This window comes from Rhea pennata, chromosome 2, assembly GCF_028389875.1.
Source record: "Rhea pennata isolate bPtePen1 chromosome 2, bPtePen1.pri, whole genome shotgun sequence".
In the NCBI taxonomy this organism is placed as follows: domain Eukaryota; kingdom Metazoa; phylum Chordata; class Aves; order Rheiformes; family Rheidae; genus Rhea; species Rhea pennata.
Window position 1 is genome coordinate 28,497,261 of NC_084664.1, and position 69,744 is coordinate 28,567,004.

The 69,744-nt window shown below is 40.6% G+C and overlaps 2 protein-coding genes and 1 long non-coding RNA gene across 4 annotated transcripts; 1 reads left to right on the top strand and 2 right to left on the bottom strand.

The window, feature by feature from the left end:
• The first annotated feature begins 23,523 nt into the window (after positions 1-23,523).
• TAC1 (tachykinin precursor 1) lies at positions 23,524-29,063 on the top strand. Of its 2 annotated transcripts, XM_062567764.1 has the most exons (5): positions 23,524-23,658; positions 23,755-23,851; positions 24,455-24,478; positions 26,157-26,210; positions 29,014-29,063. In XM_062567764.1, exons 1-5 carry the CDS (start codon positions 23,536-23,538, stop codon positions 29,061-29,063), a joined length of 348 nt encoding a protein of 115 aa, XP_062423748.1. In that variant the 5' UTR covers positions 23,524-23,535. The 2 variants fall into 2 exon arrangements, with proteins under 2 accessions (XP_062423748.1, XP_062423747.1); XM_062567763.1 differs by lacking the exon at positions 26,157-26,210 and having other exon boundaries at positions 23,536-23,658.
• Positions 29,064-35,410: 6,347 nt separating this feature from the next.
• Positions 35,411-37,959, bottom strand: LOC134136052 (uncharacterized). The gene is made up of 3 exons (XR_009957415.1): positions 37,893-37,959; positions 36,514-36,787; positions 35,411-35,625 (listed from the first exon to the last, which is right to left on the bottom strand). It is a non-coding gene; the product is annotated as an uncharacterized LOC134136052 (long non-coding RNA).
• A 6,442-nt stretch (positions 37,960-44,401) lies between these two features.
• ASNS (asparagine synthetase (glutamine-hydrolyzing)) lies at positions 44,402-60,201 on the bottom strand. Its single transcript, XM_062567765.1, has 12 exons — positions 60,147-60,201; positions 58,669-58,951; positions 56,431-56,668; positions 54,321-54,506; positions 53,910-54,011; positions 52,807-52,934; positions 51,864-51,990; positions 50,342-50,448; positions 49,666-49,766; positions 47,261-47,342; positions 46,830-46,985; positions 44,402-45,857 (listed from the first exon to the last, which is right to left on the bottom strand). Exons 2-12 carry the CDS (start codon positions 58,915-58,917, stop codon positions 45,648-45,650), a joined length of 1,686 nt encoding a protein of 561 aa, XP_062423749.1. The 5' UTR covers positions 58,918-58,951; positions 60,147-60,201; the 3' UTR covers positions 44,402-45,647.
• Between the last annotated feature and the right edge of the window lie 9,543 nt (positions 60,202-69,744).

The following is a 69,744-nucleotide window of genomic DNA, read 5'->3' on the forward strand; positions in this document are numbered from 1 at the left end:
TCCTAGCTGGTGGCATACCCTCAGGCACTCTAACCCCAGTCCCCAAAACACCTATACTCATGCCTGACTTTGTCACAGGCTGTTTGCAAAGCCTTACATCTGCAACGGATCTACATGCCATTCTGAGGTGCTAAGCAAAAAGAAACAGAACAACTATGAGTGAGATCCTGACTTTAGTGGGAGTGTGTTGTTCGTCTCAGGGGACCAAGGGCTCCAGTCACATACGTCCCAAACTCTCCTGCACGACCTGCCACACACATTAGGCTGCACGATGAACAGAGATGAAATGCTAAGCTCAAGTCGAGGAATGTGCCATTAAAACAGGGCTCTTTGGAGCATGGGCCTCCCATTAGAAGACTCAATCAAGTGCTGCAGCACAGCACCAAGGCTTTTCTCTCACTCCCGACCCCACTGGGACAGTACAAAAGGGATCACAGAGCAAGTGCTGAGTGGCAATGTGAAGTGGGAACTAAGTGCATGAGACTCCATAGCACTGCCCAGTGCCTCATTTAATCTATGCAGTTCCTCCTCGCTAGCAGTTCCCTTAGTAATTCTCAAAGAGTCAGAATTTAGCATTAAATCCAAGCACTTTCCTATGGCAATATCAAGGGATGCACTTTGTACTGGACAACCTACTTGATTTTAGAATGAAAAATAATTTTCCCCATTCATTTTTAACACTGGCTGCTGCTTGTATCCATTTAGCAGGTGTAGCCAGAAATGCTAACCGTTCTCCACTACTGGGGAGTGGAATATGTGTATCATTCATCCCGCATGCATACCATAATTTCATTGACACTTGTAGCTAATGGTACTTGCCTTGGAAGAGTCTTCACACAATCCTCTGAAGGAAAAGTCTCCTTTATCCTTGCTTTTACTCCACCCATAAAATACATTCCATCACTCTCCAATGTTCCCTGCTCTCCACTTAAAAATGCCAGAAAAGTGAAAGGACAAAGCAAGCAAAAAAGAGCTTGAGACAGACCCTCCAGACAAGCTCAAAGAGAAATTAAAGCTGCCTTAGGAGATGGTTAGAGCTTCTTGTAATGTAAATGTTAATTTACGGTACAGAGCCACATAATTCTGAACACTTCCTTGAAGTTTACATATATATTTTATCCATATCTACAGATCTAAAGAGTGGGATGAGAGTGCACTAACAGCATAGCCAGATGACATAGCACTCCAGCCACCCTGAGCCGTAGCCACGGAACCCTCTAGCCACAAGGACAGAGAGCAGCCCTGAACTAAGAAAACCCATTTGCTCCCAACGTTTCAAGTTTTAGTTACCTTTTCTACTTTCCCTGCCTTGGTCCTTCTTTTTCCATGGTTAAGTACCAGGTACAATCAACCCAGATTGTTAGCAGGCTCTTGTTCTACTATAAAGTTAACTAGCATCCTGAAACTCCCTTTTAAATAAAGGAAATTGCTTTCTAAACCCAGGGAGAAGGGCAGATGGGAGAGTGGATTCCACTGCATTATCAGTTTGAAAGCAAAAGAATGTAAATTGATGAAAATTAGTAGATTCTGCATCATCAGCTAATTCTGTGCATGCTAATATATTGGCACCATAAAGTGCCTGGTAGCTTAAGCATCATTAAGTTACTGCAGGATCTGACAACTTGTATCACATGCCATAGATAGCATTAAGGCAGATTTGGGGAGCGGGCATGGGTAGGAGCTGAACACTGAAGGACACAAGAAGTGCCAGCTACACTGGTCAGCTGCTTCTTGCTTCTTTAGCAGTGTCTCCCGACTTCTGCCAAGTTTGTCCCAGCAGACTTCAGCTCTAATTTGGAAAAGGAAGCCCATCCAGCTACACCATCCTTTAAAGGCTGCAGACCTTTGTTAGGATATAAGAATTTAGACACTTGAACTGGTTCTGAATTGCAACTCTACACATGCTGCAGAGGAACCAATATCACTATAAATGTTTTGTGCATGCAAGTGACAGCTAAAACTTGAAAGCATCTTTAACTCCTAGTCATTTCTTCCTCATGAAGAAAGATGGATGGAATTGCTCAAGTGAAACACCGTGCTGGGTTGCAGCCTCCACAGGCACAGTACCGCACTGGAACCAAATTGGAACTGTATTTTCTAAACAGTATAGAGATGTCTCTTTACCTCCTGAAAACTGAAAAGATAAAAATGGTGATACTAAGATGCAATACAAATTGCTGCTGCTTACAGCAATACAGATCGCACCAGCAAGCACTGAGTTTCTTTTGTGCTTAATGGCTTCGTTGTTTTAAAGTATCCAGAAACCAGCTATTGGGTATTTTCAGGTTTATGCCTTTCAAAAAATTATAAGGTGAGTAACAAGAATCCTTCTCATCAAGTTACAGGTTTTCAGGGTCTGAAAATCATTTTGAAATTGCTTGAAATTGTCAGAGATCATGACCACAGTCCTGCTCCACTGTACAGAAATAAGAACCTCAGCCACAATTTCGAACGTAACAGGGACGCTGTGGAAGTGAAATGGAGTACCATTACTCACTCAGTTACCCTGAAATAATTAAGAAGGCATCTGCTTGTTGGCCTGCATGTAAGACAACTGTTAAGCACTTTTGAGAGACTAGAAATACAAACTGTCAAATAAATAGTAGGTCACTAAACCCACTGTGCTATCCTGCAAATCATGTCTGTCCCCAAACCTGTCTTCCTCACAGTGATCCTTACAGCTGCCTCACACAGTTGGGGAATGGACCATTTAATTTCTGATAAAGGAATTAACTACCGCCTGGGCAGAGAGCATGAATCACCCCCTGGACATGCCAGATTCTCTCCACTGAGTTCAGAGGTCTCAAGTAACTAGTTTAGACTAAATTTCTAATTTTTAAATAAAGAAAGTTACATAAGATGACCATTAGTAGGTCAGTAGTCACAATACCAGATATTAATTAACCACAGGAATAATTTATTGCTTCATTATACCAATACACTCTGGTCTGTAGTATCTCCTGAGTACACCTGGATTCGTAATGAAAATGCTGATGGTTTCTGGAAGAGTCTTGCTAACACAGTAGGCCATGGATACAACTTTGCTTCAGTTTTACTTTGCAAAGAATCTTTATGCCTCAGATGAAAAATCTTTATTCAATACAAGCTGATTAAAAAAACTAAATACTTTGAGAATGGAAGTTATTACGGGTAATAACATTAATTCATACCTAAGCTTTTAATTTAAGATATTATTTATCCTGAAAGGCCACACTGTAAGTTAACCTTACTGTCATGATTTACCACTGTGAACATATACATGCTAACTAAATCACCTATAGAGCTGTAAATACCAATGAATTATTGGGAATAGACACTGGCTGTGAGCTGTGTTGCTTGCCATGCAACTATGAACGTTAATGAAGTATTGTGCACAGTGTCTTTGATTGTGAGTGGTGTTACTGGTGTAAAACCAAATGTGTTAATGATGTTAAAAATACAATGCATTTGATTTGGAATTCTGTTCTTTTCTAAGTAAATATATTTTAATATTTAGCATTTTGATGAGGGTTTAAGCCACAGCCTCAGCCTCTGCTGCTGCTACAATAAAACCAGCACAGTATTTTGACAAACATGTCCACACAAAAAGCATGAGGTGGTACCATTTCTGAGTTTTGGACACAGTCTTATTTGTCACAGATTGTCTCAGTTGCTATCAGCACTGTATTTCAGGGCATTTACATCAGGATGTATCTGCTGAACCTCTGGCAACCCAGGATGTACATTTTGTGCTTTACACTATAAGCAGTGCAGATGGTAGCACTTATGTTTAGCTTCTCCTGATATTTCCCATTGTAAAACTTTATTTTCAGTTTAAGATTTTCATGAGCTTTTCTTGTGTGTCTGCCTCCAGCTCAGGTTTTTGTTGTTTATTTTCAGTGCTGAAGGGAAAGTGATGATTCAAGGACCGGCTGCACGCCAACAAGAGGGCAGCATCCTCTTCTCCCTCACCTCCCTCTGAAGCCTAAAAAGTACTTGACTAACCCTGATGTTCTGCCTTCAGATCTGCCTTTGCAATTCTGGTCACTTAGCGTTTTAAATTGGGGCAGAGCCCTTACCATGCAGTTTACACAAAGGGCGAGTGAAGTGCTAGAGTCAGGAGCAGCCTGGAAATCCATCCAGCTGTAAGAAAGATAGTGCTCACGCCGTAACACTGGGGCAGTTCACGCTTGGTTGCTCAACCCTGGCTTTCCCTGTTCCTCACAGTGCTACCCTGGGACCATTCTCTGATTATTTAGTGTGTGCAAACACTTAGAAGGGAAAGATCCTCAGGCTGACTAATAACTGCTGCTATGTTTATGTATTTTCCACTGCTGTGCTGTTGGGTCCATGCTTTCCAGACAAGAAGCATGCCATGCTTCCCAGACAAAAAGCACTGGCATGCAGACCTTGCTGATCTAATTTAGGAATAAAAACAAAAAACAAGAGATGAAAAGTACATAGGAGTGTGAGCTTGAGATATGGAGATAGTAACTTACATCCTAGATACACAGGACATCTAAGAACTGTCTCTCTTTCCATCTGCCCATATGTTCCCATATCGCCATGGTTGTGATCCCTGGAGGTAATCAAGTTCAGAAAGCAGGTGACAGGCACTCTCCTCCGAAAGTGCGTGGGCACCAGAAACCCCATCTTTCCTCTTTCTGCCAGGGACCTACATTTGCTTGTGCTCAAGGTAAATGACAAAGTTTAATCTGCTGTCACAAGGATTGGGGATAGGGAAACTGGAGACATTAAAAATATTCCGAAGGAGTCTATTATTATAAGCAGTTAATCAGGACTGTCTAACATTTCATAGCAAACGCTGGGAATTTCCCTTACCTGGTACGTTTCTCATAGCATTTCTATGACTAAGCCCCCAGCACAGGGCCTTCCAAAACACCTAGAGATGTGTTGTAAATGCTCACCTTCACATTTGATATATTTTTTTTTAAAGCGTGTTGTTTTTTTAAGAACGAAGGTCTACAAGAAGCAATCAGTTTGGGGAAGAACTCTGAATTAGGGGAGGAGTGGTTGTGGGGCGGCAAATGTTAAAAGGATTATAAGAGCTGTAAAGGCTTTCCTTTCCCAGAAATGAGAAATCAGAGAGCTGAATTCTTCTGTAGCTCATTTTCCCTCTTCTCAAACTTTCCTTTGGGAAATTAGGTCAACATAGCAATTTCTAGATCTCCACTAAACTAATGAATATTAGATGAAACTACACTTTCTTACAGTTATCCATGATTTCTTGACATTGCTTTATCTTTACTTCGGCTGTGGTAAAGCTTACTGTTTTGGCCACACACAACCACAAGAAAAACTACAGTATTATTATTCTGAAAGTGTCTTTTTCTTGTCTTTCCTTCCTGTTCTAGTTTATGGCAATTTATCAAAGAGTTGCTATTAAAAAAGAGATGGCCTCAGACAATGAATCTAATCCGAATTTAGTTTGTAAGTACCAGTACACAGCGCTTCAAAAGGAGTGTGGGGAAAAAAAATAAGGTAAATTCTTTACTGATTTTTCCCCGAATCAGATTTTCTTCCTTCTTCTCCCTAAGGATGCAAAGCAGAGGGGTAACAGATTCATCAGTTTTCCAGCATCTGTTAACAAAGTGAAAGCTTTTGAGGGTTTGATTTTTGCAATGTAAGTATGGAAACATCGTGATTCTCTTATTTTGAAAACCTATGGAAACCAGGCTGTAACAACGTTTTGATGTTGCTTGAGAGGTGCCAATTTAGCAAGATTTAACTTCTGAAAAAAATTCTGGATCCTAGAGGGAAAATTTCTTAACTCACTTAATATTCTATTAAAGGGGATTTCTAAACCTGTTGGTTTGTAAAGGAATTTCTGTCTCTAGTAGGGTAAAGCATCGAACTTTACCCTAACATCCCAAAATTCATTAGTCTTCTATTTCCCCATATCTGCTCTAGATACTACTGGAAAGTTTTGTCTAGAGCTTAGCTTCAGTATACAGTACATAAATTAAATAATTAAATTATATTGATATGCTTAAAATTATCTCATATGCAGATGTAATGGTCTATCATATATCAGTAATTTGTATTCATCGGTAATAACAATTTGTATTGCAAATCAGCAATTTGAGTTTGTCACATGTATCACATGTGTGCAGCATGACCATCACTCATGTGTGTGTCTGTGTGTATATACGCATGGTGTATACGTGTGAGAGTGCATGAGCAAAAAGCTGGTCAACTGGGTATTGCTTTTTGATATAGTTTCATGGGTAGATGCTTAAATTGAAAAAAAATGGTACCCATGCATCTCTACATAAGGCAAATGTGCAGTATCTCATTCCTAAAACACCATTTTCATCTCATTTGATTTTCTATCAAATTTTAGTTACAATTCCAGTTTATAATGCTTTTCCTCTCTAAATATTACTAGTCTTCCTAGTCCTTTTTCTCGTGCACAGTCTCAGTGCTGGTAAGTTCATCCCTATGGAAAAGCCTCACAAACATCTGCTCACTCTGCTCACTCAGGAGTAGCCCAGTTCTACTTTTCAGGGAAACCCACAAAATGGGCTGTCCTTCATCACATTTAGAGTTACATCGCACTGAATAAAACCCTGTCTAACAGATTTTAACATGTTTTGTACTGTCTCGTTTTCAGGAGTTGAAAAAATGCTTCTGGACTTTGTTTAATCTTTATTACAGTTTGACTGCTTAACATGGTTATGATTAACACAGCTCTCTATCATTAATCATTACTTTCACACAGCTCATTTCTGTGCGGTAGAATTGTCTGCATGAGAGAAATAAAAGACAAAGTAGCTGTATGTTTAGTACCTATTTGCTGATGAGAGAGAGGATTTTTCTCCCCCTGACTAGCCCAAAAAGCCACTTAGCAAGTACGCTTAAGAATTTCCTCCTGCTAATGTAATTTGGCAAATTTAATTAGGATGAAACACGACCTAGGTGATCTAGGTTATCCATTTTTATCTGGATGACTGCAGCTTTTTAGGAAGGAGAATGTGAATGGCAAATAACTAATATTTTTACTCTTATAAAATAATAAATCTTTCAGACTTATATGTCTATAAGTATTTGTTCTTTGATTCTGTAAATATCTACTTAGAAGAATACGCTTAGAAGTATAAATCTTTCAGAGAAAATGCCAAAGACTCATCTCCAACCATTCTCTGTGATCAAAATCTTACTTGCAGACAGGAAAGTGAAGAGGCATAAATGCAAGTAAATGAAAACTAATCTGCTGGTCAGTCTAGATTTTCCAAACGCTCTCATATACATTTTTCAAGCACTTGTAATCATTGCCAAAGACACTTTCCACAAGTATGGAGTACCACACTATTTACTCATTCCTAACTGTCAGAACAGCTACTCCACACACACCTACCATACCTCGCAGAGCAACGTGCACTGACTGTTTAAATGGTCAGGTTCAAGCTTTCAGATATACTATGGTATTTTGATTTAAAGAAAGTCAATGAAAACTACATCATTTCCTCCTTGATGGTTTGGCATCTTCTTGCTTCTTGCTTCTCTGTGTCGAGACACAGAGAACAGATTACATTGGCACTTGAGGCTGGGCTACCAATGTTGTGATGACAAAAATAACCAAAAATACCTTGTGTAACCTGAAGCTGTCACTCCAAACGAAGCAAAGGGGATGGATTTCCTGCTTATTGCTCTGTGCCCAGCCTATGCCCTTGGACAAGCTGTCGTATCTGCAATAGAAGTTCTGCAAGGCTAGAGTTCATAATGAAGACTGATGATTTATGAGGCGTTCAAATAAGCCTCACTGCCACAGTGAAACATAAATGCAAAACCATAAGAACAGTCACTCTCGGTTTTCAATCAATCTAGACCAAAAATACTTCCAGACTTGTATCCTTTTATCAATATTTACCCAGCAGGGAAGACATGCTGATCAGGAAGGTGCTTTTCCCAGTAAGTACTCATCCCTTACTGAACCCTCTACTCTTCCCAAACGCAGGAAACTTGACTGCACCATTTGTGGAAAGGTGGGCTGTGTTTACTCTCTTCCTGTGGAAAAAAAAAAAGTAAAAATAAAAATAAATGAAAGTTAAAAACAAGCAAGCCAGCACTCCAGACACAACACGCCAATCCAACAAGTGGAAAGTTGCTGCTGCTTTTTAAGAAGTTCACGATGGCATCTCAACTTCTGATGTGTCCTCTGAGTCAGGCATTAGTTCCCTGTCCACATCTGAGAGACCGCTTCAAGAAACACCAGAACAAGAAGAACATGGTGAAAGTGATGCAGCTGCTAAAGACAGGTGAGGAAAAGAAAAACTGTATCTTCCATCTTCTCCTAATTTCCTGAAGGCATGTCAAGAGGTACAAATGCTACAAGGTCCTTGGATGCTGCTTACACCACAAGCATCCTTTCAAGAAGGTAGTGTGCACTGATTACTCCTCCAAAAGAAGGCAGTGGAAGATATCCCAGTAATAAACTGGGATAAAGAAGTTGAGCATTTAGAAGAAGCTGATGGTGCAAATATAGATGTCTTACCTCCAGCTTGTAAGGAGGGGCAGCTGCTCTTTGTGAGCTACTCTCAACTAGGCTCTTAAACGTCTTCTGTAAAATCATTATTTTACAGTAAGCAGTAGTACAGTAAGAGTAAGCAGTAGAAATACTAATATATATATGCTAGTGTAACTAATATAAAATAAAACTTAGTAAAATAAATGGAATCATTTTGTGGGAAATGCATTCTCACCCAAAACACAGTAACAAATAGCAAAGAGTATACAAATGGAGGGGGCAAGTAGTGATATTTCTAACACTTTCCTACCTTCCAAACTTGCATCTCAAAGATTTCCTGAGCCAGGAGTACTGTCATTACATCTAATAGTCCTCAGTGGATTTTTCTCCCTTTTGGATATGGAGCATGTTTGGTTGATAATGAACCCATGTAACGTTTTTCACACCCAGAGCTTCTCAGGGCAAGGAATTCCCCAAGTTTTCTGTATGTTGTATGAAGAACATACAGAAGAACCATACAAAAGGTTCTTTTGAACCTTTCAACTGCTGCCTGCCCTGTAATGCCTCTGTCTCTTGCACTTGGGAAGACAGAGACCAGCCAGTCCCTGTTCTTCTCTTCATGGAAGAGCATCATCACCTGCCCTCCAGTTATCTCTTAGAGCCCAAAGAATCTACCAGCTCCCTCACTTGCCACCCACCTGGAGTTCCCCAGGCACCAGGTGGCCTTCTCTTCTCCATGCCCTCAAAGTAGGCTGCAAGGTTCTGCATATCTTTCTGCTTCACAAAAAAGTATAGAATCAAAATACAAAACACAGATCCAAGTGGACAAACTTTTCAGTGATCAGGTGAATATATGAATGCAATTTCTTTAGGCTCTACCCTATCTTATTCTGTGGCCTTTTATCCAATGGAAAACAGTAATTTCAGTTCATTTGTTACAAAAAGCAGCCTGTTTTCCTAAAAATTGAGGAAAATCTCTGAGAGGTCAATGTATTTGTCAGGTCTGGTTGCGATTATGACCCTCACATAGAAAGATGCTTATAGTGGACTGAGGGACTGACAAAGAGACACACGTGTAGCATGACCTTATAAGCCTTATTTCATAGGAAGCTGAGCTTAAAATTACATTGGGCTAATCATATTGCATGACTCCAAATCACATTTTTTCAGATGATCTGTTCTTTTATGAATAGAAAGGAATATTAGATATGTAAATACTTCATTAGTTGACAAGATAACAGACCTGCTAATATAAAAGCATTTTTATTTTGCATATGAAAGGTAGATTTTAGAATTATTTTAATAAGAAAGCTTTGTTTATCATCTCTTTTCTATTGTTTTAGTGATTCAAAAGCTGAGAAATCCTGAATTAATCTAGACAATGAGTTAATTAATATGTTAATTGTCCTGCATATTATTTTTCTTCAAAATATCAGTGCTGATCCAAAGTTGACAAAGAAAAAGATATTCTACAGATAAAATGTACATATGGACACAATAATTTAATAAAAGGAAGAAACTGATTGTTTGGCAGCAGTACAGGTGGAGGAGGGGCATTACTGACCCCAAATTTAAATCCTTTTTAAATGAAACTGAGTCCATCTTTGATAAAGCAATATTAGGCTACATCCTGGCACATTGCACATTATCATAATAGCATAACACCACTCTACATTCCCATTTCGAAATATGATTTGATGGCTTAGACCCAAAACTCATTGCTTAGTGTCTTTGTGTGTCTTCTTTATTATACAGGTACTCACGACATGTTTGCAATGAGTTCCCGCATCCTTCCTATCATTTTAGGCGTGGCAAAGCAGTTCAGGTGCCTTTGAACCAGTATGGAGGCTATCCAATTTTCTTGTCCCCTGTCACCATTTCTGCTGTGGAGCTTATGATTTGGCTGTGAAATAAGGTTTTGAAAGATTTATTTCAAATGTTTTTCCCTCTTTGCTGCAAAATGTTGAACAATGATCACAGTCAGTTGCGTGATGACATTAACATCTTAGAAATTGTGCATGGCTCATCACTAAGAGGAAGATGCTGTAGCTTGTTTTAGGAATAGAGAATGAAGCTTTGAAGATCAATTAATTTTCTTCACTGAAACAGATTGTTTAAGTGGAAAAAAATGCTTAATATATTTTGTTCTTGTACTGTATCATTTTATATTGTCCTACCACAGCACATAAAACAATGTGCAGTTTAGCAGGGCAGGGTACTAAAGATTTCAAGAGTTCTCTGACTTTCTTGTGTTTTACCTGCTCACTTCCCAGTGAGAATATCCACTAAATCCTGCTTGTATGAATGGTCAGTGGGATGGCCCATGTTAGCACTTTAGAGAAGCACACAAAGACATCTCTAGTGAGAGTACCACTGGCAACATAATTTTCAAGACACTCTTAGAGTAAAAACAGGTTGTCTGACTCAGTGACGTAAAGTATGAATATACTGAAAAACACCAGTTTCTTCCAATGAATGGAACACATGACAGCTGAAGGTTTGGGAACTAACAGAATCTACTTCTTTCCACTCCTATTTATTCTGATGTAGATGAAATATTCAATTTGCTTCTCCTTCCAGAAACCTTAAAATCTTATTTTACAGCCTGAAGGATAAGTTAGCTGAGCACTGATGCATTCTGTGAAAATGAGAATTTGTAGTTATTTTCTTCCTAAAACTGAAGATGCAGCCTTTCTCCAGTGTTGATTGCCATAAGTAAAATGATTTTGATTAAGGCCCCTAATTGATGCCTAAAGTGTTATTCCATATAAAACCCTAGATGCCTGATCTTACAAAAAAAATTTCTATCATTTTCTTGTATCACCAGATACGATAATTAGCCCAGATAAGAAACTAAAAAGTACATATTATCCCACGGGATACGATTAATGTTGTGTAATTATATCCATATATTTAATTATGGTAAAATACCTTTACCTAGGCAATTTCTATAATAATGGGTTTCTATAATAATGGGTTTCTATGTTACTATATTTCTGTATTACTAGTCATATACCTGCTCTATCTCACAGCAAAACTTAGGTGCCCATCACCAAGACGTGGGAGAAGAATCACCGAATGACACAAACGAGGTGCCTGTTCTGGATAATCAGTGGGAGTCCATGGTACAACGTGCATCAGAAAGCGACTGAAGATCCAGGCTCTGGGCTCCTGCAGGAGGCAGCTCGTACCTCCTGTTACTGGGCAAATCCCACCCTGGATATCCCACCCATAAGCAAACTTAGTTCTACATGCTACAAAATATCACCCCTCAGAAAAAGAGAATTAGGATGGAGTAGGAAAATTGTATAATAGATCTCAATGAAACTGGAGAAATGCTTTTGCTCTGTGCGATTACAATAGCTCGGTTCTGGAAAGGAAGAAAAAATATATATATTTTTTCTATTTCCTTACTGCTAGCTTTGTTTTAAAACACATTAATAGATCTCTGTGGCTATCATGTCATGTCAATAAGGCCTATGGTAAATTGCCCTAGTCAATAATGTTAGCTGTAAAGTTATTATACCATCCATTTACCTTTTCAAAAAGAACAAAAATCTGATAGGATGCTTTGGGTCAAACCTGAAAAGGCTGTCATAGCTGCACGCTCCCAAAGCCTCTTTCTCCAAACCAGGTCTCTCACCTCTCTCTCTGCTCAGGAGGTACAGCACTATCTTTTTGAGCTCTTTTCATGTCTACAATCCCTACCTTATCTTCCCATCCACCCTAAACAAAATCAGCTTCATTTAGGAGGAATTTCTTCTATCTGGAAATGTAAAAAAGCAGAGGCTGTACTAATCTGCAAAAGTGCTAAGCAAAAAACAAATGGCAGGCCTTTACCTTTTCAAACCACAGCACCAGTTCAGACAGGTGCTTTGACTAGACTGTAGCACTCACAACAGGAGAACATCAGAATTTTTTAAATGTATGTTATTCACTGAGCACTAACTGGGACATTTGGGCAGTGATTGCAGTTGACTAGAGAAAAAAGAGGGAATTAGAGACACATTTCCCAAATCAACAACAACCTCGATCACCGACTCTGCTGCTCGTCTCCATGTGCATCCCTCACAGGATAACTTAAGTTGGGAAGTGCCTCTGGAGGTCATCTGGCCCAGACTTTCCTCAGAGTCAAGATACTTCAAGGTTAGATCAAGGGACAACAAGCATGTTCTAAATTTCTTAACTGTGGACAGACTGTGATTACCTACTTTGGTGTTTTTCAAGTACTTATTTGTATATATTACATGGAAGAGAATCACCTTTTACAGCAGAGGTGTGATCTACCAGGTTGATCATGACAGCTTCTGTAGTTTTTGATCATGGAAAATTAATGCCATGGTGCTAAAGATATACAAATCTCACTCATTGTTGGTGTCAACCCCTGCTTTCTTTTGAAGAGACCATATTCTCCATATTCATGGAGTTTCTTCTTTCAGTCTAAGCTGAAGCCCCTCTCAACATTTTAAGTAAGAAACTCTGACTTACTGTTTCTTGCACAGAAGTATCATGCCCCACATGCAAGTTTGATCTGCACTTCTGCAGATTGATTTAGCTTTTAACCTGCTTTGTTCTACTTGTTTCCTCCTATGCCTTGCAGATTCCTGAAGGGCTTGGCCAATTGGCTCAAGTCCTGGTCCTCAGAATTGGTCATGCAACTGAGAGAAATTTGAAAGAAGTGAAGTTTCACCCATAGGTGTTTTTTAACACTTCTGTACCATTTACCAGCATACTCCTCCCTCCAAAAGCCAAGACAGTCCTTTTTTCCAGGCAAAATAGCTACTGCGTACATGGCTACATACAGCTACTTCATGAGGATTTTCATGCTTTAGTTCTGTTGCCACCTCCTCAGGCACAGATGTCACTTCTTTTTTTCACAGGTCTTGGAAGGATATGGGGAATATGGCAGTTGGTGAAGGTCCATTGAACACAGAAGACCCAGAAATACTCACAGCATTACAGCCTCTGTCCTCCATGTGCAGCTGTACCACAAATCACTGAGTCATCTCTGTTCAAGGGAAGGCATCAGATAATTTTCAGCATGTTTTGACATCAAGGGGACTAAAGTGGTGCTTATGCATTCTGGCCTGGGTATGCTTCCCTAATCACTTGCCTTACCTCTATTAGAAGTCACACCAAAAATCATTTTTTCTCTCAAGAAGGTGTAGAAGAGAGAAAATGCATTTAAAGTAGGAGTAATAATGATAATCATAGCAAGATTAGTCTAGCCTTGGCTAATATGTTTATTGATATTTTTAAGAAAAAAGGCTTTTACTCACTTGATGTTTATTTTTTGTATTGTGCACTTGACTACAGGGATTGTAAGCAAATCATAGTCTGTCAGAAACAAACCTTTGCTTTCAAAAATTAATATTAAAAATGCACTATACAGTTTGCTAGGTAAGTGCTGTTGTCTTCCATCTTAAGCAAAACATTGTCGTCAAAGGAAAAGTTTAAAAAGTGGAGAAAACTGGTAATGTTTAATGAAATACTTGAGAGCACAGAAAAACAGAATACATAACGTGTCTTGAGATAATAGACCTAAGATCTATGAATAATACTTTTGTCTTTGATATGTTCAAATATGTTTAACATGTTTCTCTTCATTTGCTGCAAAAAGCATGGGGTAAACTATTCAAAACTATAAAAATCATAGGCAGTATTTTTATGAATTATATATCAGCACTTTAACATGGAAAGATGTGAACATTTCATAAGCACAAATGATCTTCATTCTACGATGGGGAGGAAACTGTCTACCACTCCAGCTTTCATCTGGAGCATGTTTATTCAAGATACTTTCTTAGGGTAGCATTTTCAGAGAAAAAAAATCATAATTACCTTAATATTATTACCAAAGATTTTCTCTTAGATATGAACATATCTATTTGAATTTTCTGCTTGGTTTAGGTATTGCAAGAAACTAGAGAATACAAAAAACATGGCATGATTGTGATTACATTACAACATTTAGCTGCAGATTAAGAACTTCCCCTCTCATTTATATTAATTTAATAATTACTTACCCAGTATTTAGCACAATGCAGATCTCTACTAACTTGACTGAGGGTCTTATTCTGCCATTTATTCCTAGAAATATTTAATTTAGGTTCTTTAATAAGCACCTAAAACTTGCACATTGTGGTCCTTAGCTTTTTACATACCTAAGTCCTACACCAGATTTAGCACCAGACCTAAAAATTGTAGTAATTTGTATGAAAATATAGGAAGACTTCTGTAATATGGAATACATGTAACACACATTGTACAGTTCTGTCATTTGATGGTAAACACTACGCTACCTGAGTTATGTTTTACTAAATTCCTTGCTCTTTTCCTTGACTGCAGAGGAGCAGCATTGCTTGCAAAGTGCAAAACGTATACGCACTGCTGTGCACCCAGTTACACGTGCAGCTGTGAGTGCGGAGAGCCAGGCAGGATTTCAAGTTGGCAGGGTACATGAAAGTTAGCACAGCTGCATGCACAGCTGAAAACTTGCTCATCATTTCTGTATGAATTCATTATTCTGGATATCCTGGGAATTAGCTGTCCAGGAAACCATTTAGGGTGCTTTTTGACAATCAATACGAACTACCAAAAAAAAATCTGAACACACATACTGCACCGCGTCTTTGAGGGAATCAGCACTGAGGCACTATATGGCCCTTCATGGTCAACCCTTAATGACCATGAAATAAGTCTTCATGCATCTCTTGATTTGCTAAATTATGATTATTTTGCAAAAATTGGACAATGCTATAAAGCTAAAAGACACCCACCTCTTAATGCAGCAACCAAGAAGAGAGATGTCTGCTCACATCTGAGCCCCCTTCAGGAGCAAGTCTGAGTTGTGACCAGAAACAAATCTTGGACTTCAGAGTTACACAGGCCCTGCTATATGAAACCTTTAAGCACTGAAAACTTTAGGCTCTAATGAAATGATGATGCAGTAATGCTTTCTTTTATATATACCTAAGAGATTCCATTTTGTCATCTTATTTTCTTAGATATTCCTTATTTTTACTTCAGACTTACCAAAGAAATAATTTCCCCTTTAAGACTGGCTGAACTGTTAATCAGGTGGTAATTGGCAAGTAAAGTGATGTTATTTCAGATGAACACAAAAATGACTCTCCCAGAGACACTTCCAGGCAAATGTTGCATTCCCCAGTGAACAAGGAGGGAATCCCTGAACAAAGTCCTTATAACGGGTGTGGTGTGAATGTATGGAAAGGAAGGATAAGGCTCTTAAAGAAAAGAGCAACAGAGTTATTCCAGTTTTTGATCAGAAGGGACCATCCAGGGATTTTTTCCAACCCCCGAAAAAACACATTTCCCTTGTCATCTTATGTTTGGCTGAAGCATTCAAAATTTGGGTTGGGAGGAACTGCGTCTTGGAAAAGCTCCTCCAGCAGTGGGCCAGGGCAAGCAGAATGACTCCTGAGCATTGCATCGCACTGCAGGAGGTCGGTCTTGTGATAGCTCCTCTACAGAGCACTTGGTGCTTTCTGCCACACAGACCACATCTTACTGGTTCTTCAGCTGTTACAAAAGGTTTGTTTACTCCATAGAGAAACAGTGCAGAGTCTGAAATGATCCTCCTAGGGAGCTGGATTTAACTTTTTTCTCCCCTCTTGTCCCCCAGGATGGTCATGTGTAAGCAACTTCAATGTCAGAAAGGCTCTTGATGACGAACTCCCTGTGCTGGCAGGACCACAAGGCATGAGACACACTACCGTGTCTTGCTACCATTATATGTGAGTCCTCCTCCTTAGCCTGTCATGTTATGAGATCCTCCTGCTCCTTTTCTGCAGTCCTTCGCAAACACTGTCCAGTCTTGCATCGCATAGTTCATAAAGAATTCTAGGGGAAACGGATTCAAATAATATAAATCTCATCATACCTGGGACTTTGCATCAGACAGTGCGGGCTGCAGGTGGAGCGAAGGCATCTTTGATTTCCGTGGGCATGGAGGTGGTCCCCAAGACTTACTGTGCGGCAGCCCCTCTCCGCTTCCTGCTGCGGGTGAAGTGTGGGCTCCCGGCCCTCCAGAAGGTTTGCATCCGACGCAGCAAGGTTTTAAAATTGCTCAGAAGTCGGCACGGAGTGAGTGAGAAAGAATCACAGCAAGATAATGAAACAAAACAGACAAAATACCCTCATATGTAACCTGATGAAAAATTCGCAGGTTTCCATAGAATCCACCAGCAACTCTGTCACCTTTTTCCTCAGGACACACTTTTGAATTCCAGCACAAATAGCCCTTCTTTGTATAGGCAGTTACTTTTAAAAACTTCTGTACAATAATGGATCCCCATAAATCCATTTTACACATTTTTTTAATCTTTCCAGCTAAATGATTTGGCAAGAAGTGGCCTACTTAAAAATGAACTTGTCACTGACGTGATTTTAGAACTTGAGAGTTTTTTAAAAAATATAAATTCAAAATTGGAAGATACGACAGCAATACATGGCATAGATATTTCACATCAAGTGATTATCAAAGCAGCATGAAATACTGTCCTCACTCTTTTCTTCATTTTTCTTTCTGCTTTGTGAGAAAGAAGAGAGATGGAGTGAGAAGCAACAAATACAGAAAAGAAACAAAATAGTGTTATTATGGATTTATAAAAGCTGTTTAACATAACTAGGAAAAACTGGTAGTTGTAGTAAGATTAGAATTTAGTTAATTTTTTGCTGAAACTACCTTTTATCAGCCTTTTACCCTGCAGATTTCTGAAACTGTTTTTTAAATGTGCTGTAGTACTGTGAAAAATATTAATATTCAGTGAAGATATAGCCACAGAAGTTATCTAGTTTCTAAAACAGAGTAAAATAGAGGATAATTCCCAAGTTTTTGATCTCAAATTAAGAATCTATTTCAACAAATCATAGATCGTGTCATACATGGGAAGCATTAAGCCCTTTCTCCTGCTGCAGTGAACACCTGAAAGTTGTAAGCGATCAGCAGAAGGCCCCCATGCAAAACAACCCTTCTGCTCTCCGTCAGAGAAGGTCTGGAAGTGTGGAGGGAGGCAAGGCTACCCAGCCCTGTGCCAAGGAAACCAGCATTGCTGTGGCACACTTCAGAAGGATAAAAAAGGAGGGAAAAAAGTGAGTGAAACAGCTAGTGGTTTCCCAGATGACCAAGAACAGCTACTGTGTTTGTTGTGCGGTGAGATCAAGGCTGGCCAACTCTCCTCCCCACTGTCCTCCTCCACACCACTATCTCCATGACCTGAGCCAGCCGGCAGCAGTCCTGAGCACGGCAGATGCTGGTAGCAGGATACGGTGGATAATCTCTCAGGTATTGAGAGCAGGCTAAGCGACTGGCTTTGATGACCCATCCACAAAATTCAGTAAGCCTAATCTTTGAGGGCTTTCTAAGAAAAGATTGTCCTTCCTACAGAAAAGTTTTACTGAAGATATGGCAGGACTAGATAAAAAATCAGCTTTTTGCCTTCAGCTGTCGATAAAGTAAGTTTCAGCCTTCCCGTTATCCTTCCACATCACTGTAGTTTTCAAACAAGCTTAGACAACTGAAGCATAAAAATGAAGAGTGAGAGTTCCAGACTCAGAAAGTTCAGTCTGAATCAAATCAACTGATTTATAAATATATTTGTAATCTAATAAGTATTCAAGAGACAAACAGGGTCTCTGCTTCATCAGAACAAAGCGATGTCAGCAGTTCTCTTCCAAGAGTGATGAACTTAGTTAATCTGAAGTGTCTGCTCGTTGGCTGCTCTGAGCCCTTTGCATTGCGAGTAGACTTCACGTTTTAGTTTTTCTGGTTGAGCTCAGACCAGTGATGCTCACAGCCTGTTTGAGCTTCTGAGAATATTCTGTGCCACACTTGGTGGCTGCCCCTGGCCTTTCGGTCTGTGGGTAACAAATGTGGGAAAACTAGATTGATGGTTTAAAGAGATAGACACCATCTCCATGATGAGACTACCCTGCAGAATTTGATATCAAAATGTGTTGTAAGAATGTCATTCACTGTTGGCTTTGTGACTAAAAATCAGCAAGTACTGTATCTTCCGTGTTTCTTATCAAAACTGTTTGGTGAGTTATGACAAGGCATCTCCAAGTGGCTGCATGTCCAGATCTTCTTGATTTTCTTCTGGCTGAATAAATATCAACCTACAAATGCCTATGGCAGATCCTCAGCCCCTGAGAAGAGGACAGGCACCCCTGGCCAGCCAGAGCCACCTTCCCTGCTTCTCCTCATCCGCTCCCCTTGCCTCTGGCATGCATAAAAGTGCTTTGGGATGGCTTTGCTCTCTCTCTGAGATAGCCAAATAGTTTAGGGTAAATGTTTTTCTCCTCAAAGACATGCATTCTCTCTCCCCTAAGGAGCTCTGCAGGGCTGCATTTACTCCTCTCTCGGCTGGTTGCCTCTAGAGCTGCTAGTCTAGGAAGAGAGCTTTAACTTCAATGTTTACATTCAGTATCTTAACACCCTGCAAATTATTTTCATTTCAGCTTGACCCACCAACAAACTGAATGCCTAACCTCGTTGGATAAAAATGGGCCTTGCATCAGGGTTAACGATACTTCGTCCAGGTCAGGTGCAAGTGATATGAGCAGCATGGCAGGATGGAGAACAGCGATGGGAGCATAAAAGATGCCAGGGAACAGGAGTGGGGAAGAGCATTGCCCTTTCTTTTCAAAATTAGAATCAATGACCAATAAGCACAAGATCAGCTTTCTTCCAACTGTACCTGCCCTGAAAAGGGCATTCCTGTGGCAAGCAGATCTCATCACTGAGGTTGTTGCCTCTCTGTGACTGCAAGCAATATAATTGACCCTGTAAAGTCTGATTTCACAAGTATAAAGGTAATCTCTCACTTCTGTTGATAGATAAATAGATACACAGGCAGAGCCATAGTTACCACATATGCTTTACACAATTTAATATGTACAGGCATGTGCTCTGGAAATGTTAAAGGAAGAAATTAAAGCTGACAAATCTGGTAATATAAAATGTGAAATACAGGCGAAAGAGTAATTCAGTAACCTGGCCACCCTTACTTAGAAAATCAAACTGCTGTTGTGAGTTCTGTTAATTTTCCTAATGCCACTTGGATGCTTTGCCAATAAATAATCTTACAATGTCAACATCAATCACCATGGTACAAAGACTCCTCATCTGTGATCAAAATCATTCTGTTTACCCTGGAGACACACATCTATATGAAAGTTAAGAGGTCATCAATCATGGTCTCTCCTTCCAATGATTACAAAGTTGCATCTTCTGATAAGAAGACTCCCAGTGTTCTTGTCAGGGTAGAAATCAGAGTTGAATTGTGGTCTTTTCACAGATGTCCTTACTTGGACTGCATCTCGTCTCTAATTTTGGAAGCTATATAAAATAATTATTCTGGGATACCATTACCCAGGTGAAGGGATAAAAAGACATCTCAATATATATGGCAATTAGGTTTTAGATTTAATTATCCAGCATAGAGCTATTGAAGAATAATGCTAGATGCATTCATTTTATCCGCAGTGCTTTGAAATTTTATATACTTGAATAATTTAGATTTGCATCCTTCTCAAAATCTTACATGGTCATATTTTAATTTGCTATTTTCCCATGGTATATTAGCTGTTTGTTGATGATATAAGAATCACTTGATAATTGTGTAGCTGCCTCTGTGTCTTATCATTAAACTATTAGACTTTCTACTGGAAACCAAAACATCATCATAAAATTCAAATAAACTTTTCACAAGGACCATCACACAGGATGTATCATCTTAAATGCATCTGAAAAGCAATTCTCTGAGGCATGTTTCATAGGCAATTGCTTCCCAGACAGTTTTCCATTAGAGCTGGGATTCAAGCAAGTGCCTTTAATCCTGTTCTTAACTTGATTAGGGAAATGCCTGGGTAGTAACTCCAAAACTTTCTTTCTCTGTCACTCCCACAGGAAATATTTAATCGCACTGTAGCTCACCTTGGATCTAATGAACTCCTGGTTCTTGAACTGGGAATCTTCACTGTTGCCCACACACTCTCTCATATACCTATTCGCAAAGTAACTCCCAGACACAAAACCACTAATGTCTTGAAAAGTCATTTACTTATCTATGTGAGGCAGAGACAGTTTTCGGCAAAAGCGAGGGCTTTTTGCAGATATAGATAGCATTTTACCATACTCCGAAGCCTCCGTGGGACAGGAATCAGGCAGCACAAAGGAAGAAGATTCGCCTGCTTCCAGGTCAAGGCACAGTGCCCTTGCCCAAGCCTGCTACCTCCTCTCCATGTGAAAGATGGACTCAAAGTCTTCCTAGGAACCAGTGTTGTACTTAGCTATGAAAGCTGCTCAATTCCTGAAAAGTCCACAGCATAATGTCCTGGTACTGCAGGTGAAAGAAAGATTAAGCAGTCAATTTATTTTAGAAACTGAGAAAGAAAAATGAGCTTGCCCTATTAGTCACTTTTTCACTCCCACCCAAACTATTAGATAAGTCTGAGATAAAGTGCTTGAATTCATTAAAGTCCTTTCAGTCTTGTTAAAGATAAAAAAGGACTGGAACACATGCCTTTTAATTTTCCATCTCTTGCTCTCTCTTAAAAAAGAAAACCTCTGTAATTTCATAGGTCAAGCTCTGATTACAGCCATTTTGATAAAATGCTGAATTACTGACCAGACAGGACTTTTCAGTGCAAATTTACCATACTTGTCATAGCCTAGACTCCTGGATGATAGAATTGACTTCAGAGGAAGCTGGGTGTTCTCAGTATTTCTGTAAATCATGAGTTTCATTGACACGCCTACAACTGACATGGCCAGTTTGATATATCTGACCTTTTGATCTGTTGTCATTACAGTAAATAGAAATGGCGTAATAAAAGAACACAAGAAAACAAATTTTCCTTCAAGAGTCTCCAAAGTTCACACATCACAGGGAATGCTGCAAAGCTACAGCATGAAAAGGCGATGGTTTGGGTGCCCCAGCATCATCACTTCCGCCAGCTTGTTGACCGGCGCAATGAGGAGGTCAAACCGCCCACCCTGGGAATGCAAGCAGAGGTGCCTAAGCGAGGTGTTCAGGCTGCGTGGAATCCCTCGGCAGCCTCCTCCAAATTAATTATTTTTTTTCCAACAACCCTCTCAGGGAGCTTCTGTTGACTTCAGAGGGATCCGCAAAGGATTGGGCCACAACCTTTCTCACTTACGTTTAGTCCTGAAGCAGAAAGTGTGAACCGTTCCCAAGTGCCTGGAAGAGTTTCATGTCTGGCTGGTCTTTGGGGAATACACTGATACGCTTTGGGGGCTGAGATGCATTTGCGCTTAATTCCAGGAGGCCTGGAATTAACAGCGCCTTTAGCTGGCAAAGAAGCGCTCGGTCCTATAGGATCAGCAGGCACATGCCAATGTAGAGCCTTGTAGTGGAGGGATACCATTGCCAGCAAGGCCACCTTAATGGTTGCATCCTGGAGCAAGCAGAGTGATAGAGCCAGGGAGCTGATTCCAGCTCCTGAGGAATCTCTTCCTTCTCAGAAGAAATCTAGTATCTCCCGCCAAACTCTGCACCAAGTGCCTTACCTGGGCAGTAGGACTGCGCACTCTGGCAGCACCGGTGCTGCAGGACCACCAAGGTTAACTGTGAAGCCACAAGTAACCTCAGACAAGTAAGATGGACCGACTGTGAAACGAAAATGAGCCGAGGCAGTTATCTGAGCTGCCAGCAGTAACGCAAAGCTGTCGCAGGGAAAGGAGAACGGTAGGGAAGCACTGCTGGAGAGACTGGCTCATTTCCAACATAGGCACTTGCCCCATCACAGCGCCTGGCGCCATGCTCGCCGCCGCGCTGCGTGTCGCGGGGACGCACGCCGGGCCCGAAGCGTTCGGCCTCCCGCCCTCGCACGCTCGCAGGCGCCGCTCCGGCCGGGCCAGGTTCCCCTCGGCGTAGCGCCCCGGCCCGCAGCGCTCACCGCTGGTGCCACGCTGCGCTCCCCCCGCGAGCGGGGGCCAGCGCCGGCTCCAGGGGCGAACAGCGCGGGGAGCAGGCTTGCTTAAGCGCAAACCGGCCGGCGCGGAGGCAGGGGCGGCGCGCACCGCCTGCGCGCACCGCGCTGCCCGGGCGGCTCTCCGCGCGCGGGCAGCGCCTCCCCCCGCGGCCGCGGCGGCGGCGGCGGCGGCGGCGGCGGCGGGGCGGGGGCGAGCCGGGGGCTGGCGGGCGGGGGCTGCCCGCCGGGGCGGGCGCCGTCACGTGGCCGCCACCATAAAACCGGGGGTAATTGCGTTTAGGCAAATGAGGCTGCCTCGGCCCTCCCCGTCCCGCGGTGTATAAAGCGGGGCGCTCGCCCGCCGACGGCCAATGCGCACGGAGAGCAGCGCCCGCGCCGCCCGCCGCAGCAGGTGCGTGTGCCCGCGCCGCGGCGCGCGTGTCTCCGTGGGGAGCTCTGCGGGTGCGTGTCGGGGGTGCCGCGGGGGGTCTGGGTCTCCGGACGTGCGCCTGTCTCTGTGCGAGGGTGCTTTTGTGCGTGTCTCTGTGTGCGCCTGTCTAGATGCGCGTGTGTGTCTGGCTGCGTGAGGGTGTGCGAATATCTAGACACGTGTGTAGCTGTACGTATGTGGAGAGAGGTACCCACATGTAGGTGCGTGCACACTCCATACGTGTCCAGCTGTACGTGCAGTGTGTGTAACTAGATGAGTACGTGTGGGGAGGGGGGCAACCTGCATGTGTGCGCACAGCTGGATGGGCAGGGAGCAGTATGTGTGAAGGTGTGCATATCGAGGTGCGTATGGATCCATAGGGGTGAAGGGGGCTGCATGCATCTATATGTGTCTGTATGCATATGGGGGCTGTGCATATGGCTAGACGTCTATGTATACAGGTATGTGCGCGGGTGTGTATATCTGTGTCTGTCGGTGCGGAGGGGGTGTGTGTGTGACTAGACGCGTGTGCATACCTGTACGTGCGAGGGTGCGTACATCCAGGTGCGCACGTACCGGCGGGTGGGTGCACGGGGCCTGTCCCCCGACGGCGGTGTCCCCCCACGCCCCGCTCCCACCGCAGGTGGCCGCAGCCCGCCCGCAGGACGTCGAGGCGGCGATGAGACTCCCGCTGGCTTTCGCCGTGCTCCTCCTCGCCTCGGCGCAGGGGCTGGCCGAGGAGATCGGCGCCACCGATGACCTCAGCTACTGGTCCGACTGGTCCGAGGGCGAGCAGGGCAAGGTGAGCGCGGGGGCGGCGGCGCGGCGCGGCGCGGGGCCGGCGGGCGCCCCGTCGGCGCGGGGCCGCGCTGAGCGCCGCGCCGCTGCTCGCCCGCAGGAGGAGCTGCCGCTGCCCTTCGAGCACTTGCTGCAGAGGATCGCCCGGAGACCGCGGCCCCAGCAGTTCTTCGGCCTCATGGGCAAGCGGGATGCCGGTGAGCGGGCCGGGGGCGGCGGGCGCTTCCCACCAGCGACCCCAGCGCTGGAGCCGGTCGCTCGCCGCTCCGGGGGAATCTTCCTCGGAAGTCGCGGGTTTTTTCACCCTCCTCCCCTCCCGCCGCTTTCGTACAAGACAAACCCATCGGCTGGAAAATAACCAATAGTAAAATTGCACAGCGAAGTTAAAAGTGCACACTAATTATAGCATGTAAATACATACCCGCAAAAAATATCCACGGGCCAGCAAACACGCCGCTAAATGACCGGGTGTGGAAACAGTATGATTACTGCCATGTAATACCGTGTACAATTATTGCCATCTCTTCTAATTTTAAGTGTGTCCTGAACTGAAAATCGGTCAGAGTAACCTGGATCTAAACAGATCTAAACTGTGTGTTTTTAACTGAAATGACACTTTCTAGTCTGTTCAAGGAGAAATGCAGTTCTAAATGATCAGCTTAATTTTCTCTACATTGAATACTCATAGCGTAGTGTCTGTATTTGATTCTTCAAAGGATCACACAAATAGCATATGTATATGACAATCCTTTTTCAACAACTCTTTCCTTTCTTTTTCTCTCCTTCCCTCTTCCACGCAGGATATGGCCAGATCTCTCACAAAAGTAAGTTTAAAAAATCCCCAGCATGTTAAGTAACAATTAAAAGATATTCAAATGGAGAACAGTATATTTTAGTGGATTCTTTAGCATAAGAATGAATTCAGCTGCGGACTGGCAGCACAGGTGGTAGAGAAATATTCTGTCAAGGAATAGAGTAGCCAGCAGTAAAGACTTAAGCTTGTAACTAATCTGAACCTTGGTAAGCTTTGAGATTTCAACCCCCATTAATGTGCGAATGTTGCAGCTCTTATTTCTCTAGGGGTGCATTCTGCAAACCTTTCTGCTAGTCAAGACAGGCTTACTGCCAGACTCAGAGTGAAAGAATTAAGACAGCAAGAGCTGGAAAATTAGAATAGTGAATTCCCAAATCTCTGAGAAGTGTTGACATGGATAGACACGTGAGATACTGTATCTGTGATCTTAGCAATGTCTGACTGTGAATCAGACCCCCGTCGCAGCAGGGACTGATCGATGATGTGCTGTCACATAAACAAGCGTATCCCACACCATTAATAAGCATGTCTTGCTTTGTTTCTGTAAAACACCACGTGGGAGATGCCATCAGCAGTGTGGTATTAGCTTGTTGTGTACAGTGACAAACAGTCTTATTCTCTGAAATTATCTGAAGATGCTTAGACAGGACCTAGAAGACTTTTTAATAAGTAAAAATTGATCTTCTTGTATTTTGTCGGCTATCCCCAGTGATCAATACGTATCCCAATGTTTTCTGTTGGTCACTAGATTTTATCACTAGGATTATTTATCTGAAGAACAGTTAAAGAGAGTCCCATCTAAACCTCATGACAAATAACTGCTGACTAAAGTAAGAAAAATTGTAGCCTTCTTAAACTGCTTCAGCTGTAAAGCTAATACCTTTGGGGTCTGAAAATCATTCGTCTTGCTTTGTAGATGAATTAGCCAGGCAAAATTCCTTCCAAAGAGAAATTTCTAAATTTGCCTCAAGCCAGCCTGAAAAAAGAAGAGTGGCTCCTTTTTGGTCTGTATCTGAAACTATAGCTATCACTACATCTGATACGTGCTATAGGCCAAACCTTGGAGTAATTTATCCTCTACACAACCAGCGCCTCGAGGAGTAATAACGGGACAGGATGGTAGTGTTTGAACTCATACATATCCCAGAAAAAAAGCCAGACTGTCTAGCTCAGTCATGTCCAGACATAGAGTCCCATTGGCTTCCTCTCAAATAAGGGCTCTGTTGCCTGGCCTGTGATGAGGATTTTCTTCCATATAACAAAAAAAAAAAAACAAAAAACAAAAAACAAAAAAAAAACCACTGATAGGTGGAATAGGTCTATCATGCAGATGCGAGCTATGCCAACATATGTCTTATGCATGTGCTGAAGTAAATAGGAATTGCGCTGTCAATCTGCTGCACTGGGAGAGGAATAAGAATCAGTTACTGGCTTTTGTTTTTCTGTTAGGGCTAAGCAACAACCTGTCTTTTTAAGCCAGTGGGGAGATTTTCACTAACTGGCCTGTGCCTTGATCTAATCTAGGCCCAGTGATTACCCTCTCCCCTGTCTGAGAGTGGTGTGAAAAATTAGTGTGTGAGATGAACAGTTTCCGAATCTGTGTCTTCCTTACTCATGAGAACAAATTATCTTAAAAGGCTGCGTATTGAAAATGTATTAAAACACCTCCAAATATATATTTTTTCCAGGGCATAAAACAGACTCCTTTGTTGGACTTATGGGCAAAAGATCTTTAAATTCTGGTAGGTATATTACTAAGTCTGGTATGCGGTAATATAGAGCTGCTTAATTCTGTTGCCTCCTTGTTCTCTCTCACTGGATGGATGAAGCAGTCTTTATATGGTGTAGACCCAGCGTTCTCTGAAAAGGGACCAGGATATTCTTTCTTAATCAGAATATTTCAGGATTCACTTCACTCTAATGCTTGTGATGGTCAGGCATGGTTTGAGCTGCCAAAGTGCAGGCGAAATCAGGCAAGATTCCCCAGGGCACTCTCCCTGCTCTCCCTGTCCTCACTAGTATTTATGTTCTTCCAGTCTGCAAAATGCTATTAAAGAAAAAACAGAAATGTTACTGGCATGTCAGGACAAAGTTGGCAGCTTAAAACATCGTGCTCATTTAAACTTGTGATTTATCCAGATCTCCTCAGCTGAAGGTGCACTCTCACCTTTTCAGCAGATCATCATGTTCAATAAACTTGAAGCAGAAAGAGCAGAGATCTGCCATTAACATCACCTCATTCCTCAGCTCAAACAGTTAAACATTCCCAGTCCCTTACAGCTCTTAATTTTACTTACAAATAATAAACAGTGTTTTAAGCTTCAAATGGATACTGTGAGCTCATGTTATTTTCCCAAATGCTCTGTCTAGGACAGAATCCCGCTTCTTCCTGTGAGCAGCCCCTGAGGGTAATTCCAGACTGCTGGCTGCGCTAGCTTTCCTGTGCCATAGGATAGTAATGAGGGAGATCGCTCACAGTGAACCATAAAGTGTCAGTTAATTCCCTAGAAAAGGAATTAAAAAAATAAAAAACCTAATGCCTGTTTCATGTCTCTGAAATAATTCTCACTATTTTGTTAAATGAATGATAAAAGTTAAATTACTAGCTGACACCTTCATATTATGTAGATACATGCTGTGATCTATATTCTGCAATTATGGTTGTCACTAACTTTTATTTTCAATTAAACCCCGCTCAGACTAGTAATATTGCTCTCTGCATCATTTTGCAAATTACTATGTATCATGAATAATTTCGTACAATTTTATCTGTGGTGGCAATAGCTATTAAATGCATAATACCTGTAAATTTATCTGCTATCATAAAAGTAAATAGCCTGGAAGTGATGAATTTGGTTGGTTTCTGTTGGGATTACATTTATATTCACATGAGAATGTAAGATATAGCAAAATGTTTAAAAAAAGGCGAGGATTTGATTGCCCTAATTTCAAAAACACGGGTATAGTTAGAATACTGTTATCTAATGTTTAAGTATTTATCTCTAACAGAGGGGAATAATGAAGTTTTACCCTGTCAGGCTCTGTAATACCTGCCTGATAGGTAAAACTAGGATTCACTGCTTTTCTGCCTGATTCCCTGAGAAGAAAATGGTAAGAAGTTGCTTCTGCTCCTGTGGAGGAGAAGATAGCCCCAAGGACTGTGCAACCAAGCAAGATCAGGAATTTGTCCCAGGATTACTGTCCCTCCTAGCTACTACTGCCCCCCCAAAAGATATTTAACTGGAGAGGAATTAGTCACACCTTTTCTTGATGCTATTATGTGCTAGGTTTTTTTCTTCAAGAGTTTTGTGTTATTCAGAAAACCTCCGAGTCTCCTGGCATTAGGGGAGACACTGTGTTAAAGTTTATGCTGTTGGGTGTAAGTGCTGTGCTGATTTTGTGTTTCATGTGAACAAACCAAGGTGTCGTAGTGCTGGGATCTTAATTCCTTACTTGGTGAAAGGGGATCTGACACTGACCATCTCTCAAGCTTGGATTAATGCTCCAGGTAGAATTTAGAAAAATCAGACACACAGTAAGGCTACTAAAATCAGTCCATATTGAGAAGAAGCACTTTATTGTCAAGTTAGCCTGGTGCAATTTGAAAGCTACTTAATTTAAAACCTCCCCTGATCCAAAATTCAAGCTCTCTACAACATGCAGTGCCGAGTCCCACAAAATTAGCTGAAAACAACGCTCCCTTTGGGGTCCAAATGACGATGACAGCAGTGATGAGCTGCAGGTGACCCTATGGTCAGGCTCTACAGGCTTCTCGTTTTAAAAGAGCAAGAAGGAAAAAACTCCTGCAGCCGCTAAATGCTAAACATGTTACTGGTGACTATTTTAGGCTGCAGTTCCTCCGGAGAGCAGTCTGAGTTTCATGTAGAACTTGCTGCAGATTTTAATAAAAGGCATCATTGTGTGCATAGGTTGGGTATAGGGAAAGCTTAAAACCAGCAAAGAGCTGGTCATGCAGGGCAGAAGGTGGAAATACCGATGCAGGAAGCCTCGACCCACAGATCGATCTTTGGGCCGGGCTCCGATCTGTTAAATGAATTACTGGAGGTGAAGAAGCTCGGCGCGAGCGGCTGCTGCAAGGAGCTGCACAGGCTGGAGGCAGAAAGCACCGCTCAGACCTTCAGCCACCGAGAAGATACCGTGGTCTTAGGGACAAACCTCCACTTCCTGCACAATCCCCATAGCTGCAGAGATCACCCATCGCCCCCCCCCCCGTGTTTGGTCACGACTCAGACTATTAGAAAACAGAAAACAACATCCCTTAATTTCCAGGGATGAGGCAGCATGCTTCACGATGAGGGGGCAAATAGTCTAGACCTCGTCTAGAAAGCCCTACATTCGCCCGTGCAAGCAGAGGGATTCGGGTGCTGCATGTGTCGGGATAACCCGTTGCTGTTCCTGGCTGAATGAGCTGATGTTGTCAGGTGGGGAACCAGCAGGCTGGGTATCTCTGACATTTGCTTATGCTTATGACAGTTTACACAAGGCTTCACAATGATGTGCCTCATTCTGTTATGTGTTTTGCAGGATCCTCTGAAAGGAGCATAGCACAGATTTACGAGCGAAGGCGTAAATGAGACGTTCCTGTGCATTATTTATTAAACTTCATTTGTTCTAATGGCCAATGCAGTGTAATGTAAACTAACCACTGTATGGAATGATTATTTATTTAATAATAATTGATGAGGGGTTTTATTTGAGTTGTACATTCAATAAAATAATTATTTTTCATATTGTGGCAGCGATACACATTGTGTAAGTGTGTTGCGGTTCTGAATGGAAGGCTTCCCCTGGAACAGCAACCCTGGTGACGTCTCCCAACAAAGCACATTGTTTGATATGACCTGCAAAGTTATGTTCATTAAACAAGAAAGATTCTTTTGTTCGTAGAAAGCGATTCTATCAGCTTCACAGCAAGCGCAGAACAGAACTGATGTACAGTCTAGTGCCTCAATCTGTTTTCATGGTTTATAATGTACTGTAAGTTCCCTATCAAAAAATATATTTGTATCATTGCAGCATGTTTTATGTTTTGTGATTACGTATCTATATATTTTAAGGGGGAATACGGAAGGGTTGAATGTGAATCCAACATCTTCATTTCACAGTCTGGAATTTTATGATAGTAACCTTTTAAATAAAAGCTATTCTGGGGATTTTGCAACATACTTTCATTGGTGATAATGGTGGCATTATTTCCCAAATTGGTCTGGAGTGGGACATGGATCAATGAAATAATGTATAGTTTTGAGAATAGGAAGAAATGTCTGTTTATTGCCTTCCTTCTGCTGAGGGCACATAAGCTTTCTGCTGTGGGTCTGGTGAATTCTTTGGGGTTCTGTTACAGGAGATGCGTGTTCCCAGGAGTTGCTGCTGGATCACACAAGGTCCTGTGCATCATAACCCCTATAGAAACCCCTTGAGAAGTAAAGTGTTTTCTATAAAAAGAAATCAATGTATCCTACAGCTCCAAAGTGGAATAATTTGCTGTGGAATTCCTCCACTATTCCAGGAGTAGAAACAAGCTGAATTTCTAAGTATTACAGAGTTATTTCCCTGTGGTTGTTCTCTATTTCTGAAGAGGACTCAGAAAACTCCATTTTCAAGTTCACCCGAGGCATCCTCACAACTGCACCCACTGAGAGTGCTGATGCACGTAGGACCTTCTGCTTGCTAGTTACCTGCAGCACCTGCACCACCTCATGCTTAAACTAGATCCCACTTCCACATCACTAGGAACAGGCTCTAAAGACCAGAGAGTGATTAGGCAGTAGGACTGGTTGTATTTTTGGGAGGTTTTCAACCTTCCTTCTGGTGCTGCTTGAGTTGGGAGGAAATGTGCACACTCCGGGGATGCGTCATTACAGACGCCTTCACTCTTCATGTGTCATGCGTGTTCGCGCTTTATGTGAAAGGCTGTAAATTCTGCCCCCCGTGGCTGCAACGAGGCCGAATCAGCGTAGTTTCAGTCTGAGAATGATATGTACAAGAGCTGTACATTTAAACTAGACTTTGGCTCATCAAGAAAAATGCAGGGCAAACCCTGACTTTCACCACCTGAGCTTCCTGGTGAGAGACTTCTAGCCCCACGCCTCAGTGTGGGACCTAACGGTCCACAAGATGCACCTGAAACTTTTAAAAATAGATGGGCCACATCTTCTCTTTTCAATAGAGCTTTCGACTTGCACTGGCAGAAATCAGAGCTGTAGGCTCACATTTGGTGAGAGGGTTCAGACCCATGGGTCTGGCTGGCACAAACAAGCAATGATCAGCTCGGACGTGAGGTGCAACCCTGTGACGTGAAACATCTTCAGTCTTGACTCTGAATCCTTACACCGTTTTGCCACCTGCGTGAAGGTGAGGGCTATGTAGTGGGAAAACTGAGCTAGATTAGTGACAGCTATCACACTCATGTGACAGACACTGGTTTCATTATATTAGCACTCTGTCAGCTCTTCATCTTTCCAGGACTAATTTTCAGACTAATAAACTTCTATACCAACTCCCACTGAGCTCAATGAGGAGAGAAAGCCAATTGCCGGGATATAGGCATGACAAAATGAGTGCAGAAACATGAGTTGAATAATGCTCTGTGAAGGGTAAAACAAATGAAAATAATAATAATTAGGAAAAAAAAGCTCTCTCTTGAACTTTTAAAGGCCCTCAGTGCACAGAGTTTACAGCATGTATTATGTGGTGAATTGTGAAACAATTAGAGAAAAGAAAAAAGCCCTGTTGCTCCTTCTAGCTTGCATAGCACATAAACCTCCCCAGAGTTGCAAAAACTGCAAACATATTTGCATACAGAGGAAAACACACACAACATTTACATTTTTAAGTGTTTGGAGCACAGTACAGACATTAGTTAACAGCATCCAGCATAGGGCTCGGCCTGAATTTTCTGGTAAAACCATTTTCCCTAAGAGAAAAGGCTGACCCATCAGTGTCAAAATATTCTCCTGTTATGTGGCTGTCTCAAAAACGACAACTCATTCTAATTTTTAGTGGTAAAATCATGTCAGATTTACGTTAATTTATGTTTTGAATGATAAGATTACAACTGACTGATATATGAATTTGTAAAGGCATATGTTAAAATACAAATAAAACAAAGATACACTAAAAGATAAAGATTAAAATGTACCATTTGGTTCTATCAATACCACCAGAAAAATAAGCTCTGTAGTCTCTGATCTCCCTTTAGAGGCAGCCTTCTGTGTTAGCTTTTAAACGCACTTGGGTGCTTTTGGACACAGCTTTCCGCTTTGGGTCACTTGCACCTTGGATGACGTGGGTAATGTCCACCCACAAGTACCCCAGCTCCGCCTGTGCTGCATGCAGGTTTCCTGTCTCCAGTAGGTTCCCAATCCGTCACCTCCAGGTCTCCGCCTTTACCCAGAGATTGGTCCCATGCTGCACAAACGCAGCAGAACTTCTCCGAGAGCCGTAGCCACAGCGGGCAGCGTGATGCCCCCAACCTGGTGTGCTGGGAGAGGGTCCAGCCCCGTGGCAGGGGAGCACCATCGCTGCAGGGACCCCAGCAGCTGCCTGCTGCAGGCGTAGCTTCTGCTGCTTTTGAATCAAGAAATTTGCATTTTTCTGCATGGTCCTAACCAAAAAAAAAAAAAAAAAAAAAGATGCGTCCTGCTTCCCGTAGAGGAACCCAGCCCCCAACCATTTTTAGCTAGAGCAGAATAATACCAAGAATTAAAATATATATACATATATTAAAGTGATTCTTAAAAATGCTGTTTATTCAGAGTACACTACCAACAACTCCTTCAGAGCTGCCAAAAGCCATTACATAAATGTAGGCTTTGTCCCTGTGCCTTCTGAAACTACAGCTTAGACATCTGTTTCAACATAAAGAGATACTGAGCAAGTCCCAGTACAAACTTTTGCAAAGACCAAATTTTGTCGTGAAGAGCTTGAACAGTTCCCTTAGCCATAATAATGGAGATGACGTTAATGAGTTTCTCTCTAAGTACTGAGACAACAACACATTGCAGCTCCATCCCTGGAATCATATTACATTGCTCAGTCAGGATGAAGCCATCTATGCGGTGGTACTGAGTACAGCTCTGTGTCTTTACAGTACCTTTACAGTACAGTCATTTCAGTTCATACGAAATACTGGTGCTGGAGCACTCGGACGTGAAAGGGGTTGCTGTCAGCAAGCGTATGCATGTCCTTGACGTATCTACGTCCTTGAAGCAAGACAAACAGAATCTCTGCCCGTTATTTTCTTAATGCTTTTGAAAGCACGTAGACTGAAACAGCTGTCAACAGGAGCGGCATCTGGGCTCTATGAAATTCACTACAGTATTCGCTAAATGTTATCCCCGTTCCATCTCTGATAGAAACCAGATATCTATCAGAATGGAACGGAAGCTCCTCAGTTCAGAGCTCAGAAACGCCTTTTGAAACAACAGCACACTGAATACATGCAAAGAAAACACTAATGGAACAGTAAATAACAAAAATCACAATAAAACGTCACCTCTTGTTTTCCATGGGCATCTCCAAATTAAACATTATTGCTATTTGCTGTATATAGAATAAATGAAATGTGAATAGACTATTAGAAGATCAAGGACCATCTGGCACAGTGCTTCATGCTTTCATTGCCACCTGCCCAGCAAGGTGTAATGGCTTGGCCAAAGTTACTAACAGCAGCCAAGCTAGAAAGGCAATGTATTCCTTGCACCTAACTGATCACTACACTAGAAGTGCTAGATGAGTGCAAAGAAACTCATGAAGAATAATAAAGGATAAGGCTGAATTTTTTTAAAAGATCTGGCAAATAAACAAGATTTCTTCAGAAGAAGCAAAAAGTTTGTTTTCATTTTTTTCCCCATCTGAACTATTTCCCATATTGCTATTCTAGAAACAGAGCTCTAAAAGACATACATCTGCACCAACACATATCAATAGACTTTTATCATTGCTTTCTACAGGGACTTGACTGTGTTGAAAACTTCTAATTGAGCAACATGAGAGCATCTTTAATAGTAAACATTCAATTCTGGCACATGTAAGTGCATTATATTTTTGCTGTCAGAATAGTCAGAAAATACTAGACACATTGTAATCCAGCACATCAAAGCATTACAACAGAAGCAATATTCTTTGGAAACAGATCTTGCTTGGACAAGATACCCAGTCATTATTGAAGGAACACGTACATACATCGTGGCTATACTAAGACTGTGCATTTAAAAGCAAAAATTAAACGTAAAATCCAAATTAGGGAATCAAACAATGTTCAAAGATTTTCTGAATATCTGAGTAAAAAATAGGCTATATTTACATTTGTTAAGTTATATGGTGGGTACAACTGAGAAATCAAGTTTGCATGATAGAAGAGAGATATTCTAAGAGATATGTTGTATATACCCACAGTTCTCTCTTAGCAGATGAAAGACTTTGCATATGCACATAGCTTTTTTCTTTTTTTATTGCTCATATGATAGTCCATGCAACTGATTGAACTCAGTTGGTCCAAGAACCTTGGGGCCATCAAACCAGCTGCTCTGCTGAGGTCCAGGTGCCACACTGGCTCATTTTGTTGAAACCCACTGGAAAGGAAGGTAGAGCTGCATAGAGTTTTTTCCTCTTACCCCTTTTCTACATATGCAGTTACTGAGAGAGTCACACAGCACAAGGTGACCCCCACACAGCATGCATGCAGCATGAGGGCCACCCTGGCACCCTGAGAAGGCTTTATTTGCTTATCTTTCCAAATGTTTACTAGAGAATTGTTTAATTTACCATGACTTGGTACTGCTGCATCTGAAGTATACAGCTACCTGCACTGCGGAGGAGATGATTTGATACACTGAATATGAGAAGAGTCTCATTCAGTATTTACGATTAAAGCTGTAGAAGGAATTTGGGCTGAAGTGCTTTCCAATGCAAACAACATTTATCCATTAGCAAAGAAAGGGCTGTACTGCAGGAGAAAAAGAAACAACGTATAAAAAAAAAACCCATTACTAGATTTTATTAGTCCACCAAACGATCAAGCTACTTTGCCTCCTGTCAGGTAGGGTTTGTGTTGAACACAAACTGATGTGCTCATGACATATCCCAAACAGGTGGAAGCATTCTGGCTCTCAATGACTTTCTTTAATATTGATATGATATTACTAGTACATTTCAATGATATTTATTTAATATTAGCACACTTTATAACTGAGCTACATAACAAAGATATAACTTCTTAGTGTTTCTTCCTTTGTCAAACCAAACAAATATTTTATAACTTAATGCTATAATTCTTCCAAAAACACATTCAAGAGACTCCTTGAGAAAGATTACCAATAGCAAGGCAGTGATGTCACTTCTCTCTTCCTCTGATGTTTTTGCATGTGGTTATACAAAATTCTCAGATTTTTTGCTGAAAAGAAAAATTTCCAGGCAAAAAATTAAGAGGGAAATTTTGAAATGATTCTGAAAGAAGCAGGAAAGAAGTTCAGGGCAAACATACCACAGGATAATGTTTAAAGGAAAATGTTTCTTCACTACAAATGGTATTCCTAAAGACCTTCTCTGTGCTTCAGGGCAGGACTTTTGTTTTGAACTTTCAGGTTTTTGGTCAACTAAAGAAAAAGCTTTCACCTTTCTTACACAAAGATATTTTTTGTTTTTGTATCTCCAGTCATTATGCTTACACATGCAATTCTCTTAAGAAAACCTCTATATGCTAAAATAAGGATATTTCTAAAGCACTAAAATATCTGTTTGTTAGAATTGAGCATAAAAGCAACAAGAACTATTTTTGTTTTCAAAAGAATCAAGTTACTTCATGAAATTCTGTTTCACCTTGTCTCTTCAGTAATCAAGCCAGCTTAAAACCAGACCAGGGACACTGTGTTAGTTCGAGACTCCCCCCCAAAGAGGCATAAATCACAAAATTTGGCTCAGTGACTAGGACACAGATTTGGGCTGCATAAGCAACTATTACATTTTGAACCTTAAAACAGGCAATTTTACTGTTTCTCCAAAGGAGTAGATTCTTCTGTTAGGTAGATACACTGCAGTTTCTTAGAGCATGCAGGAACCACCACGGAGCGATGTTTCTTTAACCTTTCTTAATTTCCGTTTTTAACTCGCGTGGTGATTTTAAAGGAACAGATCCTGCAAGGGGAAAAAAAATAAAATAAAAGAAAAATCATTTTCATTTGAACTTGAGCTTAGTAATTTCATTAAAATTGATATTTCAGAGATCTGAGCTCCAGAGCAACCAAGCTAAATGCTCTTTGATTATCTCCCCCCAAAAAGAAAAGATGATCAAATTTAAAAAGCAAAAATATAAGTGGCAACATTAGTTCAAGAAATGTTTTCTTGGGAAGAGCTACACAAGTTCTTTCTTTAAGAAAACAGAAGGAAAATAGGAATATTGTCCATCCAGCAATAGTCTCCCTCTCTTTTAATTAGACTTCAGTGACTGAAAAACCCATGATTCAAAACACAAGCTACTGTAGAGAGAGAACCAATATACTTGCTAATTCGGAGCGGTGGTGTGACTGTATTTCTATTGTATCATTGCACCTTTTAAATTCACCTCAAAAGATATAATAATCATAACGCCCCCAAACACATACTTGAAGCATTTGATCCAGCTGAGGCAGCTATTGTAGCATTTAAGGATGATTACTGCAAATTTCTAAAGCTCAATATTTCTTCAAAGCCCTTCTCTATTTTCATCTCCGTAGAGCAAAGGAGATCAAAGTTATGCTGGAAATAGAAAAGGCTCCAGAGAGCGGCTGCAACGTTGTTTTAGGTAATTTGTGTGACAAACATGACCGATGCCTCCTGCACTTTGATTTTTGATATCGATCGCTCAGGCTTACCTAAAAGCCTGAGAATTTTTGTTTGTTTCATTGTTTCTATTTTTTCTATAATTGTTTCTATAAGCCCTGAGTAAAGGGGCATGTTTTACAGAGAGTTTCCTGAGCAGAGTCACCCATTTCTGCCTGTGGAGTAACCCCATCATTTCAGAAGAAGATCAAATTTGTTGTTTACCTAGCCCTCTTCCACTGTTTGAAACAAAATTTTGTTTTTGAATCGTTCTCTAATTTTTGTTTAGCACCTCTGCATATGTGAAAACCCAGCAGCCCAGGGAGCAGCTCTGCAGCCTGCGGACTTGGGCGGCCCCGGTCCCACGGCCGCCCCGGCCCAGGTCTTTCACTGCTTCGTGGCTCGAATCTCGTCAGAAGTGTGTCCAAAATCCCAGCAGTCACAGTCATCAGCCAGGGATTTGAACGCAGACCGTCAGTGACATCCCGTCATGAGCATCCTAACGAAAAAGATATTTATTCGGATTTTCTTCTTAAAAACTTCTGATATTCCTTTAACACAACAATTTTCTACATATTGAAGCACTCTTAGCTCCAAGCTCTTTCTCTCAACTTGACTAAGGTTAAAGTAACAAGTTTGCTGGCTGATGAACACGGCAAGTTTGTACCACGCTGACACGGGCTTTCTGCTGAGCACATCGTCGCCCGCAGAAATAAGCAGTGCTTCCCGCGAGCCCCTGGCAGAGGGCATCACCGCCGGCCGTGCCGACCACACCGCCGGGCACCCGCGGCACGACGGCTCCAGCGGGAAACTACCGCGTTTTCCGAGCGTTAGCTCTCGCTACGCGCGGGTCCCCTCAAAAAAAAAAAAAAAAAAAAAAAAAAAAAAAAAAAAAAAAAAAAAAGAGAACAAACTTAAAGGCCCTTTTTAGCCATAACAGAAAAAAAAAATTACACCACAGTAATAGCTTCCATAATAGACTATTGCAATAACACATGCGCAGAGGGTGTTTTCTCCAGAAAACTAGTCACTGCACTTCTATTTCAAGCTGGGACAGTAAGTCATGCTTAATTTTATAACATGACGGGATAATTATCTGCCAGCTCCAGCTGTTTCCACTGGTGTTCCTCTGCACAGGGTAGAAATATGTGAACCAACATCTAGATTAGTCACTCCAAGCTGTACAGAAATCTGTTAATTCTTTAAGAGCAAAAAGGTGTGATTTAAAAAAAAAGAATGAAAGAAATGATCCACAGAGATCTGAACAAAATTCCTGTAAACTAGCATCTTCAAGTACAAAAGACATGGGGAAACAAGGAAAGACCTACCAAATACATCGTATGTATTTTATATTTTTTCTACCGATATGGAACCAATATTACAATTTAACCTAATGGGTAGCTTGTTGGGATTTTTAATCCAGAATCATACACGATAACAGAATATACTCTCTACCCATAATCTAGTATAGTTAAGCCTACAAAGAGGAAAGCTTGTACTGGAGATCTTATCCAAAGCATGATACAGCTGATGGGAATCTTGCAGTGATTTCACACTGCTTTCTATGAAGTCTCAAAAACGCAGTTGTACGTTGCTGTACTCACATGCTATCAGACTGTGGATAGGTGTATGCTAGCTACTTGAGGGTATTTTTGCTTCTTGAAATCCTGTATCATTCCAAAAAACCAGCATTCAATCTAAAAAAATATATATCAAAATTAAAAAGTTAATATATAACTTCTATATAACATCCTTCTCCCCCAGACACCCTTTGCCTGGTACATGACAAGCCAATCTGGGGTCGCCGATCCCTTCTTCCAGGTCCTGAGCACCATCAGATGGTATTGAAATCATCAGGCACTGGAAAAGTTTCCTTCCCAGAAAGTGGGGGGGGGAACTAGTACTAGCTCCACAAACATTACTGATTTTCATTCACTAGCTAGTCCAAGCAGACCATTTTTAGCAGCGTCGACAGAAACGTTTTGGACAGCTGTTTTTTACCTCAGTTTTTCTTTAATTAAGCTTGGGTAAAATTTAAAGAGGATATCTTTCTGAAATAATAACAAAGATGTTCTTATTTCAGGTCAGGAAAGAAATTAAATTTTTAGGCCGTTCCTTTGAATTTAATGATTTTTTTGGTAAGCAATTTCACGACACAGAACAAGTCTGGAATTCTTGGGCTGAGAAGGCCACCTTGACCAAGAGAAATACATTTGCCTGGATCTAGCTGGTATGTGGCTAGTTTGGATCAACAGGCCCAAGCACACAGCAGGAGACCACCAATTAATGTTCTCTACATGATTAAGCACACTGTATTCTGTGAGGCTCCTTATATTGTTTAAAATTCCTCTAAATTGATCCCATGTGCTTCTGAAACAAGCATAAAAGTGCCAAGCAAGTGCTCTGCCCAGCCCATTGCTTTCTGGCAACTTTTAACTTGATTTGCCAAAAGATTTTACAAATTCTTTAACCACCTGCAGGAGTCTGACTTGAAAACAAAACAAAACAACAACAACTTCCAAAGAGCATAGTCAGAGTTGGCATTCACAAAGGCTCAAGTCTGGAAGGGCTCAGAGCTAACCTGCTGCCACCCAGCGTTCTGGTCGCGCCCTAGAAGGAAGCTTTCTGGAGCACCTTCCTCTTTTCCATCTTCCCTTCCATGTACCTGGGGTATGAGAGAAGTCCCTCCACTCCATTTTAGGTATCACACTTATTTTCCTGAGGCTGCAGAAGAAGAAGAATCATGAAGAAGTCCTTCTAGAGATACAGAGCACCGTGAGGTGCTGAGTATCTACTCAGCTGCCCCCATCTCTCCAAAACCTCAAGAATGTGGGTAAGCAGAGGAAGTGATTAATAAAAAGGAAAGTTACTTTCTGTGACACTAATCTTGCATAAGCTTAATGTTATTATTAAACTTAATGTTATGAATGGTGTTGGTGAAATTAATAGGGCAACAGGAAAGCTAAGCAGCACACAGCAGCTTGTAGGAGGAAGGCTTCAGCCTGGTGGGCTTTGACAGCTCCCAGTGTGCCGTACTAGGAGCCCGTTCTCCATCAGTTCACACTCTGCCTCCAGACGGGCTTTGCAAGAGAGCATTGACAGGCAGGAGGAAAGAAGCAAGAAGATATGATGCAAAAGGTATGTCTATGCTGCAGCTGCTAGCTGAAATACCTATTTCCACAACAAACATGAGAATTAACCAGACCAAATCTACCTTAGGCATGAGCTTCAGGAATATTAGTAAGGGACTGCAAGCTCAGGATACACAAATTGAGCCTTCCTCAGGCCTGTGCCTGCAGACTAGAGCTGCAGCTCACATCTCATCACTTGCAAGAGACTTGTCTTGTCTCTGCTTCTTCTAAGACATGTGGGACTCACAAGTTTTCAATTCCCATTCAGCCACGTGCCCCTGGACTATGTAGTGCCGGAGCCGAAGAGACAAGCAGTGCTGTCAGTCTGAACATGCAAGTTGGGGCCTCTGCTCTGCTCAGTTCCCAAAACAAGAATTTGCTCCACAGTGATGTGTTACAGCAGTTGTCAAGGCACACTAAACACAGGGTCTGTTTGCATTCAGAACCCTCAGAGGCTTTGCTTTTCTCTTAGACAAGTCTCCAGATCAGAAGAGTGGAGGCTTTCAATCCCCTGAAGAACGTCACAGCATTTCTCAGTCCTCCACCCAACTATCTGTTCTTAAACAGATATCTCATTTAAGCAGAGATGGCCTAATACAGATAGATTTTGCCAAGCACGTTTCTGCTATTCATCCTGCTGGTGAGGTAGCTGATTTTGGTTTGCATTTCTACAGTTTAAAGAAATAGGAAAGTTTGTCTCTATGCCTCCAAACCTTCTTTGAGATGAAGAATGTCTATTTAAATAAAAGCTGGGAACAAGTGGGCCATGGGCAGGGCATCAAGAATAACAGCTTATCCTCAACCCCAAGTTTTGGGAGGTCCCATTCATGTATCCTGTCATAGGGGATCCCAAATTCATTTGCTTAGATACATCCACTGATAGCAGCATCCCTCTGCTAGTCTGTAGGCTTCTGCGACAACATGCATGGCTCCAGCCCTGCCCTCACGTCTACCCAAATGGGATCCAAACTTTTGCCCTTGCTATACCCACCTAATAACTGCACAGTTCCAAACCAGAGCCTAACAATATACTCCCATCTGTCTTTGCCTTCCTTTTCCTCCCAAAGGACCACAAGCCCTAACACACCAAGACAATGCTATAGCAGTGGGTTTTTTGCTTCACTTCCCCAGCCCAGCCAGATCCTGAGTAGGAAGCACTGGTTGGGCATACACAGTAGCACATTGCTCTCAGTTCAGATGTTCATGGTACTCAGAGACCACTGGGCAATGAATATTGGTCAGCAGAGATACAGCTGTCAAGTAGCATCTTCTGACATAAGACATCAAAGCATGGACTCACTCAACCTACGTGATCAGCCTCAGAGTTAGTCTCAAAAGAAACGAGAAATCTGTCTCATTGTCCCTACAGACAACATTTAAGCCCTTAGATCTCAGGCTTTTTTTCCCCTGCAAGGAAAAAGAAAGATCCACTTGTCTACTCAAATCTCCAAGATGAAATTACTTAATTGGTAATTGGCAGGTCCATGCTAAAGCTGGCCAGGCTAGAAGGTGGCCAAGTAGTGATCCTTGCTAGGGCACCTGTGTGGGCAGCAAGACAAGGACAAAAGGCACAGCAGAAGCAACCCACTGGGACTGCATGCTCTGGAAAGCAAGAAGGGGAGCACACGCAGGCTGAAAATGAAGAAAATTCAAATCCCTCATGATCATTTCCGACCTTACTTTCACAATACCTTTTGGAGAGTAAGAAATGTCTCCATTAGAGAGGGCACAAAGAGGCTTAAGTGATTTCCTCCAGTTCACAGAGGAAGTTCATATTGGAGAGAGAAAATGACCCCAAATTTTCCATCCTCTTAGAAGACTACAAATAGTTCAAGGCCTATGCTGAGAGTGACATTTCACTATGCTTTATGATATGAAATAAAATCCATTATTTCAGAAGACAGAGACAAGTGTCATAGTATTCCACATATAAAACAACCTTACCCCTTTTCTTAAAGGCCTTTGAGTTACTTATATTTTCAATGAGTAACATACCTACTGCCAGATGTTGCCTATCACACCACATTTCTTTGTACAAAAATTATTTGAGTGTGGTGGTAGCAACAGGGAAGAGGCTGTATGAAATGATGACAAATACAGCAAAGAAATCTAATGAATAGTTTGTGGGAACATACATGGAAACACACGAATGCCCCACACTGTATCCTTGATCTCAAAGCTCAGTGAAACTAATGGAACTAACAAATAAAACAATCTGTGTTACCCAGGAAAGCTGACAGACTGACCTGATACATGGTGTGAATACCAGTGATGGATAGGAATTCTTTCTTCTGACAGAATATTTCTGCATTGTCCAACATTAGTTTCTGCATAAAAATCTTGATTTATGGCCATTGATAAAAATGAAAAAAAAAATGATTTATAGCCATTAAGGCTTGAAACTCCCAGACACCTGCTATAGGTGGAGTCACTCTGTGACAGCAGACTTTGTTAGCTACAGGCAATGAAAAAATACCTTTTATTCAAAGATACTTCTTTTGTGAGAAGCGAGCATTTGAAACTTGGAGTCCAGTGGCACCAGCTCAGGCACGTCAGAGCCCAGTCATGTCAACACAGTGTGGCAGCCCAAATACCCACCAACCTGACTCAGATTCTGCAGGGACAGGAATTGAAGGTTCCTGATGTATGTCTGTATGTCTGGAAAAAAAATAATATAATGCATTTTGATGTCCACGGATGGTACCCTGTTATCAGCCTACACAATGGCAGCTTGTTTATCCACAGAACAGCTTCCCAAAGCTTCCTTAACAATCTGATTTAAGCTTGAGGAAACAATCATCTCTTCCTGCCCTGCCCTCAGAGGCTGCCAAAAGACTTTCAATTAGTGTCAATTGTGATAATGACTCTATTTGCATTTTTAAGCTATTATTAGCAAATTGTCAGTCAGCCAGTAATTTGTATCACTTTGGTATAATGACTATTTAAATATTTAAAAAGAGAACATTCCTTTCTACCACCTTTTTGTGCTAAAATAATAATGGTTTTAATCAAAAGTAATTTGTATTAATATACATTTTGCCCCAGGTGTTAAGAGCAGTCTTCAAGAACAGTGGTGAGAAATGTTAAATAGTATGGCTTCTTAATATAGACAATTTTATATAGACAACTACTTGCATCCTTGATAGTACCAGAACATTTTGCCTTCTGCAAGACGATTATGTAGTAGGAATTTAGGCTAATTCCAAAAGTTATATGTATCAAGGGTTACAAATTCTCTAAAGGCCTAGTTTAGACCATTGGCTATTACTCCATCCTCTCCAGGCTGGAAAAAATCTCTTGATTAACCATCCTTGTAGCAAAAACTGCAAAAAAATGGCAGAAGACTTGGCTGCAGAGTTAAGTTTGGAGTGGATGAAAGGTTACATTTGTCAAATCAGATAACCAGCTATATATTGCCACTGTATCACTGATGGGTTTTGGAGTAAAATGTTTCCTGACAAAGGTTTTGATTCTAGATTCACATGTCTGACACAGTCTGAAGCTATTCACCATTAAAGAGCCCATAAAACAAGAACCGTATTTGCAGAAATAGGAAACAATTCTACATGTAAATTACACACTGCCTTTCATAATGTATGCGAAAACAGCTTCTCATTCTTTCCTGGAAAAAACAAAAAAAAACCCCACAGGTATGATTCTAAATCCGATGCTAAATCTGATGCATGTTTGTAAAACTTACTTCTAGGACTCACAGTCTGCTCTCAAAAACGCTTTCTGAAATCCTGCAATGCATGTGTTAATTATGGTAAAAATTGGAATAACAACTTCAAAGACAAAATTAATGCCTCTCATTCCCCAGCCCAGCATTATCTTCCATATTCCTTAGAATTGTCATTCTATACATGTTCTAATTCGCATTTCTCATTAACATAACTGTATCTAAAGTAATTTCAAATTTAATATTGACTGATAGCATTTAATTCTTAGCCATCCTCTCGCCTACAGTATGAAAATCATTAGTTCTGCTAGATATCTTTTGAGTAAGATTAATTAAACAATTCTTTTTCTATGTAGTTCCCCAACCCCCTTCTGATCTAGTGCCAACAAGTATGTGTGAAAGATAAAAGCACGAGAAAAACAGGAGGGAACAAAGTCTTCACTATGTATCAAGAATTTGTTTGAACTGACATGTTAATATAGACTGCCATCTGCTGGCTATAAAAAAATAAAATAAAACTACTCAAAGAAACCCCTACATCGTCACAAGACTTTTCACCCCAAAGATCCTCTGCACAGAGGCTCTCCATATTCTCTTAACTAAAACATTTTGACTTTACACTTTGCTGTGATTTTTATAAGAGTCCAAAAATCAGATCAATGCAAAAGTAAACCACATCCTACTTTATCTGCTTTAAGAACCTTACATATTCTCTCCCAGCAATCAGCAATCCTGCAAGCCAAGGAATTACCAATCTCCTCCCATGTGGACCACAGGCTTTAAGCCTCCCCATGCTTGCTCACACAAACACACAGGTGCACAAGCACATGCACTATTCCTAGCTAGCCTACTCAGGCTGTCAAAGCAGTCCAACTTCATTGGAGGTAGCCACAGCTGGAAGAAACAATGATCATCTCTTTACACATCAGTACCACATCAGTGCTTCACACTCCTCCTCCAATCACAACATAGTTTGCTCCTTCAAAGAAAACCTAAAAATACATACTCATGGCCCTTAGGTCAAGAAGTCTGCAGGAACATATCCTCTTACTTATCACATATTCATGAATAACTAGTATGTGTGTCTTTATGTCAAAATACAGCCACTACAAGTAGTGCTGGGCAGTTCACATGGACTGTTCACGGGCTCCAGGGCATCACTGAGAGGTCTCTATAAGATGTCTGAAATGGAGATTCAAATGCAGCATAGAAAGCAATAAATAGATAGTCACTCAATTCATGAAGATTTTTAACCAGAATTATATTTTATATTTTAAATTGCATTGAATTTAGTTTCCAAGACAAGAAGAAAACTAAACTAGATTAACATCATGCTCTTCATGAGGACAGTAATGAAGTCAAGTTATAGCAATCGTGTATATTTTTTAATCACTCTCATATTTAAGTTACGTTTACAGAAGCAGCCTTCCTCTCTAATTAATTAATAAAAAGGTGTGCAGGTAGAAAAGTTTGGTTTTTTTCCTGCAAGATATTAAAAATTCTTACAGTTTCTGAAGCAACCTTTTTTTCATTCTTCCAAGAAAGGTGTCCAGTGTTCAATGGTGCTTTGCCTGACTAAAATCTACAAATAACAGTGCTTCTTCAACCACAACATTGGCCACATGAAGCTGAGCAGCCACACTGTCTGCCTTTCCATCATACGGGGAAAACAGTTATTCACACGGTAAGTAAAAAAAATTGAAATAATTAGTCATGCAACTTTCATCAGACTAACACAAATCAAGCAAATTAACACTATTTTCAAGAAGAACAAATACATTTTAAAATAAATTCCACATATTTTAAAATTAAAATCCTCGAACTAGAAACAAAGACGTAAGTGGGCTTCTTTTGTCTGTTTTGCTTTGATAACAGTCACGATATCTTAAAATTAGAGATATATTTAAAAGATCAAAAACAGCCAACTGATGGTTTTACAGCAATTAATAAGATTCTCATTAATTAAATTAAGTACCACCCTGCATCACCACTACTATAACCTCTAGTAAGCACCTCTGCATAGTTATATATATTTCTAAGTACTTTTTGAAGACTAGATCAAGGTTCATAGGAATGATTAGAAAGATATTCAGAACAGAGTTATACAGACAGACTGTCTGAATCCCACAGCCAGGTACACAATTGCACTAAACAGCTAGGGGGCAATTCCCCTTCGCACAGAGGGCCTGCAGCAGTTTGCACCACTTAACATTATTCAAGTCCTCAAAACTGAGCTCACATTAAAATATATTAAATGACTACAGGACAAGTGAATACAATCAAAGTCACGTAAAGAATAGAGCTGCCAAATAAGATAGTTCCTTGTCCATATATAATTTTCCAAAGTACTTCCCAAATATTTTGGTACAGCAGGGTAATTTTTGTAATAGTATACTAACCACAGCGAGCTCTTACGTCCAATAGCATTGTCAAAACACATATTAAATATCATTTAAGCTTTAGGTTTGTGTAATCTGTTTTTTTTTTTTTTAAGCAGAGTGCATGCAAATTGCTTGCAGCACTTCCATTTGGGGAATTATTTCAATAGCCTATTCTTGAGCAGCTGACTTGTAATGCTTCAATGTGCGAGCAGAAGGATCAGTAGCTTTAATCCATCTTGGCATCCAGTAGTGGGGCAGCCAGCTGCCTTGCCCTGGGTAATGTTTTTCAAAGATCTGGCGGTAGTAATAACTTTCTTTTGTTTTAGGAGGATTGAAAGGATATTTCTCTGCTGCCTTTTCCAATGCAAGGTCATCAACCTAAAGACAAGCAAAATTCAAATTAGGCTGCAAAGTCATCTCAGTGATGACTCAAGGATTCAACACTGAATGGCCGTAGGTTTCTAGCTAGCTGTTGACTCTGCTGGTATAACCAAGCTCTTAACAAGAAGACACGAGGATGCAGTGGTAAAAGACACCTGAAGTTGCTAAGTCAGCTATGAAAGGGAGGATGAGAAGTTGTACCAGTTTAGGTAATTTACAAAGCAGCTTCTATGGCCAACCTGCTATCTAACATCTCACAGTCGATACAGGTTCAGTAGGGGCAGCACACAGTGGCTTGACCCAACTGCTTTCTTGCCTGTGGATACAGCAGAGAAGGAAAGCTGGGTACAAGCAGTTGGTAGCAAGACAGACAGACAGGGGTTGTTTACAGGCCCAGTTACATGGTGCTCTGATGTAAACCAAGTGTTATTCCTACTTCTCTGTGATTCAACTGCTTCTACAAAGGAGATTATTATCCTTTGTTCAAAGCCAAAATACTGTAAGGTTTCCATTAGCTAGTCATGCAAAAAGAAGTTTTAAACAAGAAAAAGGGCTTAGCCTGACATGACTGGAAAAAAAAACTAAATAAGAAAGGACATGATAAAGTTATTACACTGCTAATCAGCCACAAAGTTCATGCAAGTGCCTTCAGCTGAAGCAGCCACTTTGCGTGTAATCTAGAAATCGTGTTTTCCTACACACAATCTAATTTACAGTCCAGAGACTTAAATGATGCTAATTTCCTCACATAAGCATTTCTGTCAGGCTCTAGTATTTCTTTGTATCTACTATTTCAAATGCCTTAAAGCAGCTCAGATTCCTGCAATTGTTGTTTAAAATTTATCTTGCTCTTCCACCATGAAGCTCAAGTTTCTGCAATACTCAGACTTATTCTCCCAACAAAACACATGATCTGTCCCTGCTTGTAAGCTGTACCTCAATACACCTAAATGTGAAAGACAAATATACCTGTTGATCAATATAGTCCTGAAGAATAGAAAACCAGGATTTCTTTACAGACGTTATGCCATCACTGAAAGCTTCTTTGGCTCTCCAGAGTATTTCTTTGGGAAGCAAGTTGGAATCCTCAAAGGACTGTCTTAAAAGGTATTTTTCAATTCCATTCTGTTTGCAAAACAACAAATAACATCATGGGCGTTACACACACATGGAACTACAGTACAAAGATCTTGCTTTGAACGCTCTATGAAGAAATAGTTTGCTTTCAGAAGTCTGTTCAGAAAAGATTACTCAGTAGTCCAACAATTTAGCAAAATATTTTAAAACGTGCTTAGCTTTAAGTAGACAGCTTGCGTTGAATTCAGTAGTTTAGTCATGGTTAGAACATACATCTGTTAATTTGTAAGCTTACATTTGGGTCCTTCCCTAGGCTTGCATACCTTTGGGATTCGTAGTTCTGCTGGTAGAGATAAATAGTAAGAAGTAAACCGATGATCCAAAAATGGGACTCTCAGTTCAAGACTAAATAGGAAAAAAGAACAGAAGATACACTGAATTAAGGTAGCGAGTAATCCACTTATAAATTCTCTAACACTTACACTTTCTTGTGTTTCATATAACATAAGGCTTTCTGCTTTTACTCAGAAGTTTAAGTTAAATATTCATGACTCTCCATTTAATTCATCAATTTGGAAAAGTAATTATATTGTCTGTGTGGTATTTATTAACTAAAGATCTCAAATGATTTATGATGCCATCTGCTGGACAACTTCTCATATAATGAACTTAAAAACTATAATCATTTTGCAGAATTTGCAACATCTATTGCTCCAAATAAAGACATTGAAAAATCCTGTTATCCCCAGAGAACTACCAAAAAATCAGCAAGTTGCCCACTGGGATTTGCCTCAGCATTTGTAAAGATGCCACAGACCAGAGGGCTGTCACTTCTGAAATCCACATTTGTTTGTGTTTTCAAAAAACGAGAACCTCCCCACATGGCCACTATTAAAGTTATTTCCTACTGATTCTGCAGTACTCGCACAAGTTCTCTGCTATGTGAGTGGTAGATGTACATGTTCAAAACCTTTTTGCTTACATTCTCTCAGACACACTGCTGCTTCTAAGGACACTGAGGGGACCCAAATAAATTTACAATACCCACCTTGGGTAAGATGAATCCCTCTCAATCTGTTTCCCCAAGAGACATTAAACTACCCTGGCTTTAAAGCGAAATGTTTAGTATCTGAAGTCAAATGGAGATGTTATACTGCATTCGAAAAATATCATCCTCTCTGTAGCTTCTCCTCTGATAAAAAGCATCAACTACTTCAGGAAATACACATCTTACCAAAAAAAAAAAAAAAAAAAAAACAAACAAACCCAAAACAACAACAACAAAAAAACACTACACCACTATCATTCAGCAACAAAGTGTTGTGCTTCAGTTTTCTGTAGATGTATATGAGATTTGCATTGCAAGCCTTTTCCTATAGTTTATTTTGCAACTGGTATGGGCAGTTCTCTCCTTTTTCCTAGCCTTGACTATGTGGCCAATCTTTTCAGCACAAAACAAATTGAGGCAAATAGCACATATTCTGTTCCCTATGTATTTTTTTTTTTCTTAAAAACAAACAGAAACTTAAGTAAGTTAAAAGAAATCAAGTTAGTCATTTTGTGGCAGGATCAGTAACACAATGCATGTCTGCCGATCATGCAAGTTCTCTGCTTAGCTGAAGGCATCAACTTCTTTCACATCTATACTCAGCTTTTCACCAACATTCTCCTTTTACTTCACGGACCCCATTTTCTGTAGTGTACATTTGGTGATTCTTTAAGTTAACAGTCACACAAATGGTATCCTAATACCTCTCTCTTAGTCAGTTCCCTGACTGTATATATTTTTCTCTTTTAGTGTCTGCTTTTTTAATTCTTCGTATGCATGTTCATTGTCAGATCCTTGAAATAAACACTCAAGATTGCTCTTTGTTAAAACCTCAAAACAAAAAATGAAAAAAGCCTCCTTCAACTTTGTCTGTCTCCCTTAACTCTGCATATTAATGTTTCTAATTCACTGCTTCTATAAAGACCATTACAATCCCAGACAAAAGATATTTCCTGCATCAGTTGGCAACATAGCAGTCTCTACAATCACAGAAGACAGGATTCAATTTTGCAGTGTTCAAAATTCAATTTTGAGCTGTTGCTCAAATTCCTTCAGGCTACATGTCCAATTTCATCTTAGCATACAAATCTACATCAGTCTTTCACTTTAGAATCAAAAGTTACTCTAAGCAGATACAGTTAGACAGCAATCTTCTTTTTTTCTCCGCCTTACTGTTAAGGAACGCACCCAAATCTACTGTCTTTGCCCACCTGCCAAAACCTTTTCTTTGGTAAAATATTGGCTGTATTGTTTTCTATAGCAAGCTTATCTAGTAATGTTTACAATAGAAGTGTGACTGATGATCACTGAAGACCAGATTTGCCTGTCCTATAGATTTCTAGTCCTCACACCTTGCCCCAGACCCATTCAGAGTGCTGAGACCCCAGAACACCAGCGTGCATCTGGAGCATTAACACTGTTTGTTTTGCTACAGTGGGTGGTGTCTCAAGCTCTATTAGATACTAAACACAAGCACAATATGGGGTCCACCCCAATTACTACTATTCTCTGAAGACTGATGTTCCTCCCAGAACAGTCTAGGCCCAGCCAGTAGAAATAAAATTATCCTGCACCACAATATTCCGATATGTTGTAATTTCATGGAAGACAGCAGGACTTTTAAGATACACTTTGGCTCTGAAATCACACAATAGCAGCATCCAAGAGACTATGTTTTACCCATGGGCTGCAGTAGTCCTGTCCGCACGAAGCACATCAAATAAGTAGAGTTCTTTAAGAAGCCTCTCACTTTCTTCTGCAGCTTCTTCAGGAGAAGGTGCCTATAAACAGACATATGCATGCAGCACACAGATTAATACAGCTGCATGAAGGGACCAGTTACTTGTTGTCCTGCATATGAAGTTACAGTGATCACTACACAGTGATCGGGGACAGTTAGTGACAAATTTCAGCATGCAGAGTGAGTCTCAAGAGCTGAGAAAAATGCATACAACTTGATTACTGGGATTTCCCCTGCCACCTACTTACATATGCCTATAATATCTTCTCAGATACTATGCAAAGTATAAGCTGTTTACATGCCTCAGCAAATAAATCATTTCTACTAAACGTAAACAGAAGTCAATTTTGACCATATTCATTTTTAGAAGCTTAAGCAGAATCTAAGTGCTTTCAGAACTAGTAAAGAACACACTGCAGCAATAACAGCCGCAGTAAGTTTAAAAAAGTTATTTTTCAAGTGATTACATTGATTCCCTCAGATTTTATGTTGGTTCAGAAGAGAGTCTCAGTGAGTATACAGCTATCACTACTCTCAAATTTCACACCTGGAAATCTTAGTAGAGATTGTGCTGAAGAGGAAAACAATCAGGACTTTCTGTACCAATATATTTACCTTATGGAAGTAGATATATCCTTGTGTCAGCTCATCTGAGCCTTCCCCGGAAAAAATGACTACACTATCTGTTTTCTTGCGTATATATTTGGAGACAAGATACATACCTTAAAAAAAAATGTATAAAGTTATTCAGTTATATGCATGATGTTATATACAGTTTGTACAGCTTTAATTCAGCATTGTAAAGCTTTCTTTCCTATGCTACTTTCTTCTGTAGCAAACTGCACTACACTAAAACAACATCTCGTTGTTATTCAAAACCATCACTAGCTATACAAACTAAGTACTGCAAATACATGTAAACTGTGTACTTATGTTTAGCCATTAAAATAACAGAAAGCCATGTGTGTCCTGGATACTAGGGATGCTGGAGGATTCCTATGGAAACACATGTGGGAGTTCTTTTGCTCCTTTCTTTCTTTCTTTCTGTTCAAGCACAACTTAAGCACTTGTCTAATACCAGAACAGTTCTGAACAAACCTTCTAGCTATGTGGAACAAAAATACCAAAAAGGTTGCTATTTAACTCTGCCACTGTGAGTTGAACTGGATGAGGTACTTTTTTTTTTTTCCAAGGTGTTTGGGTTTTTTTTTAAAGAAGCCTTTGTTTTTCAGAATTAGCTCTTCCCCTCTTTACATCTTCCCAGAGTACTGCAATAACAAAAGTACTGGAGGTCTTTTGTAAGGGATCTATTCACCGTACTTCACACTAAGCAACAAAACATCCAAGGGGGAAAAAAAAAAGATAGCTGAAAAGAGGTTGTTTGTTTGTTTGTTTTTAAAAAACAAACGTTTTCAATATTTCTCTTTGCAAAGTCCTATCTTCATGTCAAATTCTAGCCAGGGACCTTGCCTATCTTTTCAAAACTGTCCTGCCTATCTAGAAGACTAACTTCTTTACAGTGTTTTGGGGTGACAAGAGTAACTGGGTAAAATGCTGTAGCTGGCATTACACAGAAGGTCATATTAGATTAGAGTTTTTCATTCTTATCAAGCTGGCAACCCTTTTTAAGAAGCTGCTAGTGACTACTTTCATTTCTCAGAATCAAATCTATAGTATAAGATGTCTACCTGAGTTGGGTGTACATGAGTTACTAGAGGGTAACAAGAAATACATCTCTTAATATTAAAATAGTGGAAGGAATAGGGCAACCATAACTGTTTTCTGCTACTGTAACATTCAGTCCCTCTCTGTAAATTTTGCCCCCCTTCCTCCAAGGTTCATACTCACCAGATCAGAAAACCTAGACTGCTAGTTCTACTGTTCATTTTTCCATTTTTTTTCATCCCAAAGCTTCACAAAGAGCTCATGATACTTGTTTTACATGTTCAGCCACTTTGAAACTAAAAATTGTTTTTGTCTTATACACATTGCATTATACACAAGAACAGGGAACAGAACTTGAGTATCCTAGTTTCCAAGTCCTACCAGTTAAAGAATCTGGGAGGCAACTACATGGTTTTGCATAAAATTATATTCAGAAAATATAAAACAAGGAGTATTATTAAAAAAATCTTACCAACTGAAGCTCTTACTGTTGTTATATCATATGTTTCCAAGGAGAAGATAACCTCCTCTATTGCCTGAATTCCCTCTTCAGAATTAAATACTACTTCATGATGATCACTGCCTATATGCGCTGCCACCTGTTCATTAAAGGTTATGATAATGTACTACTTTTCAATTTAAACATTTTTTTAAAAAGCACACATTGTTGGAAAGCATCAACTCCCTTCTGCTGCAAACACTGAGAATTACACGACATAAGGCCAAGAAAAGACAATACTGTGGCAGCCACTGACTTGCAGTGCTACATTCATCAAAGGGAATGAAGTTTTCTTAACTACACTATGTTCAGCCACGGTTAAAACAGATCATGCAGATGGCTGTCCAAAGCATTAGAGAATCTGTAGCGGCTCTAAATATGTTTCATATTTGCTATGAAGAGAAATGCAGCTCAAAAGTCGTGACAGCCTGGATAGCCAAAAGTGTACCCCAGATAATAAAGAGGATACCTGGGCTTGTACAAGGCACTTATTAACTTACTGTAATTAACATATATATACAAATGCCAGTATATAAACGTAACTCACCATAATTAGCATATATACAAATTCCTGTATGGGAATGTACTGGTGATTTACTCTAAAACTCAGAGGCAGAACCCATACAATTCTAAAATATAATCTTTTTGATAACAATATAGTGGGAATCTGTCACAAAAATATCTTCCAAATGCAAGAGAAAAAAAAAGACAAGAGTCAAGCTCTCTTTCATAAGATTTAACTAAGTAACAAATGCAGTTCTAACTGATGAACTGAAAACTGATTTATGTCATAGAAAATAAATGACTCATAATTAGAATTACAATTAATGCTATACCATGAAGATAGCACAGTTAATATATGAATGCTGTTTTGAGTTGGTGAGTGCTAGACAAATTGAAAACAAACTTACTGTACCTTTCTGGCAGCCAGCACATCTGGACTGTTTTCCATTCCAATTGCAAAGGTTTGCAAAGGGTAATTGATGTTAGTTTCCCTCATAAGTTTCAGAAGAACAGCTGCAACCAAGCTGGAATCCAAGCCCCCTTCAAGCAAACAAATGATTTTATTAGGTGTTTACCTCCTGCCCCATACACCTTAAAAACATTGATTCTGAAGAGTGGAATCCAGTGAGTGTGTTTCATTTTTAAGCTGTCTGAATCAAGCATGCTTTGTATAAGTGCACATTTACCTTTGCTTAATAAGGTGACCATGGAACATCATCAGTAACAGTCAGTGGTACTTCTGATGTCAGAAACATTAACACAAATCTTGCTTTAAGGTACAAAGTCGTTCTGAAATCATTGTGCCACTATAGAACGTGCTCCTTCCCAAATTCGCTATAATGGAATTTACGCTCCATATTTCAACACTGCTCTCCCCATCCTCTTCACACCTACTCATGTGATAATCTATTAACAGAACTATGCAACTATTATTTTTGATTTGCTGTTTGGGTCAAATAAAATGACGCTCAAGTCAAGAGACAGCAAAACAGCAAAGAACAAAACATTTAGGGTAAGTATTCTACTCTTCCTTTATTATTTTTCAAAAGCATATTTAACATTAAGTTAAATTCATTTTTGAAACATCACTTCAAAGTGAAAAAGTTCACTAGTGATATTCTCTTTTTCCCTCTTCTTCCTTCCTAGAGAAGGGTGGGAGAAGGGATTAGAAAAGTTTAGAAAGCAAAGAATCCCCAAGACACACACAAGGTACCCAAGGTACTCAGCTATATTCTGAGGCTCCACCTTTTTATTCTGATTAGCTAGTTCTGCTAATCCCTGACTGCTTTAAAAGTGTAAGACTTTCCAAATATTTGCAAACAGAATGAATTTATGAAACACTAATGAGTTCTTTGTAACTAAGAAAGCAAATGAAGATTCAGAACACTTCAAGAACACTGCAGACACATTGTAGCAGAACAGCCAGTATATTTTCTTCCTTTCTTTCTATCTACTTTGGTAGATAGTGGGTGAAGGTGAAGGAGACACACAATCGTTTTGATTCTTGCTACTTACCCGACAAAAGACAGCCAATCCTTCTGTGAGCCATCAGACGCTTTCTAACAGCATTTTCAAACAGAATACGGATGTTGCTTTTCACTGTTTCAAGATCAAAACCTAGCCAACAAAAAGGAAGTGGCTTATACATTTATGCAATTAGGAAAAAAAAATCTGTCTGCATTTCCTTTGACTATGAGGATATGTAGGTTCAAGTATCTTTCTACATGACTACCTACAATGTGAATATTACGTTCACATTGCGATATATATCACGTTGAATATCATATATAAAGTATTACATTCCTTATTTTATAAAGGTTATTTCAGATTTTTCAAGTGATACTTTTAACCCAAGCAATTTTCATATTCAAGATTATCATTTTTCCACTTTAATCAGAATAAATAGCAATTGTTTTGCTGTACTACCTGAAGGTAGATTTTCCACTGTATCATAAGCAGCATGGAGTGGTTCATCTTTGTAACTGTGAAATTTTACTAGTTCTACTGATGCAACCTTGCCAGAAGGCTTTAAATCCAGCACTTCATAATGGCCCGGAAGAAATGGTTCCACTTTAGGACAGAAGGATGTTGAATGCTTTAACTCGGTAAGTCCTACAGAGACAACGGAAGAAAAAAGTCACAGAATTTTTAATCGAGGATGCTTATGTTGTGTTAGGTGTACTTCATCCAACAGCCCCTGTATTAAACCCATACAAATATTTTGTACAGAACATAAGTTTGGTGTAAAATTAACGTTTTAAGTCTGAGTCTGCCTGGGTTGACACAGAGATGGGAGTTAAAAAAAAAAAGAAAAAGCAATGTCTCAGGATTCCTCATTGTAATATGGGTTGAGAGAGCAATGCCAGTGTACCTAGCAGTATGGACAATGCAGCACTGTTCTTTCAGATATTTAGAGACCAGAACAAAGCACTAGGCCCCTCCATGCAGCCCAATGAGATGTACAGAATCTAGAATGGGACAATAAAATACTGCTGCAATGAGAAAAATCATCAATGGAAGACAAGACTAATGACAAATAGAGGCCTGAAAGTTCATCTTCTCCAGCACGTAGGGTTTTGCTCACAGCCACACAAGATTGCCTTAGCTCTCTGAACCGGTAGTCTTCTGAAGATGTGGGCAGCTACAACCTTTCCTTTAGAAAACCTGGTGATGAAAAGCTACCTCTCTCTTTTGTAAAATACCTAGTGATTAGAGATCTTTCACTCAGAAAGTGGGGGACACAACTCTCCCATTATGGAGTCTGATTCTACTTCTAGCAGGTTGCACACCAGGATTTAGCCATCCCAAGCTGAGACAGACGGTAAAGAAAGGAAGCTTTTGCTAATTGGTAAGCAGCACTTTATTCCTGTGAGTACTTAGAAGAGCTCTTCTCTAACTTACTATTAAAATGACCATGTGAAGATGTAATATGCTTATGAGAATTCACATAACAGTCGATACTTGGTTTTACATTTAAAATGAAGTGCAGTCAATCTGACAAAAGGTTTGTAATGAAACCACATCACAAAAGTGATTGACATTAATTTAGTGATTTCGTAACTCATTAATTCCAGACTGATCCATACTGCTGCTAACGAACACCACGAATCAGAATTATAGCCATGTCTCATTTCCATTCTACCTGTGGGGAGGGGCTGGGGGGAACACTCTACATCAGTTGGCCACCTGGTGCCACTTGAACAACTCCACAGAAAAACTACTGACTTGCTTTTAAAAAGGGGAATGTTAAACCCCTGTAATTCTTATGAGACACAGTTCCTAAAAGATTCTCTTCCCTTATTCTCTCCCAAGAAGCAGATATGGTACAGATTTACTGCCACTTCTGCTATTAGAGGGGTTGACCTACTTTGGAGTCTGACAACAAAATTGATATACAATGAATGTGAGGCGCAAGTAAACATGAAAAAAGTTCAAATGCAAAAATCAAGAATCAATGACTTCCCACTTGGCATTGTTCTGAATTTGTTCAAGTTTAAAAATTACTTAAAAAAAAAAAAAAAAAAAGTGGAAGTGTCATCTCAAAAGTAAAAAAAAAACTTCGGTAGAAAAGTTACCAAAGCTGTAGGAAGTTTCAGTAGGTTTGTAGAATTCTTGGCTTTTAAAGATTAGCAGTTCTTATGGCATTATTTCCAAGTTCACCACCAAATCCCAGGAACAAGTTCTAACCTCATTTACCCTAACATACTCTAACTCTATACACTACATTCAACTTTGGAGTTACAGTAAACATTTTGGGTTTAATACTGTTATGAAACCAGAATATAAAGAATTACAAAAATGGAATAAGTGAGTTATTTTAGGGATATCAAGGACCATAAGACATCTTCAGAGGTTTACCCCAGAGGTTTTTGTTTTAATGTTGTGTTGCTTTATTTTATACCATTAAATATGGTTTATTTATTACTGAACATACAGTTCACTTTCTCTTCACGCTCAGAAAGAGAGCATGACAAAGAGGTTTCTCTCCAGCAACAACACTTAAGATTATTTAGGCACTAAACACAGCTGGTCTTACCTTTTGCCTCAGAACAAACACCCAAAAATCCATCATCAGTCAGCACCTTAAACAGTGGTCTGACTCCATAGGTGTCTCTTGCCAGAAACACTTTTCTGTTTGCTGTGTCCAGAAGGATGAAAGCAAATACACCATCTAGCATGCAAGCTGTTTGTTCTATTCCTCCTCTGTTGTAAAGATGAAGGATAACCTCACCATCCACTAATGTCTGATATTCAAATCCAAAATGCTTCTGCAGCTAAAAAAAATATGTATAATGGAAAACATAAACACACATTTGCAAACACCAACTGTTAAGAAAAAATAAAATGCAAGTTAATAAGAAAATGTAAGTTACTTTTATGTAAGTTATGTAAACATTTCAGTAGAAGAAAAAAGTGAAGCTTCTGTATTCAAAATATTATTCGGAATCTCCCCTCAGGTAATGTAGGTTTTCTCCGCAGTCTTAAGCAATTCTTGTCAGGGTAAGTTTTCAGGAATATGTTTCTATTTGCTGATGTAAAACTGCAAACACAAGACCCTGGTTTTCAGAAACACTGACCTCCTCATCTCCTACAAACAAATGGCTGAAGCAGGCAGCAACTATTTCTAAAAATCACACCTATTACCCTAAAATAGGCTCAGAAACAGAGATATCATTTTTTGCAGTCTCAAAGCTCTCAATGATGTTTTTTTTATCAGATAAGAGACAATGATATTTACTTAAAACAAACAAAACACACATACACACCCCAAACATGTGACATTGATCATGTCTCTATGAAGTAAAGAACTTCAGACAAAAACTTGGTTTTCCTTATGCAGCCACTTCAACTCTGCACTGCTTTTTCACTCACACTGAATTTCTTCTTATCTCCCTCCACTCTTCTAACTTCTTTACTCTGCCTGTCCAGATGGATGGAAGAGGAAGAAATTAGCTGCCCGACTAAGTCAGACCAAATATACTTCATATTCTTGTAAGGAACATTTAAAGTCCTTTCAGCTTCTACCAGACACCAGGGAGTGAAGGGAAATTAAACACTAAGAAGCCAGGAAGCCACATCTAACCAGTGTTTTCACATTTTTGACTACTGTTCTTTGGTTTAGCTGTTACTTACTGGGCAAAGTCTCAGCCCAAACTAAGGTAGTAAGTTATTGTCCAAAAAAAAAAAAAAAAAAAAAAAGTTTCACCAGTGGTTCTTTTCTAGGTAGATTTCAGCCACCTATTTGTAGCTGAAACATGAACGAAAAATCTCTTTACAAAGGAAGAAGATACATAACATAATGAAAACAATTGAATAAATTCCTGCTGACCGTAATGAAAGTTTGGCATAAATTCCACACAGGATTCAGATTCAGCATGACTCAGTAGCATGACCGAGAATAATCCTTACTGCTTTCAACAGCAGAAGAGGCAATGCAAAACACAGCAAGACATAGACTGCTGGTACGGTACATTTCACATACATTTTGTTTTGCAGTGCAACTCACCTTCCAAACAATCAGATATTTAGAGAAAAAAAATAAATAATTCCCACTTCAGTCAAATTTCCAATGACATCAATGTAAATTGGACTTTAAAAATCCCCAGTGTTAGAAATACTGAGACATCTTAGATTATTCATACATCTAACTCTACTGCTCAGTTTAAGATCCATTCTAAGCATTCAGTTTCAGCATGATTCAGAACCAGTTAGAAGTATAAATCAGTTACTTTACTCCCCAAATGGGGATGTTCTGAATCACCTCCCCTTATAAGTCTAGCATAGGCAGAGCAGATGATCTTAGCACTGGGACTAAGGCACACATAATGTTAAGCAACCGTATCACACTTCCTCTCTGGGACATTTTAATACTTGAGAAAGTAAGTACTGACCTGCTGATTCTTTTTCCCCCGCAAAGCACCTACGAGATTTCCTTAGGTGGCTATGAAAAATCCCACCAAGCATCTGCCTTGAACTGCAAACACCTAAGTACTTCTGTGGCCAGTTGGAAATACTGATCAAATTTAAAGCTATAAAAACTTATTTCCCTCTTGTCAATTAAAACCTTTTTTTCCAGTATGAAATGCTCTGTGTTGCAGTGTAAGTCCCCTTACTGCAATGCCTTATCCAGATAATTTATTGCTTTAAAATACTTTATTTGATAACCTTATTATTATTATTTTATTGTGTTATAGTCCATGTTTCAAAATTAATAGATATTTAGAAATGATTTAAGATAAAAAGAAAACACAGTGTGATCATACAAGACTTTTACCTTTTTGAAATTGTAGATTTCCCCATTGTAACACAACCACAGATATGGAAATTTCTTCACCCGGATAGGCTGCATGCCATACAATTGATCAACAACTGCCAGGCGGTGGAAACCAAAACAGCAGTTAGTGAATCCATTGACGTTCTCAAACCGAAAGGCGTCGGGACCTCTGTGCGCGATCTTCATGGCACTTAGGCACTGGACAGAAAGGCACTCATCACTTCCAAACAGGGCCCAGATGCCACACATTGTGAAGCTGTTGATCTACCTAAAAATGCAGAACCTGTACAATAAAAACATGGATGCGATAAGCAAGAGATGATACCTAGAGAGCACTGATAAACTTTTTGAACATATTCTCTTGGTAAGTTTTCTTGATAGATCAATAGCCTAGCAGACTTCACTAATGCAAGGTAAAATGCCAGAATATGATGCGCAGCCCTTGCACAGCCCACGAAATTAGGTAAAATTCACCTTTAGGTACACCATTGGCACTTACACATTTTATAGAGCACAAATGTAATTAGAAAAAGTCATTATCAAGTGTTGGATATGATCTGGTGAAGTAACATCATGTCAAACATTAACTCTTCTTCCCATTCTTTCCTAAGAGCCTTTCTCCTTTCGCTGCAATTTATCAAGGCACAATGGCAACCCTGGGGCTACAGACTAAACGAACCCGAGTACTTCTCCTTCATTTCAGGCACAGTTACATCGATTTTTGTTTACACAGGTAATTGAATTATCCGGTGATGGATTTTTCCATCTGTCCATCCATCCATCCGCTTGGTGGGCAGAAATGGTACAGAGCAGGTGTCTGAGCAAGCTGGGGGAGACACCCCCGGGGCGCCCCGGCCCTGCGGTCCCTCCCCGGCCCCAGGGGGAACCTCACTGGGCTGCACTGGGCTGAGCTGGGGAAAGGCAGCGCCCGGCCCAGGGAGCCCCTCTTTTTGAAGGGCTGGTTTCAGGCCAGGGAAAGACCAAAGCTGTCTCCCAGGTGCTGCCTTCCCATCACCTCGAGCCCTGCCGAGCCCCTCAGGAGCGGCAAAGAGGGAAAACGCCGAGGAGCAGGTTCCACCGCGCGCTCCCCTGCTCCCCCGTGAGCTTACGGAAAAGGCAAGCACGACTGCCGAAGCCCCGAGAGCACCGGGGCCGCTCTGTTTTACCGGCGGAAATGTCAAAGGGCGAAAAGGGTCCCTTTTTTTCTTCTTTCCCCCCCCCCCCTCCTTTTCCCTTCCCCTCCTCCCCTCCAGAGGTGCGCGGATGAGGCACCTCGCCGCCGGCCTGACTCACGCCGGAGCGCATGGCGAGCGGCCGCGGCAGCGACCCCGCGTCGGCCGCGGCCTCCGCCGCCCCTTCCCGCCGCGGCGCGACCCGGCCTCCCGCCGCGCCAGCCCCCGCCCGCCCGGCGCATCCCCGCGGCGGCGGCGGGGCAAAGCCGCCTCAGCCGGACAAAGCCGCCGCCGCCCGGCGCCTACCCGATCCCGGCCGCCGGCGCGGAGGGAGCCGCTGTAACACTGTGCTCGCTGTGGCGTGCGCGGCAGAGGAAGGTGGTTCCCGCCGGGGCTCGGCAGCCAGTGCGAGCCGCCGCCGCGGCCGCGCTCCTCCCCCGCCGCCCGCTGCTGAAACCCCGGGCGAAATTTCATCATGCGCCTTCCCGCCCGCCCGCCGCGGCCTGCTCCGCGCTGCCCGCCGCCTGCTCCCCGCCGCCGCGCCGGGGGCTGCGGCGAGCGGGCGGCCCTCGGGGCCCGGGGCGGCCGGAGCGGAGCAGAGGCCCGGCCCGGTTTGGCCCGGCCCGGCGCTGGCGGCCCTGGGTCCGCGGGGTTCGAGACAACACGAGCCACGAGGCGCTGTTGGGGCTCGCGGGGTTCTTTATTACACTCGTGATTCGCAGCCTTCAGGAGTCGCGTGGGGGTAAATTGGCTTCAATTCAGGTTGTGTCTGTGTCTGGGGTCCTACCTCGCGCTATGTCAAGGGAGAAGACTGCAAAGGCCTCTGTGGGGTTGCCTTCATCGGCTTGATTTTCTTAGGAAGGGAGAGCGGTCACGCAGGTTGCACCTTCAGAAGTGTTTTATGAGGAGCTTGCAGTGCTGCGCTTGGTTTTGAATAAGAACTGCTGAGGTAAAGGTCCCTTGACGCCTACCTAAACTTCATTAACAGGCTGTTAGTTTTGCCTTGTTGCCTTTGCTCTTTGAGTGTGTTAATCTGAATGAATTTCAACTCTGAAGACGAGGAAGTGAAGTGTTAAATATGAACCCTCATTCCCCTGCATACGCCTATGGTGCTGTTCCGTTCTTTGTTTTAGTGGACTTCGTTTAAAATGGCATAAAATGGCATAAAGTTCTTCAGGTTATGAAGATTGTCAGCAATAAGGTGATGTCCATGTGTGGAATTTAAAGAGGTTTAAGAAGTCTTCAAATGGAGGTTTTTTTAGGCTTTAGAAAGAAAAAGTGTGAGGGAATTTGTTACATGTGGGGAGTAAGTGCCATGGCTGACCACAAAAAGGTGTAGGTACCCTCTGTCTGCCCAGTGCAGCTTCACCTAAACACAGGATCGGCCTTAGCAGGGATAAAGCTGTAGGAGGATGTTGTGTCCTGTTCTCAGAGGCTGCGCACAGCCTGCAAAGGCACAGTGAAATTGCATGCAATGGCATGCTGAATCACTGCCCAAAGGAGAACAGAGTTGTGTTGGTGAACGCCTTACATTTGTGTCTTTCTCTTTGTTGTTCTTTTTTTTAAGAGATCTAAATATCACTAACTACACATTTCAAACACTACAAGAAATAACAGAAAAGTTGCATTAAACAAATTTTTTTGTCAGTGAATTTTGTCAACAGCTTTTCTCTCTATCTCTCCTTGTTTTCTATTCCCAAAGAAAATATTAAGTTGTTGTCTGGACTTAGATTTTATGTGCAGTTTCTCGTTCTCATCTCCTGTAGTACTTTACAGTAGTCAAGCACAAACCATCTGGCAAAATGAGAACAGTTTCATGCGGAAGCTGAAGCAAGGAGGTAAGAACCCATTTGCAGAAAGTTGCTCAGTAACTCTGGGCAGGGACAGCCAGGATAGAGCTAAACCTCCTAAGGCCTCATTAATGTCTGCAACATTAGGGCACACTGGATAGTTGCCACATACTCATTCTCCCTTTCATTACCCACTTTTTAAAAATAGTATGGGAATAACTGCTTCATTTTGGTATGGTTTGCATGGTTCATCCTCCATTTTAATGGAGTTTGTGATGTTGTGTATAGGAGTAATAGGAGAAATCCTAGACAGTCTATTTCTTCTACACATTGGCAGTTTAATTGTTTGGTAGTTAAAATAAGTGCACATGATAACCAATATGTCTGTATTCTTTTCTAGTCTTTGTTTGTTTTTTAACACTATTCCCAAGTAGCCCTGTACAGTCCTTCCACATTGTGGTGTTTTTGATGTCGTCTGTCAGCACATCTGCATACCGCACTGGATATAATTATGCCCCAGTCCCACAGTTCTGTTTTAATCAGTCATCTTCCTTCTTAATTCTTCCCCTACTCGCAAACATTCACATGTGTAATAGTTCCTCCAGAGGTCTTCTCCACCTTAATATGTAATGCATATGTGTAATATACCTGATACCTGAAAGTTACCATGTGGCCACAGGCCACATTTAAGACTAGCTGAGCAAACACTGTAAGAAAACTCCTGACCTAGCATTAATTATCTCAGTCCAAATTTGTTTAGAAAACATAGGGGCAGTGACTTTGGTTTGGCATCTCTGTACTGGAGTGGTGTGAGATACTGGTATGTCTACTGACATGTCTCACAAGACTTTCCTCTGCCCATCCCACTGGCCCTTTTGCTACTCTCTACCTGTTTGCTTTCCCATTTCTGTACTGCAGGATCACAATCTTTTTATAAAGTCCTTCGTTGCAATTAGATTCAGATCTGCATTCCTTCTTACTTTGATTCTTTGCCAGACTAGTGATTACCCTCATTGCTTTGAGCTGATCTGAACTGAGAATGCTACTCAGTTAGAGTCTTACCCAAATCAAACTTAGTCCTAATGAAGCTATAGATAGGAAGCTTCTAAGACAGAAATCTAGAAATCTCATTAGTCAGGTCTGCTGCAATCCCTGCTGGACCCAGATGGACGTATTGGGCCTGCTTGGGCTTTGGGGTGAATATCTGTGCAGGGCTCAAGTGCTCCAGTTGTCATGTCTTGTCTGCCCAGACGGTGTACCCCAGCGACTGGGAGGGGTGCATAGCTGAAGCTACAGCTCTAAGGCAGGCCTACAAGAACAACAATATCACACATGGATAGTACTGGACAATATCAGATGCTCTGCAAGTAAGTGACTGTCCCGATCCTACAGAGAGAAGCTAGGTCACATTCTGTCTTACCTCAAGGCACTAATATCTGTTACAAAAGCTTGGTATGCACAAGCTGAGCATCCTTTTAGTCCTACGGCCTTCATGTCTTCAGACTTCCTCGAAGTAAGAGCTAAAATAATTGGCATTCCCAGTGCTGGCTCAGCTACTCTGCTAGGCAAAGCAAATGAGCTAAGGAGATAGCTTACAATAAGGAGGAAAATAAAATCGTAGTGAAAGTCACTGGGAAACAAAGGAGAGATTCTGTGTCTGCCATGCTCCAGAATCTCTTTGCCAGCTAGCCAGGGTCCAGAAAATTGGCTGGCTATCACTAGTGCAGGAGGACTAGTTTGTAGACATTTTGGGCCTTTTTCAATATGGCAGTCCAAGACCTCAAACTAGTATATTTAGGAGTAGCTAGAGAAGACTCTCATTATCTGTCATATTTTCCCCATGCGCCTTGCTTGGCTAAATGTGGGCTTCTAGGGTTAGTGTAACTCTGCATCATACAGCAGGGACTGAGTTCTGACTGATTCTTACCTCCAAAGTGAGATGTCATCTCAGAAATAATGAAGAGGGGCCATATGCTTGCTAAATTAATGAATGTGATTTAACACAATCATTAGTGTTAAAACTTTTATATCTTTTTTATTAGGGAACTGAAGCTGGTTTTTAAAAAGACTTTTGGCACTCATGGGTGATGTCAGATTATAAAGGATATGGCTGTGTATTGTAGGTGACAAAATGGCCACCATACATTGGTGGTATGAAATTGCTGGTATGAAAAGCTAGGAAGTTTCAGGAAAGTCAACAAGTAAAGGAAGCAAAAGGTAAATGAGTAAATGAACAGTTGAAGTGAGCAGGTAGATGAGCACAATGCAGGACAGTGAGTCACTGGGTAATTATGGACAGTTTGTAGAGAAGGGGAGGGACAAAGATATCCTATGAGATGGGAGAAGTATCATAGAATCAGTAACTATCATAGAATCAGTAAGGTATCATCGAAGAATCAGAAGAAGTAGAATCAGTAAGATATCCTAGAAGAATCAGAAGTATCATAGAATCAGTAAGGTTGGAAGGGACCTCTGGAGATCATCTAGTCCAACCTCAAAGTTAAGTACTTCTAACCTTTTTTTTTTTCCCTCACCCTGCCCTTCAACAAGCTCAGACTTTGTGTCTGAGCTAACTCATTTTCCATGCAGTACTCCCATTAGACAGTTTGCATCTTCTTTTGAAAACCTTCCCTCCTGGGACTTTGAAGAATTGTAGGCAGTAATTAAGGACACTCAAGTCTGCAGTTTTCTCCAAATGAGCTTTCAGGCTTTGTGTTTGGAACACTGTATGTCATTTAATGTAGCTGTTGTGGCCATGTTACTATTGCACTGAGCTGGTAATTGTTGGTAGTTGAGCATTGCTCGTAACTAAAGTCTATGCTCATAATTAAAGCCTATTCCCCTCATTTTTTTCATTAAAGCTTACTACTTTTCCTGCATCCATCAAGTGTGGTACCACGTATATTTGAAAGACTGGAAGTCCATGTGATCTGTGAAATCTATTTGGAGGGGAGGCAGAACGGAGGAGAAATTAGACAAGTCAGAAGTGGTGATTAGAAGAGATGTACAGTGCAGGTCATTCACTTTCAAAGTGATGACTAACAAGTTAATAGCATATGACTCTTTTGCACAGAATAGCCTCCTGAAGGTATCCTTCATGATTTCTGGCATTCTGCGTGAGAGAACAAGTTTCATCTGGTTTTGTGATCTTGGCTGGACAAGAAAACAGGATTATAAGTAGGAAACAGTGATTAGACACAAATATTAGAGAAAGCTTTTCCCCTTTCTGTCAGTGTCAAATGCACGTACTCTGCAATTCTCAGATGGGAATTGAAGACCCTTTGTTGATGGTGAAGGATGTCCAGGGTGGTTTCTTGGCCTAAGACATTAGAAATGGGCAGGACTGAAAATACAAAAAAAAAAAAAAAAAAATACTGATTCGCATAGGCTTACCCCCTGTACCACTCTTTTGCGTGGCAAGGCCTAGCAAATAGCTATGGAACACAGGCTTTATGCACTCTGCCAGACCATCTATATGTATGTGGATTATTAAAGATGCTTCATCACCAGTGGTTTGAAGGGTAATAAGTATAATACTAAAGTATTTCCTGTTGAAAGAGGGGAAAACAAAAGTGATTTTGGCCATGAGGAGGACAGGCATATGTGTCTTGTCAACAGCCCTTGTGCAGCTGCAGCAGTCGTGATTTCTTTTGCATCCAGTATCCATTTTTAAGCTGGGCCAGCTATTCTCCATCTGACCTTGAACACATCCTGCATTGCAGTAGCATTTTTTTCTGTCCAGTCCTAAGTGGTTTGAAATAGAGTCATGGGAATCAGCAGATTAAATTTTTCAGAAACCTCAAGCTATTCTTTCACTTCTCAGTGACTGCTTGAAGTTTTTGTTCATGAAGTGAAAAGGGCACAGATCACCAAGAATCCTGTCTTTTCCAGTTTAATCTTTTTCTCTGGTGATGCCATTTCTATGCTGTGTTTGTAGCACACCGCTTTGCAACATGTCATCACAGGCCCAACCGAATGATTTGTTCATGTTTGTTAGCATCCACAGATCGCAGTGGTGCTTAAGTCCATCTGCTATACTTTATCTATTTACATCTTCTGAATGCACACTATAAGACTATAGTGCCATTCTGGGTTCAGAGAGTTACAGTACAGCTTCGTTTCTGCCAGGAAAGAGTCATTTTGGAGAGACATTTCTCCATGATGCATTCAGCACAAACAGAAGATGGGAGAAATTTTTCTAGGGCAGGGACTGAGCTTGAAAACAGCAGATTGTTTCTCCTAATGGAGCAACACAGAAATGTCTTTGCAGCATGATAGCATTGGCAGCCCATTATAGACTGAGAGAGAGAAGTAGTGGGCAGGGCACAGTGGAAGCAGATCAGTTCCTCCTCCCCAGCGGCATGCATTGACATAAGTACCATATCTTATATTTGGACTACCTTGACAAATACGAAGGCATGTAGCTGGATACGCATACATTCACCAAGCAATATTTGTAGTGTCAGGTATGGTAACACACGTCTAACATCCCAAATGTACAGTTATATGTCAAGGATATGCCTATACAGAGAGCAAAGCCCTTTGTGCATTTCAGTTGTTCTTTCTCACGAAAACACTGGCACATGCTAGTAACGTGCTGAGTTAAATTTTCAGTGATTACACTCAAGATCTCAGGTAGAATCGTGCTTTAATCCCCGTGTCTGAGTGGAAAAAAAATGAAAATAGAAACTGTCAAATTTTAAAAGCTGTTTGGGGATCTGTAGCTTGAAGTAAGAAAGCCTCTCATTCATATATTTTAGTCCACCTAACAGCACTGCATTATATTTTAAAATGTGCTGAGTGTGCAACTTTTAAATAACTTCTCAGCGTAACAGAGTTGTTAGTTCTTATAACTTGGAATATCTCTATTTTTCTTGTTTTCCTCTGTGGTGTTTTCTTTTGCTTTGGAAGATATTTAAAGGACATGTGGACTATTTGTCTCCTCAAGACAGAATCATATTCCTTATCTCTTGGTATATCCTGAGAGCTCTCATCCACTGAGCATTCCTATCACCGTAGTTGCTCTTATTTAATCCTTTTTCTTTCTGCCTGCTAAGCTTCACAACAGTTAAGACTTGCTTTGGCCTCTGAATTAGAGGCGCAGCACTGAAGTGTTGGAGACTACCTTTTTCTAGTTTTTCTAGAACTGGGGCGTTCAGAACTTCAGTAAAGTGCTAGAAAAGCATGTCTAGTGCAGTGTGAAGAGAGAAAACCAAAGAAGGTGATTTGTTACTGACTGCGCAAAAGACTAAAAGCATTTGCACTGCTGTAGCATCCTTTCTTACCATCACGGCCTTTTCATTATCTCCCATGTTTCTTAGCACAGACAAGAAAGGGTTGTTGAAAGAGCTGTTGGCCATACAGTGCATGTTGTGGGCATGGCATATGGCACACCAAATGAGTCTGTTGTTGGGAGACTCTAGACCACAGAGGAAAGAAACATTGCTGACTTTAACTGAATAGTAGGGGACTTAGCTAATGAGAAGTCCAGTGTAATTTATTCTCTCTTCTTGAGGGGACCCTTCTCCCCGTACAAAAATAAAGAACTATTCCGTGTGATTTTTTAACCACTTGTAGAAGGAGACAGAAAAGTTAGTTGGCTGATACTGATTCAATAATATAACCCAGAATTTGAGAGTCATACTGGTAGAACTAATTTAATCTTTCTCATAGAGTAAGAAAGATTAGGTGCCAATTGAATTAGCATTTAGACTGACAGTTGTGGTGAATATGGGAGGATTAACTGCAAATTACAATCTTCAGTTTACTTTTTCATTGTAATTCATCTATTGTGATATTTTGCCCATTTCAATAGATGTATTGTTTAATACAAACAAGATCATTTTCATCTGGAATACAGCCAAATTTTGCTGAGATGTGGCTATGTGGTATAAAGTTGTAGCAGCTAAATTCATGCCTGAAAGTACATAACAAACACTTAAAATAACAAAGACTTAAAATACAGAATTGGAATAACTGGACAAGATTCTAATAAAGTCACTTTGACACACATCAGTAGTACTGCTTTAGTCTTTTAAAGCAGCACATTTCATTCTGCAACCTGAATGCCACTAGTGGTTGAGAAGAAAAAGTATTCAGCAAAATGTTTGTAGATGCATTATGCTCTCCTAAATACAATTAAGAAAAACAGGGGAGGAAAAATAACAATAGATGAATGCTACATCAGGATAATTTCTAAGAAAGTTAGGTGATCTTTGATTTATAAGGGATTGAGAAACACTATTCTAAAGCTAACAAATGCAGTTGCTGTTTCCTATCACTAGGTAGAGTTATTACCTCAAAATGAGAAATGGTCACACTGTGTTGTGTATCAGAAACATGCGTGAAGAACAAATATAGCAAAGGTCTCTGAGCTGAAATAACTAGACTTCCAAAAGTATCACTGCAGTATAAGAAATAAACAACTGCATAAACATACACACTAAGCCAATTATTTTCTTTTGACAAAACTATAATGGTGAAAATACATCTTTTCCATTTTTGTCGCAGAAGTACACACTGAAGTTTAGATCATTTTGCAGTCTGTTTATATTGGCTTCTTACTAATTTTATTAAAAAGTATTTAATCCTTCAGATGAATGTCTTGTTCCTTCATGATAGCAATTTACTTTACTTTTCTCTTAGGAATTAATTCTGAATTCTGTACAGTGATAAACTGTTGTTACGGCTGTCATATAAACAATAAAACAGAATGTCTTTCCTCCCAGCTAGAAACTCTTGTGTTACGACTTTTTTTTTTTTTTAATAACGCTATCTCATTTCATAAATATCACCTCATGAGGAGAAAAACACTCAAAATGCAGTATCAGTTCAAAGGGATTAAAAGAATCAAAGAATTAATGATTGCAAAGTGGGAGAAGACTTTATTCTCCATTTTGATTTCTACTGAATAGTGGCTGAGCTGTCATCACAGATACCAGGTAATAATGCAGATATTTTTATTAATTTAAAGGCATAATTTCCAACATTAATTCCTACATTTCTTTTTTTATTTTTCACAGAAAAAAATACGGAAACATGAGCCAGCTGAAATCTTCTATCAACTCTTCTAAAAACACAAATATGCAAGAATTGTGGTTTGTAACAGCATTACTTTGAATCTTATTTTAGCTCCCCTGAACCTCTGCTTTTTTCAGGAATCTGCTAATGGGCTCAGGTACAACACAAGCAGACGAAAGAATGTATGCACGTGTGTTGGCTATGCCTCAAACCATTTTGAAATGCACCTTTTTTAGTTTGCGCCTTTGGTGTGCCATTTTTGTGGGGTTTGGCAGAGAAAGCATCCGCACTTTTCCTAGCTACCTTTTTAGCTACATGCATATGTAGAATAAATATATACTTACCCATTTAAGTTTCACAGAAATGTATTAGTAACAAGAATAACATGAAATATATTTCTCTTAAGTACTTAAATCTGATTTGTGAGGCCAATTTCTATAAAAAGAAGAGAGTCAGGAAGTGAATTAAAGAAGTGGAGGTTGATTAATTATCAGCACACTTCTCAGCGTGATGTATGTCCATGCCAAGAAGATAAAATGTCTGGGCATGGTTTACAAGGGCTGTTTCTAAAAGAATGATGGAGATTTCACTCCATCTACTATGCAGTCCTACAACAGCCCTTCAGTAGCCCTGCATGCCTTCATGCCACATTCCACAGCATGCAAAATGAGTTCCATTTTCTCAGTTTCATTATATGAAAATCCCACTCTGAGGGGCTGCAACACAGCCCTCAGCTTACTTTGAATTGAGAAATCATAAAATAATTATGTCAGAGTAGTCCTTGGCAGAGTTTCACTTAGAAGTACAGATGTAGTATAAGAGTCTGGTCCAAAACACTTTGAAATGGGTTTTGAGGCAAGTCTGTAAGCCTGAGAGAAGCACTTTGGGAACTACTTTTCATGCAGAATTTTCAGTATGATAGTCCACAATATTTCTTCTGTTATTTCCAATCAAAATAGAAACAAAGGCATTTAAAATCTTAAAGTTCAGTAAAGAACAAAACTCTTATTTAAAATTATTTTAAAGCTTTCTTACTTTCAAATAGACAGATAATTCATATATCACATTTCCAGCAAGAAACAGTGATTGCTTTC

Excerpts from the sequence above, each read along its gene's own strand:
- TAC1 (XM_062567764.1), top strand. The coding sequence starts at position 23,536 with ATGAGACTCCCGCTGGCTTTCGCCGTGCTCCTCCTCGCCTCGGCGCAG. Across the intron at positions 23,659-23,754 it reads CCGAGGGCGAGCAGGGCAAG|GAGGAGCTGCCGCTGCCCTT; the intron begins GTGAGCGCGGGG and ends GCTCGCCCGCAG. Across the intron at positions 26,211-29,013 it reads CAAAAGATCTTTAAATTCTG|GATCCTCTGAAAGGAGCATA; the intron begins GTAGGTATATTA and ends TGTGTTTTGCAG.
- ASNS (XM_062567765.1), bottom strand. The coding sequence starts at position 58,917 with ATGTGTGGCATCTGGGCCCTGTTTGGAAGTGATGAGTGCCTTTCTGTC. Across the intron at positions 51,991-52,806 it reads ATGTGCTGGCTGCCAGAAAG|GTGGCAGCGCATATAGGCAG; the intron begins GTACAGTAAGTT and ends TTTAATGAACAG. Across the intron at positions 50,449-51,863 it reads AACAGTAAGAGCTTCAGTTG|GTATGTATCTTGTCTCCAAA; the intron begins GTAAGATTTTTT and ends TTTTTTTTTAAG.